Below are 71,406 nucleotides of genomic sequence, written 5' to 3'. Positions count from 1 at the left end.
TTTGAAAATGTATATAAACCTCCATTGAAATTAAAATGTATGTTACCCAAACATTCCTTGCATATTTGAGATTTTATTTCATCTATCTAATAGTTAGTTGACCATTAAGTTTGACTTTTATGCTCTGCTTGGATGGGAAGAAAAGTTAGGAGGAAAGAAAATGGGAGGAGAGAAAATAGAGAGAAGGAAAAACTAGAGGAAAAATGTTACCATCCCTCTTGCTTGGATAGATGAGAGAAAATAGAGAGGAAAGAAAATTAATAAATATCCAAATGACTAAAATGTCCTTATTAAATATATCATATTTAAAATTAAATTAACTTAAATATTGTGATAGAAAGATTATACTAACATTGGCATCATCAAATGATTAAAATCAAGTTATTTGGTTGATATATATTTTCAGATTATTATATTTTAAAGACAAATTATTTAATAAAAATATTATTTTAAGATTAAAAAATAATAAATAATAAATTTTTAAATATAATAAAAGAAAATAAATATGGAAAGTAAGAGATGGTAGGGGTAGTTATGAAAATTTTATTTTCCTTTCCAAATCTCTCCATATATGGATGTAATAAGACAAGAGATGGAGGCCCTAAAACAAAATCGCACTTGGGAGATCATTGATCTTCCAAAGGGTAATAGGATGTGAGCAGGTCTTTAAAATCAAATATGGGTCAGATGGTAAGGTAGAAAGATATAAAGCAAGATTAATAGCAAAAAGATATACTCGAAAGGGTCCACGTTGTTTTTGTTGTCATCTCCTACATGCGCCACCTGTGTGCTTCTGTGCACTCTCTCTCTCAGTGCATGCTCTCACGTCTCAAACAGCTTCTTGACATAATTTGATTTTGCATATGGAAAAGTCAGAAGTTGCCTAACACGTTCTTGTTATCCAGAATGACTCCAGTTACCACCTATAGTTGGAGAGTATGTGTGGCTTCTTGAAAGGATACTAACTGTGGTACTATGTTGCTACTAGTGATATTTGAGGCCTGTTTGGATAACATAGAAAACTATAGTTTTGGGATTCAAACTATGGTTTGGATCTAAGACTTGCCAAACACCCAGAAAAAAACAGAAACCATGGTTTTGGATCAAAACCATGGTTTGGAGCTCAAAACCATGATTTCAGAAGAAGTGAATCCATTCTGCTTTTGGCTCAAATGGGAGAGTATGATTGTGCTTGTAGAGTAGATCTCAACGATAATATGATTTTAACATTCCTCAATTATTTTTTTATAAACATATTTAATCTTATATTTTATAAATATATATACATATTAATTATATTATTTTATATATTATTAATTATGTTGGTAAAAAAATATATTATTAACAATTTTATTTTTTCAAATTAAAATATATTATAAAATCTATCTTTTATGTAATTATCATATTAACTTATGTTTTTTTAGGCAAAATTTGTACATATAAAAAGTTTTTCTGATGACAACTATCCAAACACTCTTATTTATCATAATCACTTTTTCACAAAATCTATTCTTCACAAAATCTATTTTTTTCAGAATCTATTCTCCAGAAGCTATTCTCCAAACCATAGTTTGGTTTCATCCAAACACCCCTTTGGTATCCTATTTGCTAAGTAGATGATACTAATTTGAAATTCAATGAAGGACTTGACGAGCGGGTAAGTAGAGCGGGAATATTTAGATGTAATTAAGAATTTTTTTTTGTGAGCCAGAGGAAATGCAAAATTAATTATTTTTTTTACAAGATATTTGGAATTAATTAGCTGTATATTATTGTTGATAATATTTGGATGAAATTAGGAAATGTTTTTCCTAGCTAAATGAAATTTAAAATTAGTTAATTTTTAAACCAAAAAATTCGGAATTTAGTAGGTGTGTGTTACCGCAAGCAATATTTGGATGAAATTAAGAAATGGGAACGGAATTTTTTTGCCAACAAATTCAGAATTTATTAACTATATGTTACCATTGTTAATATTTGGAGGAAATTAAGAAGTAACTTTTTTTGTTTTGCGGGCTGGAATCAGATATCTGTCTTTAAAGCCAGATTTCAGGCAACCACCTTCTGTCTATCTTTAGCCCTTATAGCTGTTATGAATCAATTGCGGTTATATTTCTTTTTTTAGGCCAATAATTACAGTTTTATTTATTTAAAATCAGATTTTAATATTTTATGCAACTGTCTTCTGCATTTCAGTTTTTTTTTTTTTTTTTCAAAAGAAGGTTATCGAGTAACCGACACCGTCCAAGGGTGCTAAGGTGAAACTCGTGAACTCAAATATGTCATGGAAGCTGACAAAACGTGTAAAGCTAAAAGACAAGGTGCGCTATTCTGGCAACTTGGCTTTGCTTTAAAACAATGACAGAAAATTGATTATACGTCAAAACTCGGTTATTTTCATTATTTTAGGATTATTTAAATAATATGCAAAGTGAAAGTTTTACGGATTCGATTTTTTTTCACTCTAATTTCTTTTCTTTCTTTAAACAAAACGCATACTATTTCCAACTTTAATTATAAAATTTTATTTATAAATTATAAACGAGATCTTATAATTAGAATCGGAAATAATATATAAATTTTGGCTGACCATATAAAACGCAACATCATATCTAAATGCTGAGTGTTAGAGTACGAACACAGAGGAAGATTTTAAGAAATTAACAGCTAAAAAAATCTTAAAATTAATTTTTTTAACAAAAGTAGTATTTATTTATATTTTAGAAAAAATGAATAATACATTTGAAAAATTCAATCCAAATGGTAATCCACTTTATTTTCTTAGCGCGCCCTGGCGCCACTTCCACGTTTGCCGTACCCCACCTCGACCACCACGGGAAAGTTGAAACCGATAAAACTGAAGTCATCGTCGATCGACTCATCATTCTTGCACAGGAAGCAAGGAATCAAAGCATCGAACTGCGCAAATTTCACTTCTGGTACCTCTCTCGCTTCCATCTCTTTGTTTCAATTTTTGTAATCGGTTCCTCTCGAACAATTCATGTTTCTCAGATTGGGAAATTTTATGATCGGATCAGCTTGGTAATTGTTTCGGCTTTCTTGCAATCGTTCGTGGTCGTTTCTCAACTTGGTTTTTTCTTTTTCTGCATCACCAAGTTGATACACAGCCGGCGAGTAATCACGATGTTCCGATTGATGCGTTGAACATCTGGACTAAGTGTTAGCGGCGTTGGTTCTTGTTTTTTGGTCACAAGTGTTAGCGTTGTTTATGGTGCAACCTAACTGTAGTTTGAGCGATTCGAAAAAATTGCAGTTACATTTTTTTTCTTTTCGAATTGAAGTTGTGCTCTGCTTTCTTCCCTTGTATTTTATCATGTATTTGGCTCTGACATGAAGTACGGCTTCATCCATACGTAGCAACTACGATTGTGACTCTCGAATGAAGGGTTTTTTCCAAATGTGTTTCGGACGAACTTTCTTTTCTTTTTCCTTTTTATAAGAGTTTTGGATTTACGGCTTTAATTACTCTTTGTTGTATTCAGATTATTTTTTGTCTTGAACCAATTAGCTCGAGATTGTTTCGGGAGGAGGAAGAGGGGATTTTCTGTTTGCGGAACGGACGAATTTCTTTCAACTCTCAACTCGATTTTTCTCATTCTGTTGACTTTCTTTGGCATTTGTTTTCTTAATTTAGAAGTTAGAGCCACCAAATACCAGCACTTACAGGCAAACCAGGTGGCCTTTAGCATCTAGTTATGTACCTCTAACTGATATCTATACATGAACTACAATAATTTAGATGTGTAACTATGACAACTTTGTACGCAATCAAATTGCTAATCACAACCGACTAAATCCATTAGAAAAAGGTACTGTTGGCAGTTTGAGTTAAAACTTTCCGCTTGCAAAGTTGCACTTGCCCTGGGTTTTGCTTTGTATCTGAACTATTCATTAGTATTTAAGGGTTTTTTAAATTATATTTGTATGATAATTTTTTAATCAAATTATGGATTTATAGCTTGGTTAAGTTTGTTGGCGTTGTTCCATTCAGGGTCTGGCTTTGATTTGCGGAGCTACTTAGAGATGAGTCAGCGGGGTTTAATCTATAGCTTTGTTGCTAAAGGAACTGTTGTGTTAGCCGAGCACACACCATATACAGGAAATTTCAGTACAATTGCTGTTCAGTGCTTGCAGAAGCTACCTTCCAACAGCAGCAAGTACACATTCTCATGTGATGGGCATACATTTAACTTCCTCATAGACAATGGGTTTGGTATTGACTACTCTTAGTTATTGTTCGTATGCATTATTGGTGTTGATTGGTTTACATGTCATTTGCTGAATTGTTTGTCTGCCATGTAGTTTTCCTCGTGGTTGCAGATGAATCAGTTGGGAGGAGCGTGCCTTTCATTTTTCTTCAACGAGTGAGGGATGACTTTAACCAGGTTTATGGTTCAAGTATTAAGAATGGCGATGCTGGTTCACTTGCTGATGAAGATGACTTATTTGAAGACAAATTTGGCATTGCATACAAGTTAGACAGAGAATTTGGGTATGCATATGTGGTTGATTTTCTTCATAGCAGTTTGGCTTTTTGAACTTTTGTTTTCAATTTTTTCTGCAGGCCAAGGCTTAAGGAGCACATGCAATATTGCATGAACCATCCTGAGGAAGTAAGTAAACTATCAAAAGTGAAGGCTCAAGTAACGGAGGTCAAGGGGATAATGATGGACAATATTGAGAAGGTACACGTTTCTTAATCTGTTACAAGGATGATCAAAATACTTATATTCTCTGGATACATGGAAAGCTTACCCATTTTTATGTCTCTGAAAAATTAAGGGTTTGGGGAGGCCTTCAAGTTATGTTGATTTTGCATTTGAATAATGTTATGTAGACATGTCTCTACTCTCAAAAAATTGCTTGCTCTGAGGATTTCACTATTCATTGGTGAAGGGGATCGGTATTTAGTTTGTTGCTTGCTAGTGGATGAGGCTGAGGATGAGAGAAAAATATATTTCTCAGGGTTTGTGCATGGAGACTGTAGTGCCCTGCCCATATCTTACCGATGGTCATCTTTAACCTGTTTTTAATGTTAAGTACCTTGTATATAGGTAATAGATTCTGGTTTAAGGGACGATTCTTTGCAATGGTGAGGATAGTGCGTGGTCTAGAGGTATACTGGTAACTGCAGCCTGCATGTCACCATATTTGGCAGCAATGGATTATTTCCTCCTATCCCTGTTGGTTCGATTCAATTAATGTTTGCAATAATCAGAGGATAGTTTATTAGAGTGGAAGAACTCTCATTTTCGTTTGGGAACCATGAAATAATATATGATGTTTTAGGCACGATCGTGGTTCTAATATAAAGCTAAACTGTGAGATGTGCTTTCTAAGGCATGGCTTCGAAACAAAGTCCAATCACTTTGGTTGTCTTTAATGTCTTCTTGGCTCAGATGCACTTATTAGTGAAATATGTTTTCATCAGCCATATTAATATGAAATAATTAGGATATAACAATATACATTTTATCAATCAGTTATAGATTTTTGTGAGGGAAGATGAGAAATAATGATGATATTGATAGCTGTTAATGGTGAAGTGAATCCAAAGCGTGGAGCAATTCTTAGGTACACCAAAATGTGGTCAGATGTTCTCAGACCCAGGGCTAGGAAAATGAGGAAGACAGTTATTTTTGTCTTCTGATTTTCACTCAAATTATTATTCACATATTCCTTTTACAAACACTAAAACACAAGTTTGTTTGCACGCGCCTGAATGTGCAGCCAGACACGAACTTTGGATCTCAGTCCATTACACATGTGAGCTTAGATCCTCCTCTAAATCAAACTATACTTAAAAGGTTTTGAGCATTATTATAATGCAACTCAAGTTGTTAGTTCTTGATGCCGAGATTGACATCATAACAAATGTTTCTGTCTGTTTAAGAGTCTTTGTTGACTTCAGCATGATTCTCCCTTGTGTTGCTGTGTAAAGCAAGGCATGAAGTTATCGCTCATATCGGGCACTCTAATAATGGCCTTTGCATTACTTGATTGCAGGTTTTGGATCGTGGCGAGAAGATTGAACTTCTGGTCGATAAAACAGAAAATTTACAGTTCCAGGTATACATTACTCTTCGCTTGTTCATGTCAGTACAGAAGGAGGACAGTGACACGTGAAATGTCTATCGCGTTCCCGCTCATATCAACCCTCTGTATTAGACATGACATGATACTTAGATTACACAAAGATACTTCAAATTCTATTGGCTCGTAGCATCTATGTCCATATAAAGTCCCGTATCCATATCTACACATTTTAATTTGATACTGACAAACGATGATGTGATTTTGTGTTCTTCCTCCCAAATTTAGGCTGACAGCTTCCAGAGGCAAGGCAGGCATCTAAGGCGCAAGATGTGGCTGCAGAATCTCCGAATGAAGCTAATGGTGGGAAGTGCAGTCCTTATCCTGATTATAATGCTGTGGCTTATTGCTTGCAAGGGTTTCAAATGTTGATGGGTCTAAGCAACCCTGCATCAACACGTACATGACATAAATGGATGTGCACGATGAAGTCATGTTTGCATGTATAGTTTTATACAGGAATGTATAATGTTAGTACCCTAGCCTGTATAGATTACGTGGAAAACTGCTTGCTTTCAAGTCGTTAGATTTTGACGGTACAATTTTCTAATTTTATATTTTCAAAGAGAGTCAAAATGTTCTAAAGTTGGAACAAAACCACGGTCGTAGAATGTAAAAGTAATTCGTCCTCTTAATTGACTCGCATAGTCCTACTTCTCTCCTCTTTTTCTAATCTTTGCTATTGCAGATGAAGTCCTGGACGGCTTGATTAGAGAAAAGTATAGGATACTGGGAGAAGAAAACTGAAAAGAAAATAGATTTTCCCTCTACCTCAAAAAGGAAAGAAAAAGAGGCATGTGATCTCCATGTATGCCCTGTAAAACCCTTACCCCAAAACATTATAACTCGTCATAGAACCACTACTATGGTAGAAAAGGAAATCTGTTAAATGAACTACCATAGTAGAAAGAAACTTGCATTTTTTTTTTGAAATTGACTTTCAAACTCGGGTCAAACCCAAACTCCGTTGCATGCAACTAAAATCATTCATTCATGTCCACTGGGCTTCCGAGCCTCCGGCTTGGGTAACAATATACATCAAAATCAGCCCATCCAATTAGTTTTCAACCATGTAACAAAGTTTCATAAAACAATAGAAATGGCCTCCGGCCAACTAAAACGAGGAGATAACATATTCTCCAATTTACAATAAGATCAACAATCAAAATATCTCAAAAGATCCTAAATGTGGCAATATATATACTAGCCATACATATACAAAGACTAGAGGCCTAAAGCTAACCAAGCTCAAGCCTCTGCGTCTCTTCTCGAAGGCGCACGCCTAGAACCTTCGCATGAAAACATTGTAAACCACGGGGTGAGACAAAGTCCCAGTAACCAATCATTCCAATTCAAGGTACTACTAAATAGGTGCTCGTGAGGTGTCAAGTGGGGCATTTCACAAGTAATATAATAAATGATGGCCACAACAACTCATGCAAATGCAATGATGCAATTTCCATCAACCATATCCCTCACTTTGGGGGATTTTCAAGAGCCGAACCCGGCCTATCCCTCACTATGGGGGACGTAAGGAGCCATAAAAGGCCTATCCCTCACTCTGGGGGACGTAGGGAGCCGAAAAGGCCTATCCCTCACTATGGGGGATGTAAAGAGCCAACCATCATGCATTAATGGAGGCCTTACCACGTGGTAGTAACTATCAAAAACTCTCACCAATTCCCAATTCATGCATCATGCTCAACCCATAATCAAATAGTAATTGAACATTTCATAATTAATTTCTTTCAGTGGCATATCTTTCATAATTCCAAGATTTATTCATTATCAATCGAAACCCCACAAGACGGTTTTCCTTTCTATATATACAACATACAATTTGAATATAATTGTTACTCAGAGCACAAAACATAAATCTATTCACAATACCACAGAAACAAGTACTAAGGATTGGAAAGTGGTTACCTCTCGCCTGAGCAAGGAATAACAAACCAACAAGGTGGCCCCGTGCACCAACAAGACTCACAATCGGTCTACACAAGCACACAAACACACAACCATCATGTATTAGCTTTCAAACTAATAATATGGCCAAAACAACATTTGGGGACACAAAATTCTTAGCTCCAATCAAAACTCTACCCAACTCAAAGGGTATACCCATCAAAACAACACTCCAAAGTCATAAAAGTCTATTAAAACATCAAGTCCCCTTTTCAAGCATTAATTAGAGTTCAAACCTCAAGGACCCACTATAGGAATTCAACCTCCAACATCCCATTTGAACAGTTGAAGTCTTAACAACAATCTAAACCGATTAAACATCCAATTTAACCCTCCTTAACATAACCCAATTCACAAAACTCAGAATCAACCTCTACATTATCATCCTCAATCACAAACCTCCTATTTCCATAAACTCTAGCTTCAAAAACTCAATGTTCTTCAAATCCAAGAAAACTACACCGATTAAATACTTAGATTAACCCAAAGCAATCAATTAAGCTCAAAACAATCGGTCAAAAATCTCAATTCCATCACAACCTAGAAAACTCTAGGGTTCCACCAAAAATCCTCAGAAATTCCAAGAAAGAGAGTAGATTAGAAGTTAAAATCACTTACTTGAGATAATGGATCTTTAGAAATGTCTTTCCCAAGCCTCAACACCGAAACCCTAGCAGAGCTCCTCTCTCCTCCTTCAGATTTTCTAATTTTCGCATAACCGAACCCTCCAGTGTCTATATAGATTCGACACCTTTCGCCACGGCGAACTAATCCCGAGAGGGATTACTCGCCTGAAAACCCGACTTCGCCGCGGCGAAAGCTTCTCGAGAGGAAGCTCTAGCTCGCCTAGAAAATCTTCTCCGCGGCATGCCCTTACCTTCGCTACGGCGAAACCTTCCCGAAAGGGAAGTCTCGTTCACCTGAACAACTTCGCCGCGGCGTCCCTATGACTTCGCCGCGGCTAAACCTGCCCGAAAGACAATCCTCTTTGGAACTCCCGGTTTGCCGCGGCGAACATACCTTGAAAGGGGTACGTTCACCTATTCCTCCAACATACCTCAAATCCAACCCAAACACCAAGATCAACATTTAAATCACTAATCTATCCTCAAAAATCAACCAAAAGAGGTTATTAAAACCCGATAAAAACTCAGGATGTTACATGCCCCTTTGAAGTTTTTTCCAAAAAAATGGAGAAATTTTGTAAAGGAGCAAAAGTAGCTCATAGGAGGAATCCCCCTTTGAGTTTTCTCATAAAAAATGGATAAATTTTGTAAAGGAGCAAAAGTAAGAAATTAGTCACTCTATTTTCTTTATGGTTTTCCTTCAGATTTTTTTTTCTCCCAACATTTTTTCAGCACAAGAAATTAGTCACTCTATTTTCTTTATGGTTTTCCTTCAGATATTTTTTCTCTCCCACTGAAAAAGAAAATTAAGAGACAGGAAGACATAAAGAAGACTAAAGGAGGACAAGGATAGATCTCTCCCGAGATTTGTTGAATGTAGTTGTAGATTACTACTTGTGTAATTGTCCCCTCCATTGCACTTATACTATTTTCTCTACTTTAGTCTCTCCATCTTCAGAATTCCGAGTGTGTTTCAGCTTTTATTTATGGTTTTTAAAGTTACAACTTCCTCTATCAAATTCGCAAAAATACTATTAAAATATATGTAGAAGGCAGCATGGAGGAGACAACCTTAAAAAACAAATAAGGAAAAGAAACGACTAACAGTCAGTTTGGTATGAAGGATTTGGAGGGAAGGGGAGGGAGGAGGAGGAATTTTAATAATTTTTTCTTGTTTGGCAAGATAAAAATTTTAGGAGGGGGGAAAATAACATAAGCCTCCCCTCTAAAATTGAAAAAATTTGGAGAGAAAGAGTAATATTTTGACTTGTGTTGATTAATATGCCCAATTATTTTGTAATAATCCCATGTTACCCTTCATTGTTGAATTGTATGTGATTTGGTATATTTATGGATTCAATCATGCCTTTCTTCCCTCATTTATATGCTATCAAATATTTTTTTAAAAAATTGTTATCAAATATATTTTAATTTCCAAACACAAATCAAGCATTCAAAATAAAAACATACAAATAAGTCACCTTTGTTGTCTTTGAAAAAGTTATTTGACTACTTGTATCAACAACACAGAAAAAAATGAAAGCTGGAAAAAACATACTCAAATTAAACATATTTACTTCATTAAACCAGATTTTGGATATAAATACAATTATAGTTATTGGATATATAGTAGCTATTAATTATGTATTATCATTATATTTATTTAATTTTGCTAATTATAAAAAGTTGATTTCATGTATTAAATATTATTTATAATTCTATTTTATTAATTACTCTATAAAGTTTGTAAAAATCAACTTAAATAATATAAGGGCAAAGTTGTTCATATAAAAATATTTTGCCTCCCCTCCCTTCCTAAAACCAAACAAGGTAACATTAAAATTCCTCTCTTCCCCTCCCCTCGTATTGATAAAAACAAGGTAATATTAAAATTCTTCCTTTTTCTTTCATCTCCTTTCCTTCCATTAAAATCCCTTCCATCCCATCCCATCCCTTCTATTGAGTCAAACACACCCCAAAAGGTATGAGTATTTAATGTGTTTTCCTGGCGTATTCTTATGATTGTCATAGTGATACTAGTATTATTATCTTCTTGTTTGCTTCTTAATCTTTTTACTCTTCATTAATAATTTCCCAAAAAATTCAAACTTGATCTTAGCAAGACCAAAAACAAAATTGAAGTTAGACAATGTTTGCCTCTTATCTATGGATCATAATTACAAATAAAATCTTACAAGCTAATAATGAAAATTTTCAAAAGTATATTCGGTTTCTTCTTTTTGTGTGCAGCCGGCAACCAAATGGTCGCTATCTCGTTAGGGAAACAAGAAATTGAGTCATGGAACGTTACAGAAGGTTACTAGACGATGCCGTTTTAAGTGTGTCTTATGGAATCCAAGACCAAGAATGACGAGGTTTTTTATTTTGTTGCCAGCAAGAATGATGAGATTTCAAACCAATCACGTCAAATTCTTTTAATCATATTAACTTCTATAAATTATAAATATTATTATCATGATTGACTTGCTTGACTTTTATTTATTGAACAAGGCGACAAGCTAAGTTTTTTAATTTCATGCGTAATAGATAATTTGTTTTAAGATAATTCGAATATTTTACAATCTCGTAATAAAAATACTATATAAAATCATACATTAAATTTATACAACATACTAATTAGAAAAATAAAAACAAATTTCATAAAGTGATGTCTCGTTATTTTCTATCATTCACCATCTCATTATTTTGTTGTTTGAAGCTAGTATATGTTCTTGGGTGGACCAATGTCTTTCGTACATAGTTTCATGCTTTAATTAGTAAGTATATTCCCAGGCCGGCAATATACCTCTATACACACACACACGTACAATAAAATGAAAAACGATCAATGAATGAATTAATTAATTAATCAATTTGAATGAGAACAAGAACTGGTCATAAGCTAGATTGAACGAACATCTCAAAGAAAGCTGAATTAAGATCTTTGGCTGCACGTAGCGGTTCGTTACTAATCAAGTGTATTGATTAGAACTACCATTATTAATATGAGAATATTATATGTTCTTAACATAAGAGCTAATTGACTCATTTGAGTAGATTAATTAAAAAAATTAATTAAATTAGTTATTTGTAATAAATAGATGTTGTTTTTTCTAAAATATTCTCACTAATCAAATGTATTGGCTAGAACTACCATTATTAGAAGGATTGCATTGAAAAAAATAGATAAATATGAGAGACAAAATAGATTGAAGTCTTATATTTAAAATTAAAATAAAAGTAAGATAAACTCTTATATTAAGAACGGGAAGTAGTATCACCAAGAACACAACATACCTATGTATGTGTGTAGACGCCATGGTTCATGAAGATATGCGTACCAGAGACATCGAAGATTGACAACACAAAAAATCAAAGCACAATTAGCCACAGGTATACCTTACACTGTGTGTGCTTTTCATCTGTCTTCATTTGTGCTTTTGCAGGCCTTGCCGCATTCAGGGAAATGATATATTACCTCCAATATTTAATAGTACAAGAGTTAGTAAGGAGTTGACTTTAATCTAAATATAAGATCTTAATCTATATTTTTCTTTATATTTATTATTTTTCTCAAATTATCCCTATTAATTAATTGCACATCAACAGAATTTGCATCAAGGGATAACTTCAATGCAACTAATTTAAAAAAGCAATTTAAAAAAAATGAACACATATTTTTTGTACAAATACTTAATTTAACTAATTTTCTTAATTATTTATCTAAATTAGTTGTGTATATTTTATATTAAGGACCAAATGTAGTATGCAATGGTAGATTGACTCATAGTGAAGCCTCCATATGCATAAAATATTTGAAGATTGAAAATATAACATATCATGATATTAATGTTAAGAAAAGGTATTGACATATTATAATTATCTAATATTGCTTGTATTTTAAACATATAAATTATTGAAGGATCGGATGTTGATATGGAAAAACTACAGGTGTTTGTCCTGAAAAATGCTGCTCATAGAAGCATTTCTTAGTAAATATCATGTCACTACTTCAGGTATATGTTTGCACAAACGCTGCAAACAAAAACTTGTTAGTGACCAACGGGGACTGGTCCAAGTAGTAAACGGCTTGGTACCGCTTAAGCGAGGTCTTGAGTTCAAGCCTCAGCGTATACAAAAATCCCCATTGGGAGACTCACCCACCACAACCAGGTGTGCAACGCAGATCGGATCCAGATATAATCGGAGCAAAGCTCCAGTGAACTGGGTGGACAGCCAAAAAAAAAACCAGTTTTTGTTTTGAACGAATGTGCTTGAGCAAAAGATGACAATTATATGCTGCTGATTTTGTTCCGAGAAAAAAAAATCGTGCTTTTATTGCTAGTACTTCCATATTCTTATATAGAATAACCACCATCTTAACTATGAGCATAGTTCAGTTGCATATTGACTAAAAGAAAAATAGAGATATATGAAATATGTGTGTGTGTGGAAATTAAATACGACAATGATGAGATTAGAAACTGTGGGCAGATTTTTTTTTAAATATACATATATATGGAGCTTGAAGCTAAAAAATGAGCAATATTATCTTATTATAAAGTTTATTTTACATATATATATATTGAATAAATTAACTAACATATTGATGGTGCGTTGTATTCCAGCTTTTGTTCCCTCTTCCTATATCTGGACCTCAATGCCCTGCAGCACAGGGCATTCGCCGATCTCTATGGCGACATTTCGAGAGCCGCCACGAGTGAAGCGTTTGTTCTGAATTTGGCTGCGGGTCAAGTCTCTGTCGCTACCTCTCAATGAACAACATAGAAACATTCCAATTTAACCCAAAAAAAAAAATTCTGATATGTATATATACTCTTCCGGTCCTTAGCATAAGACCTAATTATTAAATTAATTTTGGCCAAAATATAAGACATATTTATCATATTTATCAATTTTTTTCTAAATTACCCCTATAAATATTCCCTCAACCATAATCAAGTAAGTGAGAGAGGGAAGATATTAAGAAAGATTATTATGGTGTTTTAAAAAAAAATGTCATATTTGTTATAATTAACTAACTTACCTAACTGAAGAAGTATATAGATATATACATGATCTCCAAGAATGAAATTCTTGCTGTAAAGTATATTGAGAATTTGTCCCCAAAAAAAAATAGAACATTCAATAATGGGTCATGAATTCATGCGTCGAATTATTGCGCCATGACACCACTAATGCTGATGCTATCAATTATATCTATATATAGATTAGGAGTTAACTTACATAAGCTGATCCGGCCAAAAAAAAATTTACGTAAGAAGTGGAAAAAAAAATATCTAGAATGAAGTTTAGCTTACAAAAGTGTCAAAGTCCCTCATAAGCATAATAGGGACAACAATTCACTCTCAAAGAATCAGCTCTCAACACAAAACTTGTCTTTAATTAGGATATCTACGTACAGGACTTGAGGGGTCATCCAATGCAAAAACACTGCATATACTAAACGAGGTCTTATAATTAGAACCGGAGATAGTATATGATTCTCAACAAAAGTCGTATCTTTTATATAAGACTCCAAACGTATGTACTGTAGAGTCTACCACATGCCATAGTTTCGTCTTCCCACCATGTCATGTATAATGGGCAATACAAGAAAGCTGTACTGTTCATGTGGCTACTTTGGGGGGGGGGAGGGAGAGAAGCAGAAGGTTGAAGAAGTAGATTGGAGATTGGGGGACCGGACGACTTAATGACTTGGCACAATATGAGCTTTTAGATCATCTAAACGGACTAGATTTCAGGACGCTGGGAAGTATGCTTCTGAGAGGATCTGGTTCCTCTCTACATATATACACAGACTTATTAATGTAACTGTGTTTTGGGTTGTAGTTTAGGTTTAATCTATATGAAAATCAAAATTAAATTTAAGGTTAATACGATTTTAATCTTAAAATTTTGAGCTCATTTTAATTTTGGTTCATAAAATTTAAAATTAGTGTTTTTGGTTAGTAAAATAATAAAATTTAGCATCATTTTGATTTGTTTAGAAATTTTTGAAATTTTAAGACTAAAATTATTGATTTCAAATTTTAAAAATTCAAATTAAAATAAGATTAAATTTTAGGGACTAAAGACAATATTAACAGTCTCAAAACCATGTGGAACAGGTGTTATTACTTCTGCGTTTTGCTGCCTTTTGCATGTGGTTAAGGTCAGCTTGAACATACCAGAAGGAATGTTATTTAGAAAGGAGTTCTAATTCCGATGGTTCAAAAGCAAACAAAAAAGCCAATTAGACAGTGAACGTGGCTTTCTATTTCATAGACGTATATCTATAAATTGATGAAAGACGTGTAATAATAAAACATGAAATGATGATTATGAAAGTGAGAGGGAATCCTCTAAGCTGGGAGAGGTAAAGACCTGGCGTTTTGTGTTCCCAAACCATAAAATATTTCTTTCAATAGAATCACCTCCCAGTCCTGACACAGAAAGTCACCTTACCATAACTATATGCCACGTCACTTTCCTATTACTATATATACTCTATACTTGTTATGTCCCAAAAACAAAAATATAAAGTATTTTCTTATATATATATAATTATATACAGGACAATACTTATACCAAACTCTTTATATTAAGTATATTAAATTCTCTAACCATATATGATCATATGTCCTGTTTTTGAAATATTAACACTTGATACCTAGCATTTAATGATAAATTTATATGAAACAAAAAAGAACATATGGCTATGTGTGATTAGAGAACTTAACATAATTGATATAAAGAACCTCAAGTAAATTTTTTCTTTATACTACTTCCGGTCCTGATTATAAGAGCTAGTTGACTAATTTGAGGAGATTAAGGAATGAAGTTAAGTTAGTTATTTGTAATAAATAAGTGCTGTCTTTCCCAAAATATCCTTACTAATTAAGTGTATTGGTTAAAACTACCATTGTTAAAAGGACTACATGGGAAAAAATATATAAATTAAATATGAGAGACAAAGTGGATTGGGGTCGTATATTTAGGACTAAAAAAAAAGTTAAATAAGGTCTTATATTAAGGACCAGAAGTACTATATATACTAAATGATATCTTATAATTAAGATCGGAGGGAGTAAATATTTATATATAGTTGTTTTCCGGTTTTTCCTATTAAGTTCAATGTACGTAATAGCATATGAATTTTGAAAATGAACTTTTTGGTAACGTATAAATAAATATAATGTTATGAGTATAGATGTAAACGGAGGGTCTGACCGACTACAAAATTTAGTTCATCAGGTGGGACATTGTCCAATTTCAAAAGCTGCCATGAAAGACTTTACTAGATGGACTTTCTCGAAGGAGGAACCCCCAACTGGCTACTTAGTCCTATCTTAAATATAGAATTTTATCGAGGGCTTTGCTTGGTTTAAATCTCAATATAAAATTTTTATTCATTTTTGTTTATTACACTAATTATTTTTTTCCCAAAGTATATATGTCTATTTATTGCATGTTGTTTTTAAATTTAAATGAATAAAAGTTAATAGTCTAATAAAAAACATACATATTTCGGAAAAACTATCATATATTATTGATATTAATCTTAAAAAAACTAACTTCACTTTTTTAAATCTTTATAGGTTAGGTAAAGATGTAACATATTTATAATTTTAGAAAATAATTACCCAGTATATCCTTTTTTACCAAAAAAAAAAATCTCTTTCATAGTGATGTTTCTAAATGTAAGAAACAAATTTTCTTTATCTAAAATTTTAACGAAAAACAACAAAAAAGATCACTGAAATAGAAAAATTACACACAAGGATTGGTTTATAAAAATTATTATCAAAACTCATACTATTATCAAAACCTAGTGCTTATTTATAATTTTTCTATTTGGGCGCCTTTTTTTTTTTGTTGCCATTTTTCCAAAATTTAAACTAGTCTTTTTATTTTTGTTCTCTTAAAATATATGCTTGTCTCTGCATTCAATCATTATCTCTCCTTACAAACAAAGGTATAATTGAAAAAATATATTCCTGCAAAAAAAATAGAAAAATATATACTCCTCCGGTCCTTAATATAAGACCCATTTAACTAATTTGATTAGATTAAGGAAGTTAAGTAAGTTAGTTAATTATGAGAAAATTGACACATTTTTCCTAAAACACCATAATCATCTTTCTTAATACCCTCTCTCTCTCTTTTACTTAATTATGGTTGAGGGAGTATCTAGAGGGATAATTTAGAAAAAATTGATAAATATGAAAAATGGGTTTTATATTTAGGACCAAAACCAACTCAAGAATTAAGTCTTATATTAAGGACTGGAGGAGTATTACATATCTATTGTTTTTAATTAAAATTAACTAATATTTTGAAATACGTTTTTGTTATTCTTTATGTGACGAGAAAAACTCATATCCATCATGCCTTGAGGGAGTCAAACGCGCAATCTCACGCAATTTAAGGATGTATGAAGTATTTGCAAGATTTTTTTTTTGAGTTAGTATTACTTAAATGTGTTTATTATCTTATCTTCCCAAAGTCTGAAACATTGTTCTGTTTATTTTAATATTACTTCCGATCCTAAATATAAGAGTTAATTAATTAATTTGAAAAGATTAAGAAAATATGTTAAGTTAGTTAATTGTAATAAATAAATGTTATTTTTCTTAAAATATCCTTACTAATCAAGTGTATTAACTAGAATTACTATTATTAGAAGAACTACCTTACAAAAAAATATAAATATAAGAGACAAAGTTGATTGGAGTTTTATATTTAAGACTAAAATAAAAGTTAAACGAGATATTATATTAAATATCAGACTTAGTACACCTCAGGTATTTACTTTCCTAAATCAATTTTAACTAACTTTTTATTCATACTCCTCCGGTCTTTAATATAGGACCCAATTGTTGAGTTGGTTTTAATCCTAAACATAAGACCCATTTCTCATATTTATTAATTTTATCTAAATTGTCCCTATGGATATTCCCTCAATCATAATCAAGTAGAAGAGGAAGATGGGGTATTAAAAAAGACGATTATGATATTTTAAGAAAAACGTGTCATATTTTTTTATAATTAACTAACTTACCTAACTTTCTTAATCTAATCTAATCCAATTAGTTAAATGAGTTCTAAAAGAGTATAATTTTGTCAAATACTTTTTTAGGAGAAGGCAGGAAAGGAGGAGGGAGTAAGTAATTTGGAATGACATATATAAAGAAATACTCCTCCGGCCCTTAATATAGGACCTAATTGTTGAGTTAGTTTTAGTCCTAAATATAAGACCCATTTATTATATTTATCAATTTTCTCTAAATTACCCCTATGGATACTCCTCAACCATAACCAAGTAGAAGAGGGAGAGGGGGTATTAAGAAATATGATTATGGTGTTTTAGGCAAAATGTGTCATATTTCTTATAATTAACTAACTTACCTAACTTCTTTAATCTAATCAAATTAGTTAAATGGGTCTTACATTAAGGACCGAAGGAGTACGTAAATAGTAGCATTAAATATAAGGCAATTGATTCCGCAAGGTGGCAGGATAAAAAGGGAAGAAGAAAGGTGTGTTTGAGGCGGTGCTGAACGCGTGTGAAAAAGGCTCAGATATTTCATTGATTTGCTATTCTTCTTTTGGCAATACAATCACTGCACACTCATTCACTCTGAATCTCACCATTTTGGAATACTAAGGGACCCATCTTCCTTCCCAGGCGCGTTGGGTGAGTCATTCATATATATACACATACATACTTGTTCCTCTTCTTCATTTCTCACACAATTACGCTAAACAAGACCCTCCCGCAGTATCTCCATTCATTCAAGCTTCTGGTACTTTCCTATGCTCTCCTGCTCTCTTCCTGTATATCTGCATTTCATCCTTCCGTCTTCTTCTTCTTCTTCTGTTCTTCAAATTAAAGATTGCAAAATGCGCGTGATTTTCGGACCTTGTTGGATTGCTTTAATTTGATGAGATGTAATGCGGCTCTGTTTTCTCTTGTTCTTAAGATTAATCCAGCGGATGAATTTGGAGCAGGTATGATTGCATTGCTTGAAAGAAACTCGTTGATTTTTACTTCAACTAGATCTGAGAAAATGCGTGCTGACGTCTGTTCGTTTTCTTTTCCTTCGTTTCCTGTTTGACTGTCCCATACGACATGTGTGCATCTATTGTTTTCCAATCAGTTGCTAATCGGAGCGTTTCATTTTGTGTAAATGAACATTTTAGATACTGAAAATGAGAAACTTATTTTATGTCCGTTTCTGTTTTCGATATCTTTCAAGGCACTTCACAAAATTATTGCGTAACGAATCTGTTATTTTTTTAAAGATTGATTTAAGCTGAGAGTCTTCGTTGTTGCCGCTGGTCTTATAAATCAGAACCTGTTTCTTTTCGGTTTTTGTAGCCTTTCACAAGTTTTCTTGATATTCTGAAGATTCGTTCTCCATCATTGTTACCGTCCTATACATATTTTCTTTTTAAAAAAACCCTGGATCAGTATAAGCATATTTCTTCACGCTACAGAGATGCTATCGGAAGATGTGTTCCCTCTTGCCCTCTTTTGTCTTCACGAGGTGCATTGCCTCCTCGCGTCCCGTTCTCTTTCTTTGGCATTTTATTCTAATGCTTTGACTACCTTGGAAAAACATGTACAGTATTATTAGCCTTCACTAGTAATAAATAGACACCACCAACAGATGTAATAAAGCGCGTCACTTCTTTTTTCCTTTTTGTAGTTTAATTGCAGATAGCTGCTTCCTCCTCATTGTCCGTGACTGCTATATTGTAAGTATAAGCTCATTCATGTCTCTGGCTCTCTGCTTCTTTGCTTTTGAAATGAACATAATACAGATTGCGATGTGGTCTAAAAAGTTTTGTCTTCTATTTGCATAAATTATTTCATTCTGGTTTCCGTGAACTACTGAGATTTGGGAAGATTTTTGCTCTTTTTTACCTTGTTCATCCCCTCGTAAATTTTTCTGGCATTGCTCTTATGCATAAAGCTTGGCCAGAGTTACTTGGTTTGGACTTTGCCATCTGATTCTTCTAAAATTATGAAACGAGAAGAAAAATTTTAGATCTAAACAAAAGAAAGGGTAAATAATGTGAGCTGAGTTGGAAAAATATTTACATATTATCTTTAAGAATTTAATAGTTAACCCCCTACGAACTCAACTAATGAACAAAACTCATGCAAAATTCCTCATATTTGACCTGAAGTTCTTAATATAGATAACGACAAGTTGTATGTGGAGCATTCTAGAGAAAGAGTCGATGACTCTGATCGATTTTGTGGTATATGGGGAATTATAAGAGAGAGTCAGTGACGTGATGTACCATTCTACATGTGCTGTTGTTTCTCCATGAAGAACTTCACGTTAGTTCTGTTCTTTTATTTGAAGTAGAAAACCTCAATAAGATGTGTGGTCAGTAGGTGGTCATGAATGCTACAAAACCTGTGTTGTACTTTGGCAGGTCGGAAAATAGGTCTTCACCATTACTACAGTGGGCCCTCCTGCAAAATTCATCACTGCATTTGGTTTTGCATGTTAGCTGGTTAGCTGGTTAGCCTCACACGTTTCGCAAACCTCTGAATCAGAAATCCTTAGCCTCATGTGATGCATCAACCTACTTCTGAAACTTTAATGTGGTGTACATGTTTTATATTGATCCAAAGTCGTCCTTGTGCGCTTCCAAATCAATTCTGGTAGCGTTTCTATCACCTTTCAAATAGAGATAAATCATACAGGCTACGAGTCATGAAGTTAAATCATTAACTCTGAATGTGTGAATTTTGTTCTTATTATTTTTCCATGAGCTTAAAGGAATCTTATATATTGATTAAGCCCCCAAACGCCCATCTCTCCTTTCCTTTTTTGGGTTTAACTGAAGGGTCATAAGCATACAATCTTAGCAGGACCACTTCTTTGTCTGATATATGATTTCGTGTCATGTGATGGCAGAAAGAGGACCACCTTCACATTCTGGAATATTACTTTCTGACCATTGCTTTATACATCTGCCGTTTGTTTTATAGTAAGCACTGAGGAGTACTTTTAAAGATTCCTGTTTGAATTAGATACTCAGAAACTGACGGGCTAATCCTATTTTCATGCCAGCTAGACTGAGGAAACAATGGGAGCTGGAGGCCGTGTGGCTACTGCACCTGGAGCGCAACAGAAGCCTCTTTCAAGGTCTCCACACTCAAAACCACCCTTCACTGTTGGTGAACTCAAGAAAGCCATTCCCCCACATTGCTTCCAGCGTTCCCTCTTCTGCTCATTCTCCTATGTTGCTCATGACCTTTTCTTGGCCTATATTTTCTATACTGCCACTACTTACTTCCATCTCCTTCCTCACTCAATTCCCTACCTTCTCTGGCCCATCTATTGGGCTCTCCAAGGCTGCACTCTCACTGGTGTATGGGTGATTGCCCATGAGTGTGGTCACCATGCCTTCAGTGACTACCAATGGCTTGATGATTTGGTAGGTCTAATCCTCCATTCTGCTCTTCTAGTCCCATACTTCTCATGGAAGATTAGTCATCGCCGCCACCACTCCAACACAGGCTCCCTCGAGCGTGATGAAGTGTTTGTCCCAAAACCCAAGTCCAAAATCCCATGGTACGGCAAATACCTAAACAACCCACTGGGAAGGGCTCTCACTCTCCTCCTTACACTCACCCTTGGGTGGCCTTTGTACTTGGCCTTCAATGTTTCTGGCAGACCCTATGACCGTTTCGCAAGCCACTACAATCCATATGCCCCCATCTATTCCAACCGTGAGAGGCTGCTAATATACCTCTCTGACGCTTGTGTGCTTGGTGTAACCTATGCGCTTTATCACATTGCCAGCGTGAAAGGAGTAGCTTGGCTTGTCTGTGTTTATGGGGTGCCATTGCTGATTGTTAATGGCTTCCTGGTGACAATCACTTATTTGCAGCACACAAACTCTGCATTGCCACACTACGACTCATCTGAATGGGACTGGCTGAGAGGAGCATTAGCAACAGTGGATAGAGACTATGGGATACTGAACAAGGTGTTTCATCACATAACAGACACTCATGTGACCCACCATCTCTTCTCCACAATGCCTCACTACCATGCAATGGAAGCAACAAAAGCAGTGAAGCCTATACTGGGAGAGTACTACCAGTTCGACGGCACTCCCTTTTACAAGGCCTTGTGGAGGGAAGCAAGAGAGTGCGTCTATGTGGAACCTGACGAAGCAGCATCTCAGAAGGGTGTTTATTGGTACCGGAGCAAATTTTGATCAAAACATACATAGAATATGTTTGTCTGCACGGGTTTATCCGAGGGAAAAAATGAAAAAATAAAAAGAAAAGAAAAGAAAAAGACAATGACGAGAACCTTTCTCGGCCTTGTTGGGCAGGGTAGGATGAAGTAAATGTTTGGTATGACTAAGAATTAAGTGCTTTTCTTCCCTTTCCTCTTCTTCCGGCAATGTTAATAAAACAAGGAAAATAACAAGTGCCAGCGGGTTTGGTGCGTGATGAACTCTGTCCAAACGACTGTTTGAGGTTTCGTCTCTCAAATGAGCGTGACTCCAGATGAATATGAAATATTTGTTTACTTGGGATGATAATATAGAGTAGCTGTGTTTAATTTTGGGTGTTACTAGCAAGTGACAGACGAAGAGACGAAGACATGCCTCCTGTGGGGAAAAGAGTGAATATCTATAATAACACTCAATTGTCATAAGTAGTTATTTGAAACAAAACCTAAAATTTTCAATATTTTAAAGCGTTAGATGAGAGAAGGATGTGTCATAAGTGGCATCTCATACCAATGTCTACGTCCTAACTTGCCCGCAAGAATGGCAGAATAGTTCTTCAAAACCAGCTGAATCCAAGTTTTCAAAGCGTACCTATGTCATCTGTTCCAACCTAGTTCAAGGGCAAGCGTGTTCAAACTTCAAAGCTCTCTACAACATTCCTCCATTTTCCTCCCAATCAATCAACATTCCCACGTAATCCTTACAAGTACCCTGTAAATGTTTGCATTTACAGTTTCAATGAGGAGAAATTATCGCACCTTTTAAGGATCAACTAACGAATGCATCATAAAAACATCAATTATATCTCTCAATTAGGTGTTATAAAATACTTCTCTAATAGTCAATAAAAGACATAATTGTTATGATGATTTCAATCTTAAATATAATACATATTTTTCATATTTATCAATTTTTTTTATTATCCCAATTAATATTCCTTAAATCATAATCAAGTAAGATAAGGATGGAGGATATTAAAAAAAATGATTATGATATTTTTAAAAAAATGACTTTTTTTTATAAATAATTAATTTACCTAACTTTTTTACTCTAATCAAATTAGTTAAATAGGTCTTACGTTAAGGGGAAAAAATATCTCAATCCACAGGTTTCTTTTCCAATCTTCGCGCAAACCCCCAGTACCTAACAAATTAATAATCCAGCAATGCTCACATCTATTGAGCTTTCAAACCCTACAAACCACATCATACAGCCCTCTCTCTTTTGCCTGCACCGTTCAGACATTTTTACTTGACAGAAAAGAGTTGAAATTTCAGTCATTGATGAGTTTCACATATGAAACAGTTGAGGAGTTCTGCAGCGTTCTTGCGCTGCTAAATTAGGTGAAAGCAGACAGTCACAGAAACTGAGTTCAATGCTAAACAAGTTTCTTCAAAATCCAATGAATTTGAAGAATGACGAGTTGCAACAATTACAACAGTATCTTGGGCTAGAGAAACAAATCAGGTCCAACCCAACAGACAATTGAATCAGAATCATCCATAGGAATTCCCTCTTTTCACCAGACAAGCAATGCACCTTCAGCAAAGATTGTCTGTGAGAACCATCAGTGACGTGGCTTAGGCCCAAGAATAAAAGGAGCCTCACCTCTTGTCTCCTTCACATAGGAGACATATTCACCGTAGCTCATGGTAAATAAAGTGCTTTGGTAACGAGTCAGTTGTAAACGCTTCCTGAGCGACTCAGTAATTTGGCCATTGTAGCCTGCTTTGCGGATCAAAGAGTCAATGGCCTCTGTTTTTGTCCAACCTAAAATCAGAGTATGCAGACACAGATCGTCGGATTTACGCCCATATTTCATTATATACCAAGCAATTAGAGGCATAAAAAGATGATGTCAAAGAAGAAAAAAGTAATTTTGTGATAAGGATGTCTGTTATGTCTCTCAATTTAAAAAGATTTAAAAATAAAACAGTCACTGTTAAATAATCATCATAAAAATAATAAATATTATACGCATCTTCTGTGTAATAAAAAGGACATCCATTTCCAGAGGGAAACATCTGCGACAGATGATTTCATAATGCCCTTTACCATTTTGTTACGCAGAGAACTCTATAAATTTTTGCTGAGAACTTCCCATGGTCAGTAATCATGACATGGAGAACAAAGTTCAATACTCCCTCCATTTCCTTTTATCAATCTTACAAGGTTTTAACACAGATCAAGCAATGCCATTAACATAACATGATTCCTTTTATATTTTCTAATATGCTCTTAATTGATTTTACTGATTAATGTTGCCTTGGACTTCTAAAGTTAGTAAAGAGAAGGGTATCAAGAAAAAATAGTAATACTGTCTTGGACTTTTAAAGAGACAGATAAATAGGAACAAAAATTTTCTTGCAAAGGAAAATGAGGGGGGGAAAGCAACAGAGGGAATAGTAAACATCTGTCAAGCTACCTTCGTGGGCAGCTACTTCAGGCAAGTAAGTGGCACTTCGCCTTGTATTATGGTCAGGATCAACAAACTCAATAATTAAACCATGCTTTCCTACCTGCAAGAAAATCAGTAGAATCTAAAGTCCCCAAAAAAAAAAAAAAGGAACAAAACCAAGAATTAAGCAAATATTTTGCATTCTTTGCGCATAGTCAGGCTTATTAATATTTTCTATACCTGACACGCTCACCCAACTGCACACTGAACTGTTAGCATATACACTGGGGGAAAATATCATCACAAGGCTTTCATTATTCAGCAGAAACTTAGACATAAAATATGTAAAATGTGTACCATGCAGCAATCAAAGCTAATCTCAGGCTACCTTCTAAGGTTAATCCTCAAAAGAAAAGGGAAAAAGGAGACGCCGGCACCCCCGGGGGGGGGGGGTTACAGAGCATTAGTTGTGTAGCCTCTCATGTGAACTTATTGTATGATGCATAGCAGAGAAATATTGGCCAAAAAGAATAAATCTTCTCCATCAAGTCATATTCTAATGAAATCAATATTAGTGTTTTATCAGCACGTAAATCTCCTTGTTTAGCCTCAGTTTCAACTTAGATGCTTTATAGCCTCAGTTTCCTCTACCCAATCAAGAAACAGTTTTATGCTTCCTCCACTTCCCCAAATCAAGTTTCATGTTATATATACCACTTTCACCACATCAAGTTTCATGTCATGTATGGTAAGATCCTAAATAAAAAAACACAAGCACTTATCCGTCTTAAGTTTGTTGATGTTGAGTTACGTTAGGGTTTGGAAACCCATATGCTATAAAAAGAAAACTCAAGGCCATAAATAAGCATGAATGGATCACATCATATGTTAATGTCATTGGCTTATTTTTCTGTAGTGAGCTTTACGCGTCAAAGGATCAAAGGACTAAGACTAAGACGTCAAAGAATGCTTATCACCTTTGCAATCAATCTTTTTTGAAACAATAAAACAAACTATGCCTTCTCCGTAACTTCAATAATGAGAACTACTATCTCCAAATTCAGTAACATGCAGTGTTATAAGTAATCAGACCAAACATTGAACTGAGGAGGCTATAGGATCTGGTTGGACAGCTCAACTGATGGATTAAACGTTACTTTTAGATTCTTTCTAAAAGTTCTGCCTAAAACAAATAAATCAGCACATACCTCCCAATCAAGGTAATGGTCAGCAGCTTCATAATCAGTAAGAATAGAGACTGTACACTCCAAATAAGGCAATTCCTTAGCCTGTATGGGTGGAAATCTGCGATCCTTGAGAGCGCTGCGAAATATTTCAAAGAACAAAAATGAAGGAGTCTGAAAAGATTAGTGTTCAGTCAATTGCAGAACAAGGAAATAAAATCAAGTCCTTCAATTTTTTTCTTCTGAAAAAACAGCGTAGCCGTGAACTATGGAAATAAAAATAGATCCCAAGGTTCAGATAACATTTATGACATAAGTTAAGCATCAATACCTTATATATCTTCTGTTAACTTTTGTGTGTGCTAACTGAAATTGACTTTTCAAATGATACATACAGTACAAAAGCTTAAACCTAGAAGAACTTTAGTCTTCTAAATTAATTAGCAAGGAGTAAAGAGCAGATGCTAAGCTCATTAACAGTGTTGATGTGTTGCATGAGAATGCCAGCAGCTATCCAGAACCAAGCCATTCAATATTTTTGAGGAAGATGCCGATCAACCCATGACATGAGATACATCACCACTGTGATGCTTGAAAAAGGAAAGATCTCTATAAGAAAGAAACATCCAAAAACTTCCTTGAATGGTATTTACGTCTATGGTGACATCCTTCCCATGTGAAACACGATCTACATCTAAACAAGCCCACCACGAACATTTCTCAACATATTTAAGTACAGGAGTAAGCAACACGGTGTCACTTAAAAGAGAAGAAAACTCCCTTCCCAACCATGAGGAATTGAGGCTTTAGTTTCTAATGCAAGGAAGTGCAGTTTATGTAATTGTTTAAAAAATACATGATTACATCATCAGACCTGGTCAGTGCATAATCTCTGAAGCCATTAATCAAGTAGCGTGCTTCCAGAGTTCCAATACAACCTCGAAGCCGAGGCTCCCCACCATTCACCACTTTCTTCCAGGTAACAAACAATGGGCTGAAACCAAAGTATTTCACTTCAACAAGAAACAGAAATATTTTCTTTCTTAAATAAACTTAACGAATCTCAAACCTCATTTACCAAAGCTTAAGATAGACCCGTTATAAACAATCATCCATACAACAAAAATGCAGATTTGCAAGAAAACAAGTATACTAAAGGAAAGATCACATTTTCTAAAGAAAACTTATTGTTGAAATATGGAGTTAAAGAAACGTTATGATATACAGAATTGGTGGTGAAGTAAAGAATTAAAACAGATTTGTAAAAGAACCACACATCTTATGCCCCACATGTACAGGACCCCCACAACAAACTCCAGCATCATGGGATAAGTTCTTAATCAAACAATACACTCCATCGAGTAGAGAGACCAAACGCAGTGAAGTGGCTTCCACATTGCGTATTTTGATAACAGAATTATTTTCAAAAGATATCAAGATGCACACCTCCCCCACATGAACATAATACATCTATTCTCCACTAAGAAGCACCAATACGAGTAGATGTATCAGCATGGTGCAGCATGATACGGCGGATATGGCAATTTTCAAAATTTTAGGATTAGGATATTGATATGAGCATCTTAAGTTTTAAACAAGTATTTCTAAAGTAATATAAAGATATTCATTAGAATCAACCAAAATATTAAGGTTTCCTCTAAGCAATATAGAAATTTTTTTGGGGAAAAAAAAAATCACAGTACAAATGTTAGAATATGGACGTGTATCAAATCAGCTATGTACTAGATATGGGTAACGTATCGGTGCTTCATAGATTCTCCATGATTATTGCTCAATTGCATGTCTTGATGTTGAGTAGAATCTACAAGTGAAACCATAATGCTACGAGTACATATAACTTCTGAAAGGGTTTTCTTAATAGTATAGTTGATCAAAATTCGGATTATGTAACCATATACACAAACATGAATTTCAATTAACTACTGAAAACCTTTTTATGAGATCTGAAATAAGAAAATAGTATCATTGTTTGGGTTTTTTGAAGAGGGGTGGAGAGGGGAAGGGGCTTGAACTAAAAGAATACTAAGAAGTAAAATCACCCCCAAAAAAAAAATCTAAAATAAAATGCAAATGTTGCCAGTCATCTTGTTCATAGATCCCAATGAACGAGGTCCTGCATTGGCAAAGACCAATTATTCCTTAACATTAGCACGCTGATACGTAAAACATGCCACTAAAACAATGTTAAAGGAAAAGCAAAATACAAGACAAAGATGTCATTGAAATAACATAATAGTGATCCAGATTTGAAGGCCATATGACCAAATTCTCTGTCATCATATATCCAAGATCGAATTTAAAACTTCAAATACAGTTAGGGGGAAAGAATATGAGATGTGAATTCTCTGACAATCATTACAATAACCTAATCCTAAAACTTCAAAAAATGTAGACAACTTAGGGCATCCATAGATTGAGCACATGCATACAGACATGATAAAATACTTATCATCGAAGAGACCCTACTTGGACAGGTCAATACGAACTATAAATCCCAACATCTCACTAAAAAGATGTACAAAAGCCACTAGCTGTAGCTTTAATCAATTTATTTCCTTGACAACAAGGATTCTTCTAAAACTTGATAGCATTCTCCATAAAATACATAATTTTCCTTCTAATGGGGAAAAGCTTCACCAAGAAGCAATGGAAATTACTATAGTATATGTGCCTCAACGTGTTAGCTCATGCTTATATTATAAAGGAGACTAGTGGCTCTAGTTGCCACCATGGAGAACACTCTAAAAGTCCAAGGACGATGAGAACAAATTCTCAATCTAATCAAGGGATAGACATTCATGAGCAATATAAATGAAACAGCTTATAATATTTAGAAAAACATGTACCGCATAATACTAAGTAAAATCAACATGCTCACAGCTAATTTAGTCATCACGGTGTAAACTACTGAAATTGTGAGATTTTCATCAGAACAAACTGTTACATAAAAAGAACCCAACAGCATAGGAGTCATCTAAAAGCTATAGTTTTGACTTATATTTATCTTGGCCAAAAAAAATGTTAGCTATAAATTCCAACCAAGAGATTTGAAAAGATCATATAGTCCATCATCCGTGGTTTGAAATGCCATGTCACTGTCATCCGTGACCATGATGACCCACTGCAGGATTACTTGTACAAGCTTAGAAGCTAGGGGGAAATTAACAGTAAAAAAAAAAAAAAGACAAGAAATTTATCTGGAAAAGAGAAAGGGAATAAATAACCCATGAAGTCCTCATCTTAAACGGATCAGAAAAATTAAGCAATGAACATGACATCAAAATCATGAGCCAATCCAAAAATCCCTCCCATTAGCACCCACATGCAGGTAAAACAATAAAAACGAAGCCAAGATATGGCGAAGACGGAATATGAAGGAAGGTTATTACTGTTGACCCTCATCGAAGGCAGGTGGAGGAGCATCCTCGCTGTTGTAGTGAGCAACGAGGGTGTCGAAGCAGAACACAGCCATCTCCTTGTTTGCCGACACCATTTTTGCTGCTTAATTTTTTGTTTTTGTTTTTTTTTTTCCGATGAGGGATTGAATAATTTGGCAGTTCTTAGGAACCGCTATCAAAGTTTCATGAGATTCAAATTGTTAATAATCTTCGATGCCCCTTTTTTTCTTCTGTTTTTCTGAAATTATTCAGGCTAAGGGAGAGAGAAAAGAGGCCTCGTGAAAGGAAATTATAACACCGGCCGGAAAGTAGAAAATATATAGGAAGAGAGAGAGCGAGTGAGAGAGCAGAGAGTCAGATCGAGTCGATTCTTGCCGTAGGGGAAGGAACTTTTAGGAATTGCAATTTCCTCATTTGCACCCGCAATTTGACCTAATTCCTCATTTTAATCCCTAACACCATACTCCCCGCTCCTGACCTTTGTAAAATACTCTTCTGGTTCTTAACATAAGACCTAATTATTAAGTTAATTTTAATCTTAAATATAAGATATATTTTTTATATTTATCAGTTTTTGTCTAAATTATCGCTATGGATACTCCTTCAACCATAATCAAATAGAAGAGAGAGAGATGATATTAAGAAAGATGATTATAATGTTTTAGGAAAAACATGTCATATTTCTTATAATTAATTAACTTACCTAACTTCCTTAATCTAATCAAATTAGTTAAATAGGTCTTATAGGGATATATTATTCTCAACATTCACTGAATAAACTTTAAAATTAGATACATCTCAAAAATCATTGATTCTATTTAAAAATGAAATAAATCTATTCTTATATTAAATACATGTTCCCAAAACACGTGAGGTAGAAAATTAAAAGACTTTAAACCGAAATAATGAGGAAAAGAATGGTGAACTGCTTCCTTAATAATGTCTGAGAGGGTATAAAGAAAAAATGGTAAAAGGAAAAAACGAAGAAAAGAAATTATAATAAACAATCCATACAATACTTTATAAAAACTACCATAGAATTAACCTTTTTTTGACCAGCCTACAATAGAATTAGCCTGCTTTTTAAGCATCTTGTGAATAGGATAGAAGAAAGTAACAATATTTATTAACCTAATTTAACATTTCAGTGATGCTTTTGTCTTTGCCTATATATATAATCTTAAATTCCCCATGAGACATCAATAATTATTAGATTTGGGTTAATATTAGATATTAAAAAAATTGTTACTAGAAAAACTTATAAGACCTTCTTGTTTATAGCATGTGAGAAACAATCGGACTTTTTTGTGCATCTCTTTGTTTTATCTTGGCCAAAAAAGCTCTTCTTTTTATTATTTTTCCGGTTTGAAATATAAAATCTATTTTGTAGTACAATTTATACTATAAAATATATCTTATATTTAGGACCAGAGGAATATTTTAATTTTATATTTTCCTTTCTACCTTCTTTACATTTTTAATTCTCATTTAAAGCTTTTGTTTAATTCAATATATATTTATGTCAAAAATTACTAACATTAGTATTTCTCTTGTGCATGGCATGAAATAAATATAGCTTTTTTTTTGCCAACATGAAATAAATATAGCTTACTAATATCTACTATCTTCTAATCTATCTAATTATCTAACTTAGTTTATGAATAATACGACATGATTTGGCTCTACATGTTAAATTTCTTTTTGGCCTGAGCTCTATATATTAAATTACAATTCACGGTTAAGATAAAAGCATATTTTTATTCTTTAATTGTATATAAAATTTTATTTTTTTCTCTTAAATTTATAAAGTGTTTTTTCAATCATATAAGTCTAATATCATTAGTTTCATTAAAAATAATTAGATTAAAATTTTAAATATTAAAAAATATTATCAAATGCTAACATATTAAATCTAATTTTTTAAAATAATAATGGTAAAACAAAAAAATACATTCAAAATAGATAATACTCCTCCGGTCCTAATTATAAGACCCAATTGACTTATTTGAGGAGATTAAGGAAGTAAGTTAAGTTGGTTATTTATAATAAATAAGTGTTGTCATTCCTAAAATATCCTTGCTAATTAAGTATATTGGCTAAAATTATTATTATTAGAAGGATTATCTTGGAAAAAAATGTATAAATATAAGAGACAAAATGGATTGGGGTCTTATAATTAGGACCAAATAAAAAGTCAAATGGGGTCTTATAATAAGGACCGGAGGAGTAATAGAATTGCATAAAATTAGATTAAAAAATATACTTTTATCTGTAGTTTATTATAATATTTAAATATCTTTCAATTTTTTTTTAAATTATCAGAAGCATGAGTAAAAATATTAGTCAAAGACTCAGGAAAATAGATACCCGACCAGCAGTCCTAAGGCCCTTTTTTTTTTGGGGGGGTAGGTCAAATTTTAAATTAAAGCCACACATGTATTCAGAAACACTGTTTTTGTCAGACACTGAAAATAAATTGGAGGACTAAATTGAAGTTTCAATAAAATTCAAGGTTTGAAAACGAAGTTTTTGCTGCTAGGAGTGGAAAATTTAGATTGAATTACCATATAGTCCCTGCTGCTTTGACCATGTGAGGCGGGTAGGTGGTCGCTCCCTTTAATCTTGCTTTATTCTAATAATGGAATTTTCCTCTGTGGGGCACAGACGTCACTGGCGTGTGTGCTCTTTTGCTTTCTATTTCTTTATTATTATTTTTTGTTCCTTTAGCGTGCGTTCTTCACCTCTGTTTGGATTAGCTTTCTTTTTCTAACGTTCAGTCCAAAAAGAATTGTTTTTCTAATGTGCGATATTCATTAAAATATGTAAAACACGCTTTAATAATAAATTCACACACTGTGCTTGAATTAACAAAAATAAAAATTGCCATATTCACATTACTTGTAATTTTTATTAAAACATAAAAATTTTCACCCCCAACAAAAAATAGACACAAACATGGTAGATTTCATTTGAATTAGCATTTTAAATTACTTATAAACACGTTACATATAAATTAAGATAAAACTCTTCTCATATTCTTATTTTGTATTTCGTAAAACACGGTTGAAAAGTTACCTATAAATCATTCTAAGCAGAAATAAGTAGAAACGATATCGATATAAATCGCAATATTGAATTTTTACCAAAATATAGGAAAATACAATACTAAAATCACAAGCATAATACAACGAGCAAGTTACTTGGCATAAAATGGCGAGAGAAAGAGCAGAAGAAGAACATATTTGATCAATCAGAATCATTCTCATGTGTCTTCCTGTCATCCGAATCACGAGAATGCCTCTTCTCACGCCTTTCCCGTCTCTCTTCCTTCTCCTGCTTCTTCTCCTCACGCCTCCTTCTCTTTCTTCTGCTCTTTTCATCTTCTGATTCCTCTACTTCTTCTTCAGTCTTCCTCGCTGACTGAACTGCCATAGATGATTCTTCCACTTTAGGTGGACTGTCTGTGATTGTGGGCATTGAAGAACTAGATTCGTTCCAAGGGCGCGGTGCTCTGCAGAAACATTGGGGGGAAAATTATTCAAATAAGGTGATAAGGTTGTTTGCAGATTAGATATAATTCACATGAAATTTTAACTAGATTTCATCTACAAAAGAGAAACAAGTCAATGATAAATACATTCCTTCCACATCCAAGTGATGAAAAGAGTCAATACCATTCATTTCAAATGACGAACCGAAAAATCAGCAACAAGATTATCAAGTAGAAGAAAATAAATGGAATACTTCGTTGCATGCCCAATTAATTTACCTTGAAAAACCAAGGCCATCAACCCTTACTGCCTCAGCATGGCCTCCACCTGCATCCTCCGCTGTAGACCCACGCTTCACCAGTTCTGAGTACTCATGCTTATCAAGCTTGTTGCCTTGAGGACGGCTTGCACGCTTAGGAGCTAAGCCAAGGGCCTCCCTCATTGCCTGCTCCTCCTCCTCCTTAATTCTTTTGATTTCTTCTTTCGCAGCCTCCATCTCCGCATTCATCGACTTTTTATCCCTTGAATACCAAAACAGATCTTTACCTGAATTTGAAATAGACAAATAAGATTTAAAACACTCATTAAAAAGGTGATAAAATCTATCAGCATACCCCCTCTTTTTAACCAAGGACTCTGGTAACAGATAAACTAGGCAGATTTTTTTAATCCGTTGTTTTTTACATCAACAATATATATTTTTCATTATTGAAAACAAGATGATAAAACTATCAACAAATGCTTATATTCAGTAGAATGTAGACATCCCACCAGGAAACTTAAATGGTCAAATCAATAGTAAAATGACAGCTTAATTTCAGATTTGCAATCTTATTGCTTACTGGCGTCCAACACAACAACCAACTTGATCAATGCTCTTTATTAAAATCACTTTTTATTCATCAGCATTACAGTACCCTATGAGGAGGTAGTAAAATCCTTTGAAAGAGCTTTAAATTTATGAATAAACTTCTCAAGAAGAATAGTTTCCCTGGTGCTGCTAATAAAGCAAGACAATGAAAAGAGCAACTTAAATAAAAGTGAGGGAAGAACCAAGATTTCAAACTTTCCATTCCTAAGTAGAATGACGGACAGCAGTCCACAGGGTGAAGTAGCAGCAGAAAGGAATTCTAGTTTATGAATTCCCTCTTAGTAAGATCCCTCTTTATGCAAGAGTCCCTCAATGGCCAAATCACTCTATACACAGTGGAAACAGAAGTTCCAAATTGAGCACGAAAAGGACTGGAAATATTTCCCATATCCCATTATCAAAGAGACCAGCAATTGCAAAGCCATCTATCCCTAAGAAATATTTCCATGGGTTTTTAAAAGTAGTGGGGAGTTCTAGAAAGGAACCCCACCCATTTTGATCTTAAACATACTCTGAATAACCTGAGAGCACAAGATAACAGAACAATCTCCCAAGGAAACAGCAGTCAAAGCAATGCTTTTGGATTCCAAATTTCCTAGTCCCAGAACCCCTCCACAGCCTTCAAAAGAACTTCCAAGCAATTAAAAAAGCGATCTCTTCTCTCCTCAATTCTCCCACCCAGACTTAAAGAAAATCTCGGATAGGTTTTGAGTCTTTAGGCTACTCCTACTAGAATCCAGCAGAGAGAAAGATGATGAAAAGGGGCTACCTGACCAAAAAGACAATCAAAGAGCAACAGGACTGCCCAACGGGTAAAATAACCTTCCAACAATTATCATCAACAGCCAGGGGAATGGAAGATGGGAAATATAAACTTAAAAAAAAAAAAAAACCTCTTCAAATCATGGTATCAGCAGCATGCATTTTGAGCCAGAGTTTAATTGTTTCATAAAAGTTAGAATTGTAAAAGAATAAACAGCATGACACAAATCCCCAACTAACATATCCCATCTTAACGCCATTACAGTAATACATGAATGACCTTGAAACCAAGCAATCACCTCACAACACACACACATTCAGGTATTGATATACAGCATTCTTCATGAAATTGTAAACTTGAGAGAATAATCAATTTCACCTTTCTGCCATCTGCCAACAGGGGCCTTGATACTGTGACCAAGATAGTTCTCCCTATGTTTATCGACTTTAACATCATCCCAACTGAACTCTGCACATCACAAGAAAGCATAAAAAAAAAAAAATCAACAAATTGATCCGGATTAGAAGGTTGATTGTGAAAGACAAATTGTGATAAAGTACCACGTGACTGTAGTCCATTAGTGACCACTAGGGCAGGAAAGTTATGAGCAGAATATAGAGCCTGGGCAGTTAGTACAGAATAGGAAGCATGGGACAGCGGGGAGATGGACATCATTCCATGTTAAAAGCACCAATTCGCCACTTTGTTCGCATTGTGATTATTTATTTTAAAGTTGCTAATTTTTTTTAGCATTATGATTTGATGTTATTATAAATAGAGAATGTATAAGACAAGCTTAGGTTGTGTAAAACAAACAACTAGAAGGAAATACAAAGCTGAAGCTGGCCACAAGCTGACAGATGCCAGCGGAACTACAATATAGGCCAAAAGTCCTTTAAATGGGAAGCAAAAAGGAAAACCCAAAGCATTTCAAAGACATAATCGTTCATCCATTTTTACATTTGTAACCAAGCACTTCTCTTGAAGGCAGATCCCCCAATTCAACTTAGGTTTCTAAAATCCAAAGGTTGTTAAAATGAAAACCCCAAAAACAACAAACCACTTCGGACCGACCATGACAACATCATCAACGAGAAGAACGAAAAATTAACGACATAGAGAAGAGATGGCAGTTGCCGATTAGACGGATTCAGAGAAACAAAAATAGACTATCCCATGTGCTAGTTTCTAATTACAAAAACATAATTATTGGGGAAAAGATGCCCAATTGACACATCGCAGAATTTTGTCTTAAAAAAACCAAAAAAATCCCAAGGCCTTTCGGAGATGAAAAAGAAATAGGCAATTCTGGGTAAGGTTAATTTCAAAAAATTGAATCAAGAGTTAGAGAAATGAAGACTTACGATCCCGCCCACCGCGAACGCCGCCTCTCGTAGGATGATACATGATTGAATGCTTTCAATCTCTGCAGTCTTCGCGCAGTACACCACCTCGCAGATTTTCCTCTGCACAAATCGGCGATTTTGGGCATAAGAAAGAGTCGATTTTGTTTGTTTATTCGATTTTAACAATGTGGCGGTCATCCAAATTCCGCTTTTAAGCAAATCATAATTTAATAAAATATTTTAATTATTTCAATTCATTTTTTAAAATTATTTTTAACCCCAACTTAAAATCACAAATATATAGAAGCTTTGAGTGCGACAAAAATTTAATACTCCTCCGTTACTTAATAAAAAACCTATTTAACTAATTTAATTAGATTAAGAAAAGTAGGTAAGTTAGTTAATTATAAGAAATGTGACATGTTTTTTCGTAAAATACCATAATCATCTTTCTTAATACTCTCTCTTCTTCTCCTACTTAATTATAGTTGAGAGAGTATTATAGGGGTGATTTAAAAAAAACTGATAAATATGATAAATGAGTGTTATATTTAGGATCAAAATCAACTCAACAATTGAGTCCTATATGAAGGACTGGAGGAGTAATATAAAAAGGTTTGAATTGAGCTAATTTTATACTATATAAGCATTAAAAATGAATTGTCCAACGCTATATATTTAATATATCTAATAAATTAACCTCAGATTAAGAAAAAAATATAATAAATCTTCTGTAGATTCTGTGAATATATCTATCTAATACTACTATATATTTTGACCGTGATCTATTTAATATATATTGTGAAATCATAACGAACTATCATGGACATATCTAATATCAATTATATATTAAATTGGTGTCCGTTATTGGCAAACTATTTCAAGTTCTGTTATTAAGGTTTTATTTAAGTACATGTACTTCTCTTCCATTCTACACTCACAAGACCGAATGGTGTGCCTCTACAAGATTTTGAGAGTGTTTGGATGGAAACTAAATTATGATTTTAAAAGTGATTTTATAGTATACGAAGTAAATATGTGAAGGAACTTATCTCAATTTGTGAAAAAATGTTTTTTAGAAGCATTTCTCATGTTATCCAAACACCCCCTTTAATTGAAAGAAAATTTCTAAATTGAAGTTTTTTGAAACTTAAAATTGTTATTTTTATTTTGAACTTGGTAGTTGATAGATTCCTATTCTTTGAATTTGAACTATTGGAATTACTCAATTGATTAATTGAATCTAATTTTTTTAACATGGATATTAACATAATATAAAAAGATTTAAGACGTTTTATTATCTATATATAAATACATATAATATCATTTATTTTGAATTCTGTACAAACATATGGAAGTTACTCTAATTGGCACAACTAATAGGCCTTGTCCACTGCCAAATCCTTTTAGAAATGTTATAAGAATTTATATAATTAAATATTCAATATAAAATTTAATAAATCATGATTTAATTTATATTTCAAACAAGAAATTGAGACCATAGCTTTTATAGCTATGAGTTGTGAAAGATTATCGTAATTAAAAAGAAAACACTATCTACAGATTTTGCTTCATTGATAAAAAAAAAAATATTTAAAAAAATTAACTTATAAAAACATATTTAAAGGTTTAAATTTTGTCCAGCGTCTCTCTTGTACATATATAGTCATGTTAACCCTCGTTGGTTCTCTTTAATCTTGTAATAAAAGAACGTATTCTCTTATATTTAAAAGAAATTCTTAGCCCAATAAGCATATACACATAAAAGAAATTCTTTTTGAGATCAAATAAACAGCTTTTTGCAATAAGTTGAGATCTTCTTGAATCAAAAAAAATATATAGAACAAGCGTATATGTTACCAGCCAACTTTTTGTACAGAGAAATAAAACATCACAGAAACCATTCACAGAGAAAGGATAACAAAATTTCAATTTATTTGATTTCAAATGATTGTTAATGTTGCTGAGACTTTTATCCTTTTGGATTGGCAATTAAATAGACCCTAATTCATCTAGAAGGAGGTGACAAAATCTACCAGTATTTGGAAAAAACTGGAAACCAGCTTTTCACTTTCACCCATCCATTTAGAAACTAGGTGGGTGTTTGGATAAGCCCAAACCATGATTTGGAGAATAGCTTTTGAAGAATAGATTATGGGAAGAATAGATTTTGAAAGAATAGATTTTCTGAAAAAGTGATTCTGATAAAGTGAGAGTGTTTGGATAGTTGTTGTTAGAAGTGCTTTTTTATATGTAGAAATTACTAAAAAGGACATAAATTTAAATGATAATTGCATATAAAATATATTTCATAATATATGTTTATTTGAAGTAATAAATTTTTTAATAATATATATTTTGGTAATATAAATAATAAATAATTAATGTGTATATATATTTATAAATAATTACAATATTTTTAGGAAAATGATTTATTTTGCTAATAAAAAAATATTATTATTTATTAAAGATTTTAAACATGAATATTATTTTGCCAATAAAAATATTATTATTTATTAAAGTATTCCCAAGCTTCGAGCTTTCCCTACTTCCTTGAGTTCCTTCGTTATCCCCTTCTGTTCATCTTTCCTATCTTTACAGTTTTGTCGCACTCTGTGCTTGTCTGTTTCTTCTGATTTCTTGCAGTGAAGTCGCTTTATTTGATAAACAACAAAAAACAAAGTCACTCTGTCTCCTTCGTTGAACCCTCACAGCATACTGCTGGCAATGATAATGGACTACACACCACCTCCGTTTGACGACGGCTTCACTACCGAGAAGCTCTTCTGCCAAGGTTACTGCTACACTTATGACGACGTCATTTTCCTCCCTCACTACATTGACTTCCCTACTGATGATGTTCAGCTTGCTACCAGAGTCAGTCATAATGTGCCTCTAAATATCCCCCGTGTCGGTTCTCCGATGGACACCGTCTCTGAAGCTCACATGGCCGTCGCCATGGCTGCCCTTGGTGGTATCGCTTTTATCCACTCTAATACGACGCCGTCCGATCAGGTTGCCATGGTACGTTTCGCTAAGTCGCGCCGAGTGCCGATTCTCTCCAGCCCTGTCTTCAAACCACCCTATGGGAGGATTGAGTCGTTGGATGATTTTGGCGACTCACCGACGGCACAGCACGAATGGGAGAAGAGGCGACGACACAGGAGAAGAGAAATCTTCAGAAGGGGCGACGGAATGGGAGAAGAGAAATGAGAGAAGAGGCCTTCGTTAAGCTTAGAATGGGAGAAGAGGTGCTTTTTCATCATTGGGAGCTACTGACAGGAGTAATAATTACTCCAATGACTATTTGTTACTCCTCAGAAGCAACCCGTGTGATGCTTAAGCCCAAACCATGGTTTGCCGGCTCAAAACCAAGGTTTTGTTGGAAACCAAGGTTTTTTAAAAAAAGTTGGTGTTTGGCAATCAACCTCCCCAAACCATGGTTTGGGGTCCAAAAACACTTATGGGGCAATTGCCAAACACCCCCTAGATCTGATGATGAAACACTGCATACAAATAGCAAAAACAATGATCACACAGAAACCAACCCCAAAATCATTTATGCAGATGAAACTTACATCCACCGTTGGTTTATGAGCATGATGCTAAAGAGTGATGCAAACACCACTAAATTGATGTTTTGGAACAACAAAAAGTTAAATACATTATGACTAGATAGCTTAAGGTTTGAAGTTGAAATACAAGCAATTACAATAGCAAATATGTGAATATAGAAGTGAAAAACACTTTCCCTTTTCCCTCCTGTGTGTGCCATAAGCAAATAAATAATGGCTGATTTGTGGTCCTATGTTAAGTTTTGCCATGATGAGCTAAGAAATTCTGTAATCTGCGTGCTCCTCGGAGGTTATATATGAGGGAGAGTGAAAAATAAAATCCATTGGTTGCATGGACATAATACCTGAAGAATGGCGAATCTGCCTCTGTAGTTACAGCCTTCGCTAAGTATGACTTTCCCGTTCCAAGGGACCCATAAAAAAATAAAAAAAATGCTCTCCATGGTTATCTCTTCCCTAAGCAAGTACTACCTCTTATACTAATTATAAAAGTTAATTGACTAATTTGAAGAGATTAAAGAAATAAGTTAAGTTATTTATTTGTTTTATTTGTAATAAATAAATGTTGTTTTTCCTAAAATATCTTTAATAATCAAGTGTATTGGCTAGAACTACTATTATTAGAAAAATTACCTTGAAAAAAATACATAAATAAGAGACAAAGTGGATTGGAGTCTTGTATTTAGGACCACAATAAAAATCAAAAAAAATTTTATATTAAGTACCGGAAGTAGTATAAGATTACATGAAACTGTAATCAATAAGATTGAAAAATGGCCGGATGCTTCATATGCTAAAAATTCTTTGACCAACTCATATTCACACAAAAGGCATCGTATTGGGCAAGAAGGGAATACTTCATTAAGGATTGGGCCCTTATTTATGCATACACTTTGAAATAACTATGGGCCGAATTTGGGCCAATATATACACAGCAACCAGCCCAAAACATTAACCAACAAACAAATACAAAATGGCAAAACTTAACCATGCTACTTCCTACGCTGAGAATGATCCTAGAAGACTCAAAAATTTTCAATCAAGTGTTTCCATAAAAAATTTCAGTTGAGCTATTACTTATTTATCACTAACGAACTTCCTCACGAGGAGAAAAAAACATAAACCAGATTTGATGATTCTGATTAGCAAGACTCATCAGTTCACTGGTTATGAGATTAGTGGTTTCTTCCCTCTTAATAAACAATCATTGAGGACAGTTTCTTCATTGTTAAACATTTCATTGATATAGTTTTGTAAGCATACCGATAGTATCTCATGGCAGTATTGATATCGGACACAAAAAGTGTGTCCTAACTTTAGGATATAATAGGTTGCGAATAGCATCATCGTTTGTATTTAGAAAAAGAGAAGCGAGATCATTGTAATATCCTGGTGGACATTGAAAGTTCTTGTAGTTGCCAGACTCATCAACAGTGGGACAGCTTACTGTCGGATCATCAGGACAAGGGATGCACGTTGCCAGCCATGGTAAGCCGTAAGCACAACATGAGGTCAAAAAAGCAATTGCGACAACAATGAGAATTTTGAAACCTGGACCTTTTTGCTTCAGGATGCTATATGTCCGAACAACCTTATCCACAAAGTAATTATATATGCTTCCGAGAATGCCTCCGAGGGTTCCTAACAGTAATACTGCTAGTATATCAGCAACATTGTATGATACTTTGGCTGCACTGACATCGTACATTATCAAACCACCTTCACCAAATAGCCCACATTGTCCAGTGGCACAGAACTGAATTCCGGCTCTCAAAACAATAGCAACTACTGCGGAAGTGAAAAATGTCCTCCAAAGGAGAGCACTCCGCCACGAGGAAGCTGCCTCTTCAAAGGGCAAAGAGAACACCACCTACTGGAGCACGAAATGCAGCAGCAACACCAGCTCCAGCTCCACAAGTAATCATGCACCATGCACTAACAAGGAAGCAATGCATGCACCTGTGTGTATCATAGGCCCCTCTTTGCCCACCACAAATCCAGCAGAAACTCCAAGGATGGCACCAAAGACCTTCACAAAAGAGTGCTTGGAGCCAGTATATCATGAGCATCAATACCACTGAGATAGGCTTTCACCTCAGGAATACCAGAGCCTGCTGCTGCTGGAGCAATGAAAGCGCAAAGAGATCCAGCCGCAGCTGCCAATCCTATATTGCACCCAGCTAATGCCACAAATGCTAGAATATATCGGTGCTTAGACATGAGGTTGGTAGCCAGAAGCAGCTTGAAATCAGCTATATTCTCAACGGGAATATTATCGAGGAAGCCAAGTAGACTGTACCAGTGCCTAATCCAATAAGAGAAGCAAATCCTCACTTAAGTATCACATACTGGAATATCTGAATCTTGCTTCTTGATTTCCAGTCCTGCTTAAGCATTTCGATCATTCTCAAATATCTCATAATCAAGGCTTCCAACGGGGCTAAGGTTGGCACCAACTATGGCGATCTGCGAGGTGGTGTTGGTCCTCTTCACCAGAAGTGGCTCTGTATATGTCATGTTTCTTTCAGAATATTCTGACCACTACCTCCCATCCTTGCTATCCATTGGACCCTCGTTTTCTATGTCATTCACACCATCGCCATGATTCACATTATTTTCGTTCTCCATCTTATTAACAACTGCACTTTTCGTTTTTGCAAGAATCTAATTTTAGCATATGTATTAAGTATACAGTAATGAAATCGCCTTCCGCAGAATCCCCAAAGATAACCTGAAGCCTTGCTATTGGATCGTCAGACTAGTGAAGTCAAACCACTCCACCAAGGTCCAACTGACGGGAAAGTATGAAATAATAGAAACTGAAGCAGCTCAATAATTCATTTCAATATATACAACAAAGACCCTCTTTGTTTTTCAATAGTGGTTTAAAAAAAAAATTTGCATTAATGATTTTATTAATTGTACACATTCGATTTGAGTCCCTGGCACCTCGACTCAAGATCATAGTTGGCTCCAAGGTTAGAAAACGTTTTTTTGCCGGTCTTCGTAAAGGAATAACAAAAAATAGGAACCACATATAATCTTGTTCTTCTTGTTTTTAGTATGAGACAAAAGCTTCTTCAAACATCAGAAATCAATCTGTAGATAGCCGACTATATAGCCAACTTCATATACGATCTAATTAAGACTTGGCTTTTTGTACATGCTTTATAATCACTATTGATAAAGTTCATCTTGTAAGTTTCATTAATCATACCTTGTTCTCTCTACTATTCTTTTTTTTTTCCTTCCACATTTCCATTTTCATTGTCCAAATCAAATTTAGTTCACAATTATAATTATAGATTTTGGTTATTAAGGAGATAAAATTTTTATGACTTATAAATGATTCCTGATGAAGCAATCTAGTACAATATTCCACACCCAAAAAAAAAAATGGATCGGCTCGCCAAGAACAAAAGCAAACCAATAATAGACAAGTGCAGCTCACAAAATTAGTAACAAAAAAGAAACAAATTAGTAACTACAATTGGTAAAACTCCTAGCTAGCTAATGCTAATGACGGATTCATCATGGAAAGAACATAATCAATCGGTAAGGTATCTTGATGAGATAGAATTTGCGTTCCTAATTGATCCATCGGCAGTGGAAGATCATAACGAATTTGAGTCTGATCCAGTGGCATTTGAGTTCCTAATTGATTTGGTGGAAGAACATCATGAACCATCGAGGTAGCTTGATCATGAGGTTGAAGAGTCAAAGGAATTTGAGTTCCTATTTCATTCATCATGGGCAGCAAGTGATGATTCAATGGAAGACCATAATGAAATTGAGTCTGATTCGGTGGACTTTGATGAGTTCCTAATTCATTCATCATTGGCAGCAAGTGATCATTCAATGGAAAATCACAATGAAGTTGAGTCTGATTCAATGGACTTTGATGAGTTCCTAATTGATTCAGCGGAGGAAAATGATGAATCGGTGAGGTAGCTTGATCATGAGATAGAAGACTGGAAGGAATTTGAGTTCCTAATTGATGATTCAATGGAAGATCATAATGCATTTGAGTTTGGTTTAGTGGAATTTGAGTTCCTAATGACTGGTTTAATGGAAGAACATTATGAAGTGGTGGGGTAGCTTGATCATCATGAGATTGATGATTCAAAGGAAGATGATAATGAACTGGTGGGTTATTAGATTGATGCATCAAATTAGGATTTGAAGGAATTTGTGGATTATACTGATGATGATGATGATCCGGTGATGAGGTTATTGAAGTAATAATCCGCTCCAGATCTTCAGGGTTGATGTCTGCTAAAGTAAAATCATGGATACTTCCTCTGGTCTTCACTTGTGTCTCTCTTTCACTTTGACGAATATAAAACTTTTGAGCATGGCTTGCCACTTGATTTGCACTTTTTGTCGTCACTACATTCTCAGAAATCTTCTTCCATTTTCCCTTCCCATATATCTCCACTCCCACCAAAAATAAACTATTCAAATCAAAATCAAAATAAATCATATCAGCTCATAAGCCAGATGACCTAGCAACAATTAAAACTAGGTGGTAAGGTGCGAGTTGAATCCTATTTGTAACTTCATCCTACTTCCTGATCATTTAATGCTCTCATGAATAAATGAATAATGTAATAAAGTATACGTACATGTGTTCATTCAAAGTCCAAGAGGTGCTCTTCTTTTTCGTACGACCGCTAGGCCTGGGCGGCTGATTGGTGGAGGAGGAGGGCCAAGAGTCCGGGTAATACGGTGCCGGAACCCGACCCGATTCAATATCGGCGACGCCATGCAAAGGCAGCAGGTGATGAGGATACAGAGACATCGCGGACTGCGGAGAAAGAGAGACTGTTAACGATCGATATGAAAGACATATATATATATATATGGTACAAGAAGATATAGAGTACAAGAACCGATTAAGTTGTCTCCTTACACAGCGAGTGGCGGCGGAGATCGGTGGTCGGAGTTCCAACGCGGCGGAGGCAAGAAGTAGCGGGGTTTATGGAGGTGGAGTTTCGGCAGTGTCACCGGTGATTTGGTACCAAAATTTTGGCGCGAACTTCAATTCTTTCTTGATGATTCTCGTGGATAAGTGAATAAATGTGCATAAAGCCATATAGGAGAGAGAATAACTATAACCTATTTTCATTTTTTTTTTTTAAATTGCCGAGGGTTCCAAATCTAACAGAATCAAGAAACCGTATGATACATTAAGGTTTTTATATAAAGCCATCTAGGAGAGAGAATAATGATAACTTTTTTTCTTTTTCTTTTTTTAATTGGCCGGGGTTCCAAATCTACACAGAATCAAGAAACCGTATGATATATTAAAGTTTTTATATTATGCATGTAGATTTCTTTTCTTATGAAAAATTAACAGAACTTTAAAAAATTGTTTAATTCGGTGATACCTGCAATTAAGTTTTTTTTCCTAATATTGTATATATTCATTTATTTTTTTAAAAAATTATAGCATACCTAAATTATATATAATACAGATTGTTAGTTTTTTTTTTCCCAACATAGTAAGGGTCAGGAAATTTTTTATAATTAATTTCTCCGACTATTTGTAGGATACAAATGTTTTTATAAAATTATAATATATTTACACTTATATTTAATAACATAAAAAAGATGAATGTATTGCGGTAAAGGAAAGTCAACTAGAATTATTTAACTTCCCCCCTCTAATATCATATTTGTCATCGGAAAATCATAAATACTAAATTATAAATAATCAATTAAGAGACTGACAAATTATCTAAAATATTACAAATATGAGAGCAAAAGTACAAATCGTTAATACAACCAAAGTCATGATTTTTCAAACAACTAAAGGTCAAAGATGAGAAAACATGGACAAGTCAAAACATTATTTTTTATCATATATATTACTCCTCCGATCCTAAATATAAGAGTTATTTTGTACTGTAAATTACAAAATAAACAAAAAATGAGGATCAGAGTAGTATTAAATAAACAAAAAAATTAAAAGAAAAAAATTATGTGGATTGACATAGGTTCAAATTAAAGCAGCGCGAGTTACAAGGCCTTAAGTGTTGATAGGTCGGCTAAAATTCTAACCCTATCTTGTCATTTTTAGCAGGTTGAACCCATCAGATCAACAAATGAGGTTTTTGTTACTTATCAATCATTCCTAAATGAAGCAGTCTACTTAGTACGCACAGTGAAACATAACAAGTGAAAGAAACCATACTGATATAAAATATCCACAAGATTAGTAACATAAAAAGGGAAGAAATTAATGACAACTGGTAAAACTTGTAGCTAATACTAATGAAATTCCAGCACTCTCAAAGATCTGAAATTGAACCACATCAAGAGGCAACTTCGAAAAGGAAAGGAGATGAGAGAAGTTTAAAAAAATACATTAGGCACGTAATAATTAAGGATTGATCAGCTCCGGTTGTTGTGGTGGCTTAGACTGATGTTGCTCAGATTTATAGCTCTGATTCATTCCCAGCGATTCATGATGCATCAGAAGGTCGTCATCATGAACTTGTGAGTTAGGTTCATAATGATATGGCTCTTGCAATTGTTGAAGACCTCAAGAAGATGACTGATCATTCACCGGAACATCATAATGAACTTGATGAGATTGAAGACTTCAAGGAATTTGTGGGTTATGATGATGATGATGATGATGCAGTGAGGGAATTGAAGAAAGAATGTGGTTCAAACAATGAGGGCAGATGTTTTCTAAAGTGAGACCTTTTTTTTTTTTTGGCCAAATCTAAAGTGAGATCATTGATTCCTCCTTTTCTTCTATTAACTTTTGGGTCTCTCTTACTTTGGCGAAGATATATAGAACTTTTTGGCATGGCTTGCCACCTGAATTACACTTCTTGTCCTCGCTACGTTTTCAGATATTTTCTTCCATTCTCCCTTCCCATGTATCTCCACTCCCACCAGGAACAATCTATTCAGATCAAAATCAAATATTATATCACCTCATCATTTCATGATCACAGCTTTACACACACACACACACATGTGGCTATTGCTCTTGCATATATAGGTAAAAATGAATGCAACAATATAGGTACGTACATGTGTTCGTCCATAGACCAAGAGCTGCGCTTCTTTCTTATGGGACCGCTACACTTGGGTGGCTGTTTGGCGGAGGAGGGCCAAGAGTAGCCCGGGTAATCTGGTGGCGGAACCCGGCCCGAACCAATCTGCTCGACGTCCTGATGCCGTTGGTAAACCATTTCCTTTGTGGCGCCGGGGGCCACCTCCGTGGTCCTCTCCCACTGGATGGGGCCGCCCTCCGGAAAACACACCGGAGCACTCTCAAACAGCTTGTCCGCCTCCTGACACCGGGACTCCATTGCCTTGCCTCTCCCTTCACCAATCTTCATAGTTCATAATTATATATCAGTCATCGCCATCATATATACACAACACAACACGCGCTTATATACATATATACATACATATATATATCAGTATACTGTATCCGACGGTCGTATGCTTCGTCAACATTTAGACAAGTTCGACAAAGAAACTGTTGATTACGGTCCACAAGAATCAATCTTGGGGAACCAAATCCAATATATATATATATATATATATTTGAGTAGAGCGATTTGAAACTGATCATTCTATAAACATGAAATTACAGCAACAATTAAGGAATGGGTCGTCAAGAATCCGACGGAAACAAATCCGATCACGTACCGAGAAAGAGAGAGATAACAAAACGAAAGTTATAGCGAAGATGAAAGATTGAGGACGAACGAGAATCAAGTCGTCTCCGTAAGTAGCAAGCTCGGGCGGAGAGTCGTCGTTCCGACGCGGCGGAGGCAAGAGGCAGTGAAGCTTAGGGTCAACGATTTCCACTCACAGTCTCACTTGTAATTTGGTACGAAACTTTAAGCTGACTCGTGTATGTACGGAGAGATAGAGCGAGACGAATGATCACTTAATTACAATTTTTTTTTATTAAAAAAAACTGAGTTCTTGAATATACTCTTGTTTTGCACGGCTAGAATTTTAGAATCCTGGTGGCACCAACTCAATAATAATCTGTCCATCCGCCAGCGGGCTTGCCATCTTTAACCCAAATTAAAGTGCAAAACAAACGTCTTTCACAATTTTTATATAACGCATAGTATATTAAAGTTTTTATATCATAATATTAATATAATTTTTGATCCCTAAGTTTGATTTCTTTTTTTTTTTATACCTCAACTGAAAATCTCTTATGGTGAAAAGTATTATCTTATTATGGGAGCACACTTCATGTCCATTTTATTACTATTAGAAAAGTGATGAAGTTTTTCTTGTTTTACTTGAGCATTTTGTTCAGTGGTTAATTACAACCAAAGCAGAAAAAGACCTTTCTTTAAAAAGGGCAAAATGAAAACATATTAACTCATAAAATTTTACAGAAGTTAGTAATTAACAACACATAATGTATTAATATAGAAGTCTTCCATACCCCAATTACAAAAACGGGGTAAAAATCCTTTTTTCAATCGCGGTAAAAAGGAGCTTTTGTACTACTGATTTTATTAATTAAACACATTCGATTTGAGTCCCCAGCGGCTCGATTCAAGGTCATAGTTGGCTCCAAGGTTAGAAAACGTTTGTTGCCACTATTTATTAAGGAACCAAAAAAAAAAAAGTAACCGCATATAATCTTGTTCTTCTTGTTCTTAGTATGAGACAAAAGCTTCTTCTTTTTTTTTTTTTTTTGCCAAGAGACAAAAGCTTCTTCAAGTATAAGGGTGGAAACAGGCCAGACCAGGCCAGGCTTTGCTCTTAACAGGCCAGGCCTGTTTTGGAGCCTATTGGCCTGAGCCTGGCCTGTGGCCTGTTACAGGCTTATTTTTCAGCCTGAGCCTGGCCTGAAGCCTGTTAAAAAGGCCTGTATTTTAAAAAAAATTCAAATTATAATAATTAATTTTTTTTAAAAAAAGCTAAGATTAAAAAAAAACGTACATAATAATTAAATTTTTAGTCTTGTCTTTTATTTAAATTTTAGTATCATAAGTACTATTTTAAATCTTAATTATAATTTATAAGAATATTATTGAAAACTAATTGTAATTATATGTTAAAATTTGGAATAAGACTACGTTTAAGTACACACAAAAAATTAAAATTAAGACAAATAAATAAAGAGAAAAAAATACTAATTTTATAATGAATAAAGAGGGTATCATACTTAAATTAACATAATACGTAAGTTAGTTAATTTATCATTCTTGGAACAAAATTTTTCTTTCCTATTTTCTTTATATTTTTAAGATTTAAAAATCACATTATTTATTGATATTATTATTTTAAATTATATTTTTATCTTCACTTGTCATCTAAACTTCAAAATCTAAGAAAAGATTAAACTATTAACTATATATTAAAATTAAAAAATAAATTAAAAGAGCACATTAACAATAATAGCATTAATTAATTTTTTCATATATTATGATTATAAATTCTTAACAGGCCCAGGCCGGCCTAACAGGCTTAACAGGCTTTTTAAAAAGCCTAAGCCTGGCCTGTTTAACTAAACAGGCCTTTAAACAGGCCTGAGCCTGTCTTTTTTGGGAAACAGGCCAGGCCAAATGCAGGCCAGGCCATAGGCCTTTGACAGGCCGCCTGGCCTGTTTCCACCCCTATTCAAGTATTAGAAATCAATCCGTAGATAGCCGACTATATAGCCAACTTCATATACGATATAATCAAGACTTAGCTTTTTGTGTATGCTTTATAATCACTATTGGTAGAGCTCATCTATTAAGTTTCATTGCTTATACCTTGTTCTCTCTACTATTCCTTTTTTTTTTTCTTTTTCAATTTCCCTTTTCATTGCCCAAATCAAATTTAGTTCAAAATTATATTTATAGATTTTGGTTATTAAGGACATAAAGATTTTTATGACTCAGTAATGATTCCTAATGAAGCCATCTAGTACAATATTTCACCAAAATAGAAAATGGATCGCCTCCCCAAGAACACTAGTAAAGAAAACCAATAATTGACAAGTGCAGTTCACAAAATTAGTAACAAAAAAGAAAGAAATTAATAACTACAATTGGCAAAACTCCTAACTAGCTAATGCTAATGAGGGATTCATCATGGGAAAAACATAATCAATCGGTAAGGTATCTTGATGAGATTGAGAACTCAAAGGAATTTGCGTTCCTAATTGATTCATCGGCAGTGGAAGATCATAATGATTTTGAGTCTGATCCAGTGGCATTTGAGTTCCTAATTGATTCAGCGGCAATGAAATATCATAATGACTTTGAGTCTGATCCAGTGGCATTTGAGTTCCTAATTGATTCATCGGATGAACATCATGAACCATTGAGGTAGCTTGATCATGAGGTTGAAGAGTCAAAGGAATTTGATTTTCTAGTTGATTCATCGGGAGCAAGTGATGATTCAATGGAAGATCATAATGAATTCGAGTTTGATTCGGTGGACTTTGAGTTCCTGATTCATTCATCATGGGCAGTAAGTGATGATTCAATGGATGATCATAATGAAGTTGAGTTTCATTCAGTGGACTTTGATGAGTTCCTAAGTGATCCAGCGGAGGAAAATGATGAATCAGTGAGATAGCTGGATCATGAGATTGAAGACTGGAAGGAATTTGAGCTCCTAATTGATGATTCAATGGAGGATCATAATGTATTTGAGTTTGGTTCAATGGAATTTGATTTCCTAATGACTGGTTTAGCGGAAGAACATTATGAAGCAGTGAGTTAGGTTGATCATGAGGTTGATGATTCAGTGGAAGATGATAATGAATTGGTGAGTTATTAGATTGATGCATCAAGTTAGGATTTGAAGGAATTTGTGGGTTATATTGATGATGATGATGATGATATGGTGATGAGGTTATTGAAGAAATAATCCTTTCCAGATGGTTAGGGCTGATATCTGCTAAAGTGAAATCATGGATACTTGCTCTTCTTTTCTTGACTTGCGTGGCTCTTTCACTTTGGCGAATATAAAACTTTTGAGCATGGCTTGCCACTTGATTTGCACTTTTTGTCGTCACTACGTTCTCAGATATCTTCTTCCATTTTCCCTTCCCATGTATTTCCACTCCCACCAAGAATAATCTGTTTAAATCAAAGTTAAAATAAATCATATCAACTCATAAGCCAGACAAATCAAAATATCACGTACCAATTAAACTTTTTGTTTAATTTAAAAGAGAAAATACTCCTCTAATCATAAATATAAGATCCTTTTTATAATATAATTTACACTACAAAAATAATCTTATATTTAGGACCGAGAGAGTACTAAACACTTGAGGTACAAACAGGATAAATAATATAATAAAACTGATGTTCTTATGACCTACAAACAGGATAAATAATATAATAAAACTGATGTTCTTATGACCTAGCAACATTGAAAACTAGGTGGTAAGTTGCGGGTTAAATGCTCTTATAAATAAATGAATAATATAATAAAAGTGTACGTACATGTGTTCATCCAAAGTCCAAGATGTGCCGTTCTTTGTTGTGCGACCGCTGGGCTTGGGTGGCTGATAGGTGGAGGAGGAAGGCCAAGAGTCCGGGTAATACGGTGCCGGAACCCGACCAGATTCAATATCGGCGACGTCATGTAAAGGCAGCAGTTGATGAGGATACTGAGACATCGCGGACTGCGGAGAAAGAGAGATAATGTTAACGATGGATATGAAAGACATGCATATGCAGTATATAAGATATAGAGTACAAGAACCGATGAAGTCGTCTCCTTACACAGCAAGTTGCGGCGGAGATCGGTGGTCGGAATTCCAACGCGGCGGAGGCAAGAAGAAGCGGGGTTTATGGAGGTGGAGTTTCGACAGTGTCACTGGTGATTTGGTACCAAAATTTTGGCGCGAAACTCTTCAATTCTTTCTTGGTGATTCTCGGGAATAAGTGGATATATGTATATAAAGCCACACAGGAGAGAGAATAATGATAACTTATTTTCAATTTTTTTTTAATTGCTGAGGGCTCCAAATCTAACAGAATCAAGAAACCGTATGATATATTTAAGTTTTTATATAAAGCCACATAGGAGAGAGAATAATGATAACTTTTTTTTTTTAATTGCCAAGGGTTCCAAATCTAACAGAATCAAGAAACCGTGTGATAAATTAAAGTTTCTATTTAGATTTCATTTTCAATATTTAATATATATATCATTAGGTAAAAGTACAGCTAGCCCCCTAATTTATTTTTTTAGATGTATTCAACACTCTAAACTTATTTGTGATGTAATTTTACTCTTAATTTGATCCAAAGTTAACTGATTCCAAACGTCCGTTAATGAAATTGACAGATAGGCCTGGTGATTTGTTGGCTTCTGTCACGTAATAAACCAGATGTCTTCCTCTATTAAAAAAGCTGAACAACCCGCGCCGTTCCCCATCTCCATGCTAAAGACCATTTAGCCAATATACCCAGATTAAAAACTTTTTCCTTAACAAAATTTTTTTAAAAAAGTAACAATCATAATATTGACGAGATCTGAGAAGAAGGAGAGGGGGGGACGGTGTGGGTTGTTCAGCTTTTTTAACGAGGGAAGACGTCTGGCTTATCATGTGGCAAAAGTCGACAAATCACCAAACCTATCTGTCAATTTCTTTGACACGTGTACGCAATCAGTTAACTTTAGATAAAACTGCACCATATTAAAAAATTTAAGGGTAAAATTACATCATAAATAAGTTTAGGGTACTGGATGCACCTAAAAAAATAAATTGAGGTGTTGATTGCACCTTTACCCTACGTCATTTTGAGGATTTGGGTTAAGCCACTAGTGCATGGTCTAAAGAATATAGTGGATCGAGTTGTTTATTTATTTAATAAAATATCGGCTCTAAACTTTCGAGGGAATTTGATTTTTTTTTCTTGTGAAAAATTAACAGAACTAAAAAAAAAATTGTTTAATTCAGTGATACCTGTAGTTAAGTTTTTTTCCTTATATTATATATATTGATATATTTTTAAAAAAATTATAGCATACCTAAATTATATATAATACAGATTGTTAGTTTTTTTCCCCAACATAGTAAGAGTTAGTAAAAACTATAGCATACCTAAGTATTGATAGGTTGGCCAAAATTCTAACCCTTAACTTGTCATTTTTAGCAGGTTGAACCCATCAGATTGACAAATGAGGTTTTTGTTACTTATCAATCATTCTAAATGAAGCAGTCTACTTAGTACGCGCAGTGGAACATACCAAGTGAAAGAAACCATATTGATATAAAATATCCACAAGATTAGTAACAAAAAAAGGGAAGAAATTAATGACAACTGGTAAAACTTGTAGCTAATACTAATGAAATTCCAACAATCTCAAAGATCTGAAATTGAACCACATCAAGAGGCAACTTGGAAAAGGAAAGGAGATGAGAGAAGTTTACAAATATATTAGGTAATAATTAAGGATTGATCAGCTCCGGTCTTTGTGGTGGCTTGGACTGATGTTGCTCAGATTGGTAGCTTTGATTCATTCCCAGTGATTGATGCTGCATGGGAAGATCATCTTCATGAACTTGTGAGTGAGGTTCACAATGATATGGCTCTTGTAATTGTTGAAGACCTGAAGAAGATGACTGATTACTCACTGGAACATCATAATGAACCTGATGAGATTGAAGACTTGAAGGAATCTGTGGGTTATGATGATGATGATGCAGTGAGGGAATTGAAGAAAGAATGTGGTTCAAACAATGAGGGCAGATGTTTTCTAAAGTGAGAGCATTGATTCCTCCTTTTCTTCTCTTAACTCTTGCGTCTCTCTTACTTTGGAGAAGATAAAACTTTTGGGCATGGCTTGCCACCTGCATTACACTTCTTGTCCTCACTACGTTTTCAGATATCTTCTTCCATTTTCCCTTCCCATGTATCTCCACTCCCACCAGGAACAATCTGTTCAGATCAAAATCAAAAATTATATCACCTCATCATTTCATGATCATACCTTTATATCTGTGTGTGTGTGTGGGGCAATTGATCTTGCATATATAGGTAAAAATGAATGCAACAATGTAGGTACGTACATGTGTTCGTCCAAAGACCAAGAGCTGCGCTTCTTTCTTATGGGACCGCTATACTTGGGTTGCTGTTTGGTGGAAGAAGGCCAAGAGTAGTCCGGGTAATCTGGTGGCGGAACCCGATCCAAATCAATCTGCTCGACGTCGTCATGCCGGTGGTAAACCATTTCCTTTGTGGCGCCGGCGGCCACCTCCGTGGTCCTCTCCCGCTGGATGGGGCAGCGCTCCGGAAAACACACCGGAGCACTCTCAAACAGCTTGTCCGCCTCCTGACTCCGGGACTCCATTGCCTTCTTGCCTCTTCCCTCCAACAATCTTCATAATTATATATCAGTCATCTTCATCATATATACGCAACACCCGCTTATACACATATATACATACATATATCAGTATACTGTATCCGACAATCGTATACTTCATCTATGTATAGACAAGTTCGACAAAGAACCTGTTGATTTCGGTCTGCAAGAATCAATCTTGGAGACCCAAATCCAATATATATATATATATTTGAGTATACCGATTTGAAACAGATGATTCTATAAACATGAAATTACAGCAACAATTAAGGAATGGGTCATCAAGAATCCGACGGAAAAATATCCGATTACGTACCGAGAAAGAGAGAGATAACGAAACGAAAGGTATAGCGAAGATGAAAGACTGAGGACGAACGAGAATCGATCAAGTTGTCTCCGTACGTAGCAAGCTGGGCGGAGAGTCGTCGTTCCGACGCGGCGGAGGCAAGAGGCAGTGAAGCTTAGGGTCAAAGATTTCCACTCACAGTCTCACTTGTATTTTGGTACGAAACTTCAAAGTTGACTCGTGTATATACGGAGAGATAGAGCGAGACGAATGATCACTTAACTTCAATTTTTTTTGTTGAAAAAAAAAAGTTGAGTTCTTGAATATACTCTTGTTTTGCACGACTAGAATTTTAGAATCCCAGTGGCACCAACTCACTAATAATCTGTCCATCTACCAGCGGGGTTGCGATCTTTATCCCAATGTGCAAAACAAATCTCTTTCATAATTTTTATATAACGCATAGTATATTAAAGTTTTTATATCATAATATTAATATAATTTTTTATCCCTAAGTTTGATTTCATTTTGTTTTTATACCTCAACTTAAAATCTCTTAAGGTGAAAAGTATTATCTTATTATGGGAGCACATTTCATGCCCATTTTATTACTATTAGAAAGTGATGAAGTTTTTCTTGTTTTACTTAGGCATCTTGTTCAGTGGTTAATTACAACCAAAGTAGAAAAAGACCTTTCTTAAAAAAGGGCAAAATGAAGACATATTAACTCATAAAATTTTACAGAAGTTAGTAATTAACAACACATAATGCATCAATATAGAAGTCTGCCATACTCCAATTGCAAAAACGGTGTAAAAATCCTCTTTTCAATCGTGGTAAAAAGGACCTTTTGTACTAATGATTTTATTAATTATGCACTTTCGATTTCAGTCCCCAGCAGCTCCATTCAAGATTATAGTTGGGTCCAAGGTTAGAAAACGTTTGTTGCCACTATTTATTAAGGAACAAAAAATAGTAACCGCATATTATCTTGTCCTTCTTGTTTTTTAGTATGAGACAAAAGCTTCCTCACACATTAGAAATCAATCCGTAGATAGCCGACCATATAGCCACCTTCATATACGATATAATTAAGACTTAGCTTTTTGTATATGCTCTATAATCACCATTGATAAAGCTCATCTATTAAGTTTCATTGATTATACCTTGTTGGTTATTAAGGAGATAAAGATTTTTATGACTTGGTAATGATTCCTGATGAAGCAATCAAGTACAATGTTCCACACAAAAAAAAAAATTGCATCGCCTCGCCAAGAACACAAGTAAAGCAAGCCAATAATTGACAAGTGCAACTCACAAAACCAGTAACAAGAAAGAAACAAATTACAATTGACAAAACTCCTAGCTAATTAATGCTAATGAAGGATTCATCATGGGAAGAACATAATCAACTGGTAAGGTATCTTGATGAGATTGAGAACTCAAAGGAATTTGCGTTCCTGATTGATTCATCGGCAGTGGAAGATCATAATGATTTTGAGTCTGATCCAGTGGCATTTGAGTTCCTAATTGATTCAGCGGCAATGAAATATCATAATGACTTTGAGTCTGATCCAGTGGCATTTGAGTTCCTAATTGATTCATCGAATGAACATTATGAACCATTGAGGTAGCTTGATCATGAGGTTGAAGAGTCAAAGGAATTTGACTTCCTAGTTGATTCATCGACAGCAAGTGATGATTCAATGGAAGATCATAATGAATTCGAGTTTGATTCGGTGGACTTTGAGTTCCTGATTCATTCATCATGGGCAGTAAGTGATGATTCAATGGAAGATCATAATGAAGTTGAGTCTGATTCAGTGGACTTTGATGAGTTCCTAAGTGATCCAGCAAAGGAAAATGATGAATCGGTGATATAGCTGGACCATGAGATTGAAGACTGGAAGGAATTTGAGCTCCTAATTGATGACTCAATGGAGGATCATAATGTATTTGAGTTTGGTTCAGTGGAATTTGATTTCCTAATGACTGGTTCAGCGGAAGAACATTATGAAGCAGTGAGTTAGGTTGATCATGAGGTTGATGATTCAGTGGAAGATGATAATGAACTGGTGAGTTATTAGATTGATGCATCAAATTAGGATTTAAAGGAATTTGTGGGTTATATTGATGATGATGATGATCTGGTGATGAGGTTATTGAAGAAATAATTCTTTCCAGATGGTTAGGGCTGATATCTGCTAAAGTGAAATCATGGATACTTGCTCTTCTTTTCTTGACTTGTGTGGCTCTTTCACTTTGGCGAATATAAAACTTCTGAGCATGGCTTGCCACTTGATTTGTACTTTTTGTCATCACTACGTTGTTAGATATCTTCTTCCATTTTCCCTTCCCATGTATTTCCACTCCCACCAAGAATAATCTGCTCAAATCAAAGTTAAAACAAATCATATCACCTCATAAGCCAGACAAATCAAAATATCACATACCAATTAAACATTTTTTTTAAATTTGAAAGAGAAAATACTCATCTGATTCTAAATATAAAACTTTTTTTATAGTGTAATTTACACTACAAAAATAATCTTATACACTTGAGGTACAAACAAGATAAATAAAATAATAAAACTGGTGTTCTTATGACCTAGCAACATTGAAAACTAGGTGGTAAGTTGCGGGTTAAATGCTCTTATAAATAAATGAATAATATAATAAAAGCGTACGTACATGTGTTCATCCAAAGTCCAAGATGTGCCGTTCTTTGTTGTGCGACCGCTGGGCTTGGGTGGCTGATTGGTGGAGGCGGAAGGCCAAGAGTCCGGGTAATACGGTGACGGAACCCGACCCGACTCAATATCGGCGACATCATGTAAAGGCAGCAGTTGATGAGGACACAGAGACATCGCGGACTGCGGAGAAAGAGAGATAATGAAAACGATGGATACGAAAGACATATATATGCAGTATATAAGATATAGAGTACAAGAACCGATGAAGTCGTCTCCTTACCCAGCAAGTTGCGGCGGAGATCGGCGGTCGGAATTTCAACGCGACGGAGGCAAGAAGAAGCGGGGCTTATGGAGGTGGAGTTTCGACAGCGTCACCGGTGATTTGGTACCAAAATTTTGGCGCGAAACTCTTCAATTCTTTCTTGGTGATTCTCGGGGATAAGTGGATATATGTATATAAAGCCACATAGGAGAGAGAACAATGATAACTTATTTTCAATTTTTTTTTAATTGCGAAGGGTTCCAAATCTAACAGAATCAATAAACCGTGTGATGTATTTAAGTTTTTATATAAAGCCATCTAGGAGAGAGAATAGTGATAACTTATTTTCTTTTTCTTTTTTCTTTTTTTAATTGCCCGGGGTTCCAAGTCTAACAGAATCAAGAAACCGTATGATAAATTAAAGTTTCTATTTATATTTCATTTTCAATATTTAATATATATATATCATTGGATAAAAGTACAACCAGCACCCAAATTTATTTTTTTAGATGCATTCAGCACCCTAAACTTACTTTTAATGCAATTTTATTCTTAAACTTTTTAAAATGGTGCAATTTTATCCAAAGTTAACTGATTCCAAACGTCCGTTAATGAAATTTTGTCTATTTGGTGGGCCTACAATCTTCACAAATTGGGAATCAGAGAACCTAATTTTCTTCTCCAATCTATTCTGTTTTTTCCATGCTAAAGACCATTGAGCCATGATTATCGATGCATGCACCAACATGAGTGCGCGTCCGAGCCTCTTCAATATTAATTTCTTCTATTTTTTTAGCTAAAATATATGTTTAATCATTTAAATTTAATCCCTTAGATTTATAAAGTATATTTTTAATTTCTTAATTTTAAGATTGTTAGTTTATTAAAATAATTATATTATAGAATTACATGATTAAACTTGCTCTGTTTTTTAAAAGGAGTATTTTACAAAAACTAACATAAGTTTATTATAAATAATTAATTTAAGTAATTTTGTTAATATTAAATTATAAGCAAATTAATTATTTCGTTTTTATATTAAATATTATATTTTTCAAAAAAACTTCTTACATCATGAAGCTGAACCGCTGTCTCGGGGTCACCAAGCTTTCTGGTAAATTTCACATTTCTAGAGTTCCTAAATTGTACTACCCTTCTAATGTGCTGCCTCAGTATTTGAACCTTGCAGCGACTCTTACTGTGCTATTTTGTATTTCATATCTATTAGTCTAATCTTATTTACAAGGCACGCTTTATTTTATTTGTATAAAAAAAAATTAAACTATATTAACTTTTTATTAAAATATACTAATTTTTTAATTTTATCCATATTAAATATATAAATCTTTCAAAAAATTTAACTGTCTGCACTATATTAATAAATAAAAGATAAAATAGTATATTCATGCTAAAAGTTTTAAAAAGTAACTTATAAATAAGAGTAAGAAAAATTTTCTTTCTCTATCTTATAAATAGGATTATAGGAGTATTGTTTATATAGGATTATTAATATTAATTTTTGGTCAATAAGTAAGGCCTTTTTTTTTTTTTAATGTTTTCATCATTTAGGCAGCTACAATATTTTGAGCAAAATGAACACATGATCTTTAACAAATTTTTTTTTAAAAAGTAACAATCATAATATTGATGAGATCTGAGAAGAAGGAGAGGGGGGACGGTGTGGGAAGACATCTGGCTTATCACGTGGCAAAAGTCAACAAATCACTAAGCCTATCTGTTAATTTCTTTGACGGATGTTTGCAATTAGTTAACTTTGGATAAAAATGCACCATATTAAAAAGTTTGAGGATAAAATTACATCATAAATAAGTTTAGAGTGCTGGATGCATCTAAAAAAATAGATTGAGATGTTAGTTGCACTTTTACTCTATATCATTTTGAGGATTTAGATTAAGCCACTGGTGCACTCTGAAGAATGTGGTGGATCGAATTGTTTATTTATTTAATAAAATATCGGCCCTAAATTTTTGGGGGAATTTGATTTTTTTTTCCTTATGAAAAATTAACAGAACTTAAAAAAATTGTTTAATTCAGTGATACCTGCAGTTAAGTTTTTTCCCCCCTTATATTATATATATTGATATATTTTTAAAAAAATTATAGCATACGTAAGTTATATATAATACAGATTGTTAGTTTTTTTTCCCAACATAGTAAGGGTTAGTAAATGTTTGATAATTAATTTCTCTTACTATTTGTAGGATACAAATGTTTTTATAAAATTATACTCCTCTGATCCTAAATATAAGATTCATTTTGTAATGTAAATTACACTATAAAATGAGTCTTATATTTAGAACCGAAAGAGTATTATATTTACGTTTATATTTAATAACGTAAAAAGATGAATGTATTGTGTTGAGGGAAAGTTCACTAGAATTATTTAACCCCCCCCCCAAAATATCATATTTTCCATCGCAAAATTATAAATACTAAATCATAAATAATAAATTAAAAGACTAGCAAATTATCTAAAATATTACAAATATTCGAGCAAAAGTAAAAACCATTAATACAACCAAAGTCATGATTTTTCAAACAACAAAAGGTCAAACATGAGAAAACATGGAAAGGTCAAAACATTATTTTTTTTTAATAATATACATTATTAAATAAACACAAAAAATTGAAAGAAAAAGAAAACAATATGCATGTTGACAAAGGTTCAAATTAAAGCAGTGCGAGTTAGAAGGCTTTAATTGTTGGTGGGTTGGCTAAAAATCCAACCCTAACTTGTCATTTTTGGTAGGTTAAACCTATCTATTTTGCAAATGAAGCTTTTATGACTTATCAACTATTCGTAAATGAAACAGTCTAGCTAGTGCGTACAGTGTAACACAACAAGTAAAAGAAACCATATTGATATACAACATCCACAAGATTAGTAACAAAAAAGGGAAAAACATCAGTAACAACTGGTAAAACTCGTAGCTAATACTAAGGAAATTCCAACACTCCCAAACATCTGAAATTGAACCACATCAAGAGGCAACTTGGAAAAGGAAAGGAGATGAGAGAAGTTTACAAATATATTAGGTAATAATTAATTAAGGATTGATCAGCTCCGGTCTTTGTGGTGGCTTGGACTGATGTTGCTCAGATTGATAGCTTTGATTCATCCCCAGTGATTGATGCTGCATGGGAAGATCATCTTCATGAACGTGTGAGTTAGGTTCACAATGATATGGCTCTTGCAATTGCTGAAGACCTGAAGAAGATGACTGATTACTCACTGGAACATCATAATGAACCTGATGATGATGATGATGCAGTGAGGGAATTGAAGAAAGAATGTGGTTCAAACAATGAGGGCAGATGTTTTCTAAAGTGAGAGCATTGATTCCTCCTTTTCTTCTCTTAACTCTTGCGTCTCTCTTCCTTTGGAGAAGATAAAACTTTTGGGCATGGCTTGCCACCTGCATTACACTTCTTGTCCTCACTACGTTTTCAGATATCTTCTTCCATTTTCCCTTCCCATGTATCTCCACTCCCACCAGGAACAATCTGTTCAGATCAAAATCAAATATTATATCACCTCATCATTTCATGATCATACCTTTCTCTGTGTGTGTGTGTGTGTGTGTGGCAATTGATCTTGCATATATAGGTAAAAATGAATGCAACAATATAGGTACGTACATGTGTTCGTCCAAAGACCAAGAGCTGCGCTTCTTTCTTATGGGACCGCTACACTTGGGTGGCTGTTTGGCGGAGGAAGGCCAAGAGTAGTCCGGGTAATCTGGTGGCGGAACCCGACCCAAATCAATCTGCTCGACGTCGTCATGCCGTTGGTAAACCATTTCCTTTGTGGTGCCGGGGGCCACCTCCGTGGTCCTCTCCCACTGGATGGGGCGGCCCTCCGGAAAACACACCGGAGCACTCTCAAACAGCTTGTCCGCCTCCTTACTCCGGGACCCCATTGCCTTCTTGCCTCTTCCCTTCACCAATCTTCATAATTATGAATCAGTCATCTTCATCATATATACGCAACATCCGCTTATATACATATATACATATATATATATATCAGTATACTGTATCCGACAATCGCATACTTCATCGAGGTATAGACAAGTTCGACAAAGAACCTGTTGATTACGGTCTGCAAGAATCAATCTTGGAGACCCAAATCCAATATATATACATATTTGAGTATAGTGATTTGATACAGATGATTCTATAAACATGAAATTGCAGCGAGAATTAAGGAATGGGTCATCAAGAATCCGACGGCAAAATATCCGATTACGTACCCAGAAAGAGAGAGATAACGAAACGAAAGGTATAGCGAAGATGAAAGACTGAGGGCGAACGAGAATCAGTTAAGTCGTCTCCGTACGTAGCAGCTGTGGCGGAGAGTCGTCGTTCCGACGCGGCCGAGGCAAGAGGCAGTGAAGCTTAGGGTCAAAGATTTCCACTAACAGTCTCACTTGTATTTTGGTACGAGACGTTAAGTTGACTCGTGTATATACGCAGAGATAGTGCGAGAGGAATGATCACTTAACTTCAATTTTTTATTTGAAAAAAAAAAAAACTGCGTTCTTGAACATGCTCTTGTTTTGCACGACTAGAATTTTATTATAATTTTTGATCCCTAAGTTTGACTTCATTTTGTTTTTATACCTCAACTGAAAATCTCTCATGGTGAAGAGTATTATCTTATTATGGGAGCGCATTTCATGCCCATCTTCTTACCATTAGAAAGTCATGAAGTTTTTTTAGTTTTACTGGCATTTTGTTCAGTGGTTAATTACAACCAAAGCAGAAAAAGACCTTTCTTAAAAAAGGGCAAAATGAAAACATATTAACTCATAAAATTTTACAGAAGTTAGTAATTAACAACACATAATGTATTAATATAGAAGTCTTCCATACTCCAATTACAAAAACGGTGTAAAAATCCTTTTTTCAATCGTGGTAAAAAGGACCTTTTTTACTAATGATTTTATTAATTATACACATTCGATTTTAGTCCCCAGCAGCACGATTCAAGATTATAGTTGGCTCCAAGGTTAGAAAACGTTTTTTGCCACTATTTATTAAGGAACAAAAAATAGTAACCGCATATAAGCTTGTCCTTCTTGTTTTTAGTATGAGAAAAAAGCTTCTTCAAACATTAGAAATCAATCCGTAGATAGCCGACTATATACCCAACTTCATATACGATATAATTAATAAGACTTAGCTTTTTGTACATGCTTTATAATCACTATTGATAAAGCTCATCTATTAAGTTTCATTGATTATACCCTGTTCTCTCTGCTATTCTTTTTTTTTTTCACTTCCATTTTCATTGTCCAGATCAAATTTAGTTCACAGTTATATTTATAGATGTTGGTTATTACGGAAATAAAGATTTTTATGACTTAGTAATGATTCCTGATGAAGCAATCAAGTACAATGTTCCACAAAAAAAAAATTCCATTGCCTTGCCAAGAACACAAGTAAAGCAAACCAATGATTGGCAAGTGCAGCTCACAAAATTAGCAACAAAAAAGAAACAAATTAGTAACTACAATTGGCAAAACTCCTAGCTAGCTAATGCTAATGACGGATTCATCATCGAAAGAACATAATCAATCGGTAAGGTATCTTGATGAGATTGAGAACTCAAAGGAATTTGCGTTCCTAATTGATTCATCGGCAGTGGAAGATCATAATGATTTTGAATCTGATCCAGTGGCATTTGAGTTCCTAATTGATTCAGCGGCAATGAAATATCATAATGACTTTGAGTCTGATCCAGTGGCATTTGAGTTCCTAATTGATTCATCGGATGAACATCATGAACCATTGAGGTAGCTTGATCATGAGGTTGAAGAGTCAAAGGAATTTGGTTTTCTAGTTGATTCATCGGGAGCAATTGATGATTCAATGGAAGATCATAATGAATTCGAGTTTGATTCGGTGGACTTTGAGTTCCTAATTCATTCATCATGGGCAGGAAGTGATGATTCAATGGAAGATCATAATGAAGTTGAGTCTGATTCAGTGGACTTTGATGAGTTCCTAAGTGATCCAGCGGAGGAAAATGATGAATTGGTGAGATAGCTGGATCATGAGATTGAAGACTGGAAGGAATTTGAGCTCCTAATTGATGATTCAATGGAGGATCATAATGTATTTGAGTTTGGTTCAATGGAATTTGATTTCCTAATGACTGGTTCAGCGGAAGAACATTATGAAGGAGTGAGTTAGGTTGATCGTGAGGTTGATGATTCAGTGGAAGATGATAATGAACTGGTGAGTTATTAGATTGATACATCAAGTTAGGATTTGAAGGAATTTGTGGGTTATATTGATGATGATGATGATCTGGTGATGAGGTTATTGAAGAAATAATCCTTTCCAGATGGTTAGGGCTGATATCTGCTAAAGTGAAATCATGGATACTTGCTCTTCTTTTCTTGACTTGCGTGGCTCTTTCACTTTGGCGAATATAAAACTTTTGAGCATGGCTTGCCACTTGATTTGCACTTTTTGTCGTCACTACATTCTCAGATATCTTCTTCCATTTTCCCTTCCCATATATTTCCACTCCCACCAAGAATAATCTGTTTAAATCAAAGTTAAAATAAATCATATCAACTCATAAGCCAGACAAATCAAAATATCACGTACCGATTAAACTTTTTGTTTAATTTGAAAGACAAAATACTCCTCTAGTCATAAATATAAGACCTTTTTTATAATGTAATTTACACTATAAAAAGGGTCTTTTATTTAGGATTACACTATAAAAATGATCTTATATTTAGGACCGAGAGAGTACTAAACACTTGAGGTACAAACAGGATAAATAATATAATAAAACTGATGTTCTTATGACCTAGCAACATTGAAAACTAGGTGGTAAGTTGCGGGTTAAATGCTCTCATAAATAAATGAATAACATAATAAAAGTGTACGTACATGTGTTCATCCAAAGTCCAAGATGTGCCGTTCTTTGTTGTGCGACCGCTGGGCTTGGGTGGCTGATAGGTGGAGGAGGAAGGCCAAGAGTCCGGGTAATACGGTGCCAGAACCCCACCCGATTCAGTATCGCGGACGTCATGTAAAGGCAGCAGTTGATGAGGATACAGAGACATCGCGGACTGCGGAGAAAGAGAGATAATGATAACGATGGATATGAAAGACATATATACGCAGTATATAAGATATAGAGTACAAGAACCGATGAAGTCGTCTCCTTACCCAGCAAGTTGCGGCGGAGATCAGCGGTCGGAATTTCAACGCGACGGAAGCAAGAAGAAGCGGGGTTTATGGAGGTGGAGTTTCGACAGCGTCACTGGTGATTTGGTACCAAAATTTTGGCGCGAAACTCTTCAATTCTTTCTTGGTGATTCTCGGGAATAAGTGGATATATGTATATAAAGCCACATAGGAGAGAGAACAATGATAACTTTTTTTCAATTTTTTTTTTTTTAATTTCGAAGGGTTCCAAATCTAACAGAATCAAGAAACCGTGTGATATATTTAAGTTTTTATATAAAGCCACATAGGAGAGAGAATAATGATAACTTATTTTCTTCTCTTTTTTTTTTAATTCCCAAGGGTTCCAAATCTAACAGAATCAAGAAACCGTATGATAAATTAAAGTTTCTATTTAGATTTCCTTTTCAATATTTAATATATATATATCATTGGGTAAAGGTACAACTAACACCCCAATTTATTTTATTCTTAGAATTTTTAAAATGGTGTAATTTTATCCAAAGTTAACTGATTCCAAACGTCCGTTAATGTAATTGACAGATAGGCTTGGTGATTTGTTGACTTCTGCCACGTAATAAACCATATGTCTTCCCCTATTAGAAAAGCTAAACCACCCGCTCCATCCCCCCTCTCCTTCTCAGATCTCGCTAAATAAATCGTCCCTTATTGCATGTGGAAGTTCGAATGGCTGAATCGAACTCATCTTTGATTGCCCGCAAGTAGAAGAAGGGTGGTTGCAACGAGACAACTCGGTGTCAAGACGGAGTACGACGGTCGGAGGCGTTCCCGTTTTTGCAGTGCAAAGATGGAAGTTCCAGATAATAGTGTGAAGAAGAAAATGAAAATGCTTGTACTTGTTATTCTCACAGTCTGATTTCAAGTTCATGTGAAGTTGCAACTCAATAATTTTCTCGCGGTCTGATATCAAGGAAATTGAATGATGATGAACAAATTATTGCCGCATTTATTAATTTGCTTTTGATTTCTTTAGCCCAAAAACTCATAAATTACAAATCCATTCTCACCTCACAAACTGATAGATGAGGACAAACTCTACCTCCACACCAGTAAATTTTGTCTATTTGGTGAGCCAACAATCTTCGCAAATTGGGAATAACAGAACCTAATTTTCTCCTCCAATCTATTCTGTTTTTTCCATGCTAAAGACCATTTAGCCATGATACCCAGATTAAGAACTTTTTCTTTAACAAAATTTTTTTAAAAAAGTAACAATCATAATATTGACGAGATCTGAGAAGAAGGAGAGGGGGACGGTGGGGGTTGTTCAGCTTTTTTAACGAGGCAAGACATATGGTTTATCACGTGGCAAAAGTCAACAAATCACCAAACCTATCTGTTAATTTCTTTGACGGATGTTTGCAATCAGTTAACTTTGGATAAAACTGCACCATATTAAAAAGTTTAAGGATAAAATTGCACCATAAATAAGCTAAAAAAATCCGCGGACAACCAATGAGGACGGTCATAATAAGGTTTACAAGTCGTTTTCAGATATAATTAAGGGCAAAGAGGGAAGATTTCACGAGACTCTGCTTGGCAAACGGGTTGATTATTCTTTAGACTGAGGTGTTGATTGCACCTTTACCCTATATCATTGTAAGGATTTAGATTAAGCCACTGGTGCACGCTCTGAAGAATGTAGTGGATTGAGTTGTTTATTTATTTAATAAAATATCAGCCCTAAAGTTTTGGGGGAATGTGAATTTTTTTCCTTATGAAAAATTAACAGAGCTTAAAAAAATTGTTTAATTCAGTGATACCTGCAGTTAAGTTTTTTTTCCTTATATTATATATATTGTTATATTTTTAAAAAAAATTATAGCATACCTAAATTATATATAATACAGATTGTTAGTTTTTTTTCCCAACATAGTAAGAGTTAGCAAATGTTTGATAATTAATTTCTCTTACTATTTGTAGGATACAAATGTCTTTATAAATTATATTCCTCCGATCCTAAATATAAGACTCATTTTACAATATAAATTACACTACAAAATGAGTCTTATATTTAGAACTGAAGGACTATTATATTCACGTTTATATTTAATAACGTAAAAAGATGAATGTATTGTGTTGAGGGAAAGTTCACTAGAATTATTTAACTCCTCCCTCCCCAAATATCATATTTGCCATTGCAAAATTATAAATACTAAATTATAAGTAATCAATTAAAAGACTAGCAAATTATCTAAAATATTACAAATATTCAAGCAAAAGTGAAAACCATTAATACAACCAAAGTTATGATTTTTCAAACAACAAAAGGTCAAACATGAGAAAACATGGAAAGGTCAAAACATCTTTTTTTTTTTATAATATACATTATTAAATAAACAAAAAAATTGAAAGAAAAGGAAAACAATATGCATGTTGACAGAGGTTCAAATTAAAGCAGTGCAAGTTAGAAGGCTTTAATTGTTGGTGGGTTGGCTAAAAATCCAACCCTAACTTGTCATTTTTGGTAGGTTAAACCTATCTATTTTGCAAATGAAGCTTTTGTGACTTATCAATTATTCGTAAATGAAACAGTTTAGCTAGTACGTACAGTGTAACACAACAAGTAAAAGAAACCATATTGATATACAACATCCACAAGATTAGTAACAAAAAAGGGAAAAACATCAGTAACAACTGGTAAAACTCGTAGCTAATACTAAGGAAATTCCAACACTCCCAAACATCTGAAATTGAACCACATCAAGAGGCAACTTGGAAAAGGAAAGGAGATGAGAGAAGTTACAAATATATTAGGTAATAATTAATTAAGGATTGATCAGCTCCGGTCTTTGTGGTGGCTTGGACCGATGTTGCTCAGATTGATAGCTTTGATTCATTCCCAGTGATTGATGCTGCATGGGAAGATCATCTCCATGAACTTGTGAGTTAGGTTCACAATGATATGGCTCTTGCAATTGCTGAAGACCTGAAGAAGATGACTGATTACTCACTGGAACATCATAATGAACGTGATGATGATGATGATGCAGTGAGGGAATTGAAGAAAGAATGTGGTTCAAACAATGAGGGCAGATGTTTTCTAAAGTGAGAGCATTGATTCCTCCTTTTCTTCTCTAACTCTTGCGTCTCTCTTCCTTTGGAGAAGATAAAACTTTTGGGCATGGCTTGCCACCTGCATTACACTTCTTGTCCTCACTACGTTTTCAGATATCTTCTTCCATTTTCCCTTCCCATGTATCTCCACTCCCACCAGGAACAATCTGTTCAGATCAAAATCAAATATTATATAACCTCATCATTTCATGATCATACCTTTCTCTGTGTGTGTGTGTGTGTGTGTGTGTGTGTGGCAATTGATCTTGCATATATAGGTAAAAATGAATGCAACAATATTGGTACGTACATGTGTTCGTCCATAGACCAAGAGCTGCGCTTCTTTCTTATGGGACCGCTATACTTGGGTGGCTGTTTGGCGGAGGAGGGCCAAGAGCAGTCCGGGTAATCTGGTGGCGGCTCGACGTCGTCATGCCGTTGGTAAACCATTTCCTTTGTGGCGCCGGGGGCCACCTCCGTGGTCCTCTCCCACTGGATGGGGCAGCCCTCCGGAAAACACACCGGAGCACTCTCAAACAGCTTGTCCGCCTCCATACTCCGGGACTCCATTGCCTTCTTATACACATATATACGCAACACCCGCTTATACACATATATACATATATATATCAGTACACTGTATCCGACAATCGTACACTTCATCGATGTATAGACAAGTTCGACAAAGAACCTGTTGATTACGGTCTGCAAGAATCAATCTTGGAGAACCAAATCCAATATATATATATATTTGAGTATAGGGATTTGAAACAGATGATTCTATAAACATGAAATTACAGCAAGAATTAAGGAATGGGTCATCAAGAATCCAACGGAGATATATCCGATTACGTACCGAGAAAGAGAGAGATGACGAAACGAAAGGTATGGCAAAGATGAAAGACTGAGGACGAACAAGAATCGATTAAGTCGTCTCCGTACGTAGCAAGCTGCGGCGGAGAGTCGTCGTTCCGACGCGGCGGAGGCAAGAGGCAGTGAAGCTTAGGTTCAAAGATCTCCACTCGCAGTCTCACTTGTATTCTGGTACGAGACTTTAAGTTGACTCGTGCATATACGGAGAGATACAGCGAGACGAATGATCACTTAATTACAATTTTTTTTTTATTAAAAAAAACTGAGTTCTTGAATATACTCTTGTTTTGCACGACTAGAATTTTAGAATCCTGGTGGCACCAACTCAATAATAATCTGTCCATCCGCCAGCGGGCTTGCTATCTTTAACCCAAATTAAAGTGCAAAACAAACGTCTTTCACAATTTTTATATAACGCATAGTATATTAAAGTTTTTATATCATAATATTAATATAATTTTTTGATCCCCAAGTTTTGATTTCATTTTGTTTTTATAGCTCAACTGAAAATCTCTTACGGTGAAAAGTATTATCTTATTATGGGAGCACATTTCATGCCCATTTTATTACTATTAGAAAGTGGTGAAGTTTTTCTTGTTTTACTTACGCATTCTGTTCAGTGGTTAATTACAACCAAAGCAGAAAAAGACCTTTCTTAAAAAAGGGCGAAATGAAAACATATTAACTCATAAAATTTTACAGAAGTTAGTAATTAACAACACATAATGTATCAATATAGAAGTCTTCCATACTCCAATTACAAAAACGGTGTAAAAATCCTTTTTTCAATCTTGGTAAAAAGGACCTTTTGTACTAATGATTTTATTAGTTATACACATTCGATTTGAGTCCCCAGCAGCTCGATTCAAGGTCATAGTTGGCTCCAAGGTTAGAAAACGTTTGTTGCCGCTATTTATTAAGGAACAAAATATTTAAATAAAAAAAAGTTAACCGCATACAATCTTGTCCTTCTTGTTCTTAGTATGGGACAAAAGCTTCTTCAAACATTAGAAATCAATCCGTAGATAGCCGACTATATAGCCAACTTCATATACGATATAATCAAGACTTAGCTTTTTGTATATGCTTTATAATCACTATTGGCAGAGCTCATCTATTAAGTTTCATTGCTTATACCTTGTTCTCTCTACTATTCTTTTTTTTTTCCTTTTTCAATTTCCATTTTCATTGTCCAAATAAATTTAGTTCACAATTATATTTATAGATTTTGGTTATTAAGGACATAAATATTTTTATGACTTAGTAATGATTCCTGTAAAGCCATCTAGTACAATATTTCACCAAAAAAGAAAATGGATCGCCTCCCCAAGAACACTAGTAACGAAAACCAATAATTGACAAGTGCAGTTCACAAAATTAGTAACAAAAAAGAAACAAATTAATAACTACAATTGGCAAAACTCCTAGCTAGCTAATACTAATGAGGGATTCATCATGGGAAAAACATAATCAATCGGTAAGGTATCTTGATGAGATTGAGAACTCAAAGGAATTTGCATTCCTAATTGATGCATCGGCAGTGGAAGATCATAATGATTTTGAGTCTGATCCAGTGGCATTTGAGTTCCTAATTGATTCAGCGGCAATGAAATATCATAATGACTTTGAGTTTGATCCAGTGGCATTTGAGTCCCTAATTGATTCATCGGATGAACATCATGAACCATTGAGGTGGCTTGATCATGAGGTTGAAGAGTCAAAGGAATTTGACTTCCTAGTTGATTCATCGGGAGCAAGTGATGATTCAATGGAAGATCATAATGAATTCGAGTTTGATTCGGTGGACTTTGACTTCCTGATTCATTCATCATGGGCAGTAAGTGATGATTCAATGGAAGATCATAATGAAGTTGAGTCTGATTCAGTGGACTTTGATGAGTTCCTAAGTGATCCAACGGAGGAAAATGATGAATCGGTGAGATAGCTGGATCATGAGATTGAAGACTAGAAGGAATTTGAGCTCCTAATTGATGATTCAATGGAGGATCATAATGTATTTGAGTTTGGTTCAGTGGAATTTGATTTCCTAATGACTGGTTTAGCGGAAGAACATTATGAAGCAGTGAGTTAGGTTGATCATGAGGTTGATGATTCAGTGGAAGATGATAATGAACTGGTGAGTTATTAGATTGATGCATCAAGTTAGGATTTGAAGGAATTTGTGGGTCATATTGATGATGATGATGATGATCTGGTGATGAGGTTATTGAAGAAATAATCCTTTCCAGATGGTTAGGGCTGATGTCTGCTAAAGTGAAATCATGGATACTTGCTCTTCTTTTCTTGACTTGTGTGGCTCTTTCACTTTGGCGAATATAAAACTTTTGAGCATGGCTTGCCACTTGATTTGCACTTTTTGTCGTCACTACGTTCTCAGATATCTTCTTCCATTTTCCCTTCCCATGTATTTCCACTCCCACCAAGAATAATCTGTTCAAATCAAAGTTAAAACAAATCATATCATCCCATAAGTTAGACAAATCAAAACATCACGTACCAATTAAACTTTCTTTTTTAAACAATTTGAAAGAAAAAATACTCATCTGATCCTAAATATATGACCTTTTTTGTAATGTAATTTACACTACAAAAAAGGGTTTTATACACTTGAGGTACAAACAGGATAAATAATATAATAAAACTGATGTTCTTATGACCTAGCAACAGTGAAAAGTAGTAGGTGGTAAGTTGCGGGTTAAATGCTCTTATAAATAAATGAATAATGTAATAAAAGTGTACGTACATGTGTTCATCCAAAGTCCAAGATGTGCCGTTCTTTGTTGTGCGACCGCTGGGCTTGGGTGGCTGATAGGTGGAGGAGGAAGGCCAAGAGTCCGGGTAATACGGTGCCGGAACCCGACCCGACTCAATATCGGCGACGTCATGTAAAGGCAGCAGTTGATGAGGACACAGAGACATCGCGGACTGCGGAGAAAGAGAGATAATGATAACGATGGATATGAAAGACATATATACGCAGTATATAAGATATAGAGTACAAGAACCGATGAAGTCGTCTCCTTACCCAGCAAGTTGCGGCGGAGATCAGCGGTCGGAATTTCAACGCGACGGAAGCAAGAAGAAGCGGGGTTTATGGAGGTGGAGTTTCGACAGCGTCACTGGTGATTTGGTACCAAAATTTTGGCGCGAAACTCTTCAATTCTTTCTTGGTGATTCTCTGGAATAAGTGGATGTATGTAAATAAAGCCAGATAGGAGAGAGAATAATGATAACTTATTTTCATTTTTTTTTTAATTGCTACGGGCTCCAAATCTAACAGAATCAAGAAACCGTGTGATATATTTAAGTTTTTATATAAAGCCACATAGGAGAGAGACTAATGATGACTTATTTTCTTCTTGTTTTTTTTTTTTATTGCCAAGGGCTCCAAATCTAACAGAATCAAGAAACCGTATGATAAATTAAAGTTTCTATTTATATTTCATTTTCAATATTTAATATATATATCATTAGGTAAAGGTACAACCAACATCCTTATTTATTTTTTTAGATGCATTCAGCATCCTCAACTTATTTGTGATGCAATTTTACTCTTAAACTTTTTAAAATGGTGTAATTTTATCCATTAATGAAATTGACAG

The 71,406-nt window shown here is 34.6% G+C and overlaps 7 protein-coding genes and 1 pseudogene across 12 annotated transcripts; 2 read left to right on the top strand and 6 right to left on the bottom strand.

Moving 5' to 3' along the window:
* Positions 1-2,841: 2,841 nt before the first annotated feature.
* On the top strand, positions 2,842-6,772 carry LOC114760113 (vesicle-associated membrane protein 727). Of its 4 annotated transcripts, none has more exons than XM_028949372.1 (6): positions 2,842-2,939; positions 4,013-4,234; positions 4,324-4,513; positions 4,586-4,706; positions 6,028-6,090; positions 6,343-6,486. In XM_028949372.1, the coding sequence occupies exons 2-6, from the start codon at positions 4,045-4,047 to the stop codon at positions 6,484-6,486; spliced, it is 708 nt and encodes a 235-aa protein (XP_028805205.1). In that variant the 5' UTR covers positions 2,842-2,939; positions 4,013-4,044. The 4 variants fall into 4 exon arrangements, with proteins under 4 accessions (XP_028805205.1, XP_028805206.1, XP_028805204.1 ...); XM_028949373.1 differs by lacking the exon at positions 2,842-2,939 and adding an exon at positions 3,073-3,193; XM_028949371.1 differs by lacking the exon at positions 2,842-2,939 and adding an exon at positions 3,709-3,830 and having other exon boundaries at positions 6,343-6,772.
* An 11,599-nt stretch (positions 6,773-18,371) lies between these two features.
* On the top strand, positions 18,372-21,970 carry LOC114760110 (omega-6 fatty acid desaturase, endoplasmic reticulum isozyme 1-like). Its single transcript, XM_028949367.1, has 3 exons — positions 18,372-18,514; positions 19,421-19,469; positions 20,804-21,970. The coding sequence occupies exon 3, from the start codon at positions 20,820-20,822 to the stop codon at positions 21,957-21,959; it is 1,140 nt and encodes a 379-aa protein (XP_028805200.1). The 5' UTR covers positions 18,372-18,514; positions 19,421-19,469; positions 20,804-20,819; the 3' UTR covers positions 21,960-21,970.
* A 698-nt stretch (positions 21,971-22,668) lies between these two features.
* On the bottom strand, positions 22,669-29,334 carry LOC114760107 (uncharacterized protein At2g38710-like). Of its 3 annotated transcripts, none has more exons than XM_028949365.1 (6): positions 28,976-29,334; positions 26,440-26,559; positions 25,590-25,704; positions 24,409-24,502; positions 23,592-23,753; positions 22,669-22,694 (listed from the first exon to the last, which is right to left on the bottom strand). In XM_028949365.1, exons 1-6 carry the CDS (start codon positions 29,077-29,079, stop codon positions 22,684-22,686), a joined length of 606 nt encoding a protein of 201 aa, XP_028805198.1. In that variant the 5' UTR covers positions 29,080-29,334; the 3' UTR covers positions 22,669-22,683. The 3 variants fall into 3 exon arrangements, with proteins under 3 accessions (XP_028805198.1, XP_028805197.1, XP_028805196.1); XM_028949364.1 differs by lacking the exon at positions 22,669-22,694 and adding an exon at positions 23,139-23,522; XM_028949363.1 differs by lacking the exon at positions 22,669-22,694 and having other exon boundaries at positions 23,139-23,753; positions 28,976-29,331.
* A 2,896-nt stretch (positions 29,335-32,230) lies between these two features.
* Positions 32,231-35,552, bottom strand: LOC114760102 (multiple myeloma tumor-associated protein 2 homolog). Its single transcript, XM_028949354.1, has 4 exons — positions 35,474-35,552; positions 34,488-34,577; positions 32,754-33,021; positions 32,231-32,495 (listed from the first exon to the last, which is right to left on the bottom strand). Exons 1-4 carry the CDS (start codon positions 35,514-35,516, stop codon positions 32,231-32,233), a joined length of 666 nt encoding a protein of 221 aa, XP_028805187.1. The 5' UTR covers positions 35,517-35,552.
* A 4,751-nt stretch (positions 35,553-40,303) lies between these two features.
* Positions 40,304-41,554, bottom strand: LOC114760101 (chloride channel protein CLC-c-like; annotated as a pseudogene).
* A 4,262-nt stretch (positions 41,555-45,816) lies between these two features.
* On the bottom strand, positions 45,817-46,391 carry LOC114760100 (transcription factor DIVARICATA-like). The gene is made up of 2 exons (XM_028949353.1): positions 46,081-46,391; positions 45,817-45,949 (listed from the first exon to the last, which is right to left on the bottom strand). The coding sequence occupies exons 1-2, from the start codon at positions 46,389-46,391 to the stop codon at positions 45,817-45,819; spliced, it is 444 nt and encodes a 147-aa protein (XP_028805186.1).
* Positions 46,392-52,874: 6,483 nt separating this feature from the next.
* LOC114760099 (uncharacterized) lies at positions 52,875-53,343 on the bottom strand. The gene is made up of 2 exons (XM_028949352.1): positions 53,059-53,343; positions 52,875-52,931 (listed from the first exon to the last, which is right to left on the bottom strand). The coding sequence occupies exons 1-2, from the start codon at positions 53,341-53,343 to the stop codon at positions 52,875-52,877; spliced, it is 342 nt and encodes a 113-aa protein (XP_028805185.1).
* A 6,324-nt stretch (positions 53,344-59,667) lies between these two features.
* Positions 59,668-60,540, bottom strand: LOC114760098 (transcription factor DIVARICATA-like). Its single transcript, XM_028949351.1, has 2 exons — positions 60,260-60,540; positions 59,668-60,124 (listed from the first exon to the last, which is right to left on the bottom strand). The coding sequence occupies exons 1-2, from the start codon at positions 60,538-60,540 to the stop codon at positions 59,668-59,670; spliced, it is 738 nt and encodes a 245-aa protein (XP_028805184.1).
* Between the last annotated feature and the right edge of the window lie 10,866 nt (positions 60,541-71,406).

This window comes from Neltuma alba, unplaced genomic scaffold (genome assembly GCF_004799145.2).
Source record: "Neltuma alba isolate B1F8T4 unplaced genomic scaffold, ASM479914v2 tig00010931_pilon, whole genome shotgun sequence".
Classification (NCBI taxonomy): domain Eukaryota; kingdom Viridiplantae; phylum Streptophyta; class Magnoliopsida; order Fabales; family Fabaceae; genus Neltuma; species Neltuma alba.
The sequence above is the reverse complement of the archived record's forward strand: the minus strand, read 5'-3'. Positions and strand labels throughout refer to the sequence as shown.

Excerpts from the sequence above, each read along its gene's own strand:
- LOC114760113 (XM_028949371.1), top strand. The coding sequence starts at position 3,761 with ATGTGTAACTATGACAACTTTGTACGCAATCAAATTGCTAATCACAAC. Across the intron at positions 3,831-4,012 it reads ACTAAATCCATTAGAAAAAG|GGTCTGGCTTTGATTTGCGG; the intron begins GTACTGTTGGCA and ends TGTTCCATTCAG. Across the intron at positions 4,514-4,585 it reads AAGTTAGACAGAGAATTTGG|GCCAAGGCTTAAGGAGCACA; the intron begins GTATGCATATGT and ends TTTTTTCTGCAG.
- LOC114760110 (XM_028949367.1), top strand. The coding sequence starts at position 20,820 with ATGGGAGCTGGAGGCCGTGTGGCTACTGCACCTGGAGCGCAACAGAAG.
- LOC114760107 (XM_028949363.1), bottom strand. The coding sequence starts at position 29,079 with ATGGTGTCGGCAAACAAGGAGATGGCTGTGTTCTGCTTCGACACCCTC. Across the intron at positions 26,560-28,975 it reads GCCTTCGATGAGGGTCAACA|CCCATTGTTTGTTACCTGGA; the intron begins GTAATAACCTTC and ends CTTTGGTTTCAG. Across the intron at positions 25,705-26,439 it reads AGAGATTATGCACTGACCAG|CGCTCTCAAGGATCGCAGAT; the intron begins GTCTGATGATGT and ends AATATTTCGCAG.
- LOC114760102 (XM_028949354.1), bottom strand. The coding sequence starts at position 35,516 with ATGTATCATCCTACGAGAGGCGGCGTTCGCGGTGGGCGGGATC. Across the intron at positions 34,578-35,473 it reads CGTTCGCGGTGGGCGGGATC|AGTTCAGTTGGGATGATGTT; the intron begins GTAAGTCTTCAT and ends TGTGATGTGCAG. Across the intron at positions 32,496-32,753 it reads GATGGCCTTGGTTTTTCAAG|AGCACCGCGCCCTTGGAACG; the intron begins GTAAATTAATTG and ends ATGTTTCTGCAG.
- LOC114760100 (XM_028949353.1), bottom strand. The coding sequence starts at position 46,391 with ATGAAGATTGGTGAAGGGAGAGGCAAGGCAATGGAGTCCCGGTGTCAG. Across the intron at positions 45,950-46,080 it reads TGGTCTATGGACGAACACAT|ATTGTTCCTGGTGGGAGTGG; the intron begins GTACGTACCTAT and ends TGATCTGAATAG.
- LOC114760099 (XM_028949352.1), bottom strand. The coding sequence starts at position 53,343 with ATGGAGTCCCGGAGTCAGGAGGCGGACAAGCTGTTTGAGAGTGCTCCG. Across the intron at positions 52,932-53,058 it reads CTTTGGACGAACACATGTAC|ATTGTTCCTGGTGGGAGTGG; the intron begins GTACCTACATTG and ends TGATCTGAACAG.
- LOC114760098 (XM_028949351.1), bottom strand. The coding sequence starts at position 60,540 with ATGGGGTCCCGGAGTAAGGAGGCGGACAAGCTGTTTGAGAGTGCTCCG. Across the intron at positions 60,125-60,259 it reads TGGTCTTTGGACGAACACAT|ATTGTTCCTGGTGGGAGTGG; the intron begins GTACGTACCTAT and ends TGATCTGAACAG.